General features: G+C 44.4%; 1 protein-coding gene across 1 annotated transcript; it reads left to right on the forward strand.

Moving 5' to 3' along the window:
* The first annotated feature begins 29,809 nt into the window (after nt 1-29,809).
* LOC129386742 (uncharacterized) lies at nt 29,810-49,789 on the forward strand. The gene is made up of 5 exons (XM_055074940.1): nt 29,810-29,859; nt 31,644-31,791; nt 32,071-32,133; nt 44,015-44,126; nt 49,398-49,789. Exons 2-5 carry the CDS (start codon nt 31,662-31,664, stop codon nt 49,507-49,509), a joined length of 417 nt encoding a protein of 138 aa, XP_054930915.1. The 5' UTR covers nt 29,810-29,859; nt 31,644-31,661; the 3' UTR covers nt 49,510-49,789.
* The last annotated feature ends 22,300 nt before the right edge of the window (nt 49,790-72,089 follow it).

The following is a 72,089-nucleotide window of genomic DNA, read 5'->3' on the forward strand; positions in this document are numbered from 1 at the left end:
ACGTGAATTGAGGAAAGCGAGCAAAATTCTTCATGTTCGCTTGCCCTTGCTGGACAAGAGCGATTGGTGCACCTAAAGAATGAAACGCACGTAATGTGCGAATGTGTTCTGCGGATTTTTCCCCTACAACCAGGAGCATATTTTATTACTTGACTAGGTGCAGCAGTTGTGGGCGTCTTTTGTTGCCTATTACTTTACTAGATCACTAGTTATATGCCAGGAAATATATTTATCGCGCCAACTACTACGTCCGATCGGAAGTTTATAAAGGTGAGCATAACTAACAGGTCTTGTCGCACGTGTTTTTCTTAGAAATGAGTAGAGCTGATGCAGGGCGGCTCTGCTGCTCCACAAAAATGCGTGCTTCTTCACACTACTGTTTCCCACTCAGCTTCATCTGGAAGGTTCTTGAGAGTTTTGTAGGGTAGGGGCGGAGCTCTTCTGAATTTTTCGAAGGATATTTCCTTTGTTACATCTACACTCGCTGTCGTACATTTTTACGCTAGTTTAGCTAGAAAATAATAAATTACGCGGAATATTCAGTTTTATTTTTACTTATTTTACTTGTCTGCAGCAGATATGTGGATTATTGGGAAATTCACTAGCATGTAAACAATATAAATTATTTAAAAAACGCAACACTACAATACCTACTATTGATTGAATTACTGTTTTATTTATAATTTGTTAGTTTATTTTTTTCTTTCCTCAACAATACTGCCAGCTGCATTTAAAGCACGCGTGTACATAAAAATTAAAGAAACAGTTTCATAAAGCAAAATAATGTCCGAATACAATTCAAACTTAGCTAAAACAAACCTGCAGATATGCACTTGCACGCAACTACGGAGAACAGAAGCGCAGATTGCTAAGGATACTAAGTTCAGTGCATCTGCATGTATACTTATTGCTTCTGGCATTACTCATTTTCCTCATTCTGTGTTTATATAGAACGTGGATAACAAATGCGCCTGTTGTAGTGATGTTTCTGGAAACGATGTAAAGCATACATATTCAATGAACATTGTTGTCACTTGCCGCGAACCATCAGGTTAGAGCTATCTTCAATGTGTATCTCGTCTAAGTTTCCAAGCTATGCTTTACGGTTTTTTGCTTCACCCTTAGTGCTCAAATCTGATTGAATTCTCACATGCAGGTGCTCGCAAAGCGGAAATATTTGTGGAGAGGGACCCGTGGTTGAAGGCCCACATTCCAGTCTAACATGGCCGTTTTGCTGTGCAAGATGCCGCTCTACCGTTGCTCCTGTACATCCGCCACCTGTCGGGTCCGCGCCCGGAGGCTACCCAGGGTCCCATGACCCGTCTTGGCCCGGCACTCCCCGACGAACCAACAAACCACGTGCAAAGCAATCAATCTGAAGCTTGCGTCTAGTTAATGCGCTGCTCGTCCTCTTTCTCCTGTTGGAAATATCTTTACCTGATTTTCAAGGATTTACAAGGGAGACGCAGAGACTACTTTTAGAAAATTGCACGCGATCATTTACGTAGCTTGTAAGCTCCTCTTCTAAAATAAATATTGGTTTAGGAAATCGGAGATATGTGCCTCCTGTGTCATGCCTTGTACAAAAACATCAGCGATTGTTTTTCAATAATTAGAAGTGTGCCTTTCAGGCTAAAGATAACGTCCAAATCACATCTACAAACGCGCTTGGCTCATTGCTGCATAGAGGTTGGTATCACGCTCATAGTTTCAGTTCATGTGAAAAAAGTGCGATCTGCATGATGTCCCGAGAGACGTATGTAGTTCAACTCCTGTATGTTCGAACTCTACAGCGCGGTTAAATAAAAAAATATGGTTGGTAATAGCGACCTTAGGCTGCTTCAAGAACACTCTGGCTTCTGTCTTCCTATCTGTATGTCTATCAACATGTGTCTATAAAGGTATCCTCGCCAGTTTTGGTCATCATTGGGTATCGCATGGTCAAATGGGCTGTGCGCACGGCTGCTACGCACAGGGAACAGGGTACCGAATCAACCATCACACCAACTTGTTTGACTGGGTATTTAAAATTGGGCACGCGCCACTGTCTTTAAATATAAACCTCTTTGATGCCGACTTAGAGCACCGGGTATCAGCTACTTGGGCTCTGTTCAGTGAACTTCTTTGACGTCAACATTGATTTCAGGATACGTGCAACTACGTATGTACAGCTTTTCAATGAAACTCTTTGACGTCGACGTGAAGACATAGGTGTGTTTTACGGCTTATGTGCTGCCTTTCAGCGACAAAAAATGATCCTCCAAAATTTGACCGCTGCTAGGTGCAATCTAACTCGCGTCCCCGGGGACTACACGTCGGCGCCGCTAGACGGCGCAACGCATGCAGTTGTAAGCGCGAGACAGGAGTCTTACCGCATTGACGTTTTGGCGTTGGCAATGCGGTGTGTTTACATTGCGTTACATTGCGTTACATTGCGTTTATGTTATCGCACTCATGTTGACACTCATCTTTGTCTTCTTCTCACAGCTTAATTTCCAGCAATCGCCGAATATGGCGCTCGTACTTTGCTATCAGGGTTATTACGTTTAGCACACATTCATCTTTTCTATATCTGTATAACAATACCATTAATCTATTTAATCCCCACCTGTGACTATATCTACTTGTTACCTCCCCCGCTAACCAACTGTCTTACTATATTTATAAATGATGCAATAGTCCTGCTACGTAATTGCTTTATTTATGTATATATTTCTTTATTTAAAATGCCCTTACACACCTCCAATGAAGCATTAGGTAATGGGGCTGCACAGAACAACTAAAAGAGTAGATATATTGGGCATATAACAAAACAATGTATGCATACATTATTTATAGACAGTATAAAGATGTATACATATACAAACATTAAAGCATTCCACAAAAACGATAGGAACGGTACTGAACATAATACCGAAAACACAAATGATACAGATCCTCCGATATACAATGTAAAAAATATAGCCGCTCTAATGTCACAGGACAAAAAATAGAACAATAATGAGCGCAATAATGAGCTCATAAACAAGACTGGAAAATAAAAGAAAATGCACCATGCATTTTATTCAAGTTAGGCAATGGAATATGAACTGGTGAACTGGCGGAATTTAACGGTATTTGTTTCGGAGACGATGACATCAGGAGGAGGGTTCTACAATCGAATGGCACGAGGAAGCGCAGACCAGTTGAATACATGAGTGTTCCCATAGAGGCGCGTGGAACTGAGTTGATTATACAATCTGCGAGATGTGCAAGATGCGACTTGAAGCCACAGTGAAGATTTCCTAGCCGCATGAACGTACTTGTGAAATAATGATTTGATTGCAAAATCACGTCGTGTACATCGGGGTGACAGTGACCGACTGTGATAGCATGTCTATGCTCGTTTCTTTTTTTAACTCTACCTTTCTACCACATTACATCCCCTCCACTTTTTCCGCACCGTAGGGTAGCAAACCGGATCTTCCCATCTGGTTAACCTCCCTGCCTTTTCCCTTTCTTCTGTATGTCTCTCTAGGGGCTGAAGTGAAATACCAAGTTTTATTTGTGAGATGCTTGCATTGTAGGTGTAGTTACGTGAGATAAAGCAAGCGACCCTATTTTGAGCTGGTTCTAATAAGCTGATTAGGTTGTTATGACGGGGGGACCAGATTGAAGAGGCTAATTCGAGCTGGGGGTGAACAAACGTCTGATAAGCTAGCTTGTGGATGTTGGAGGGCGAATTTCGTAGGTTTCGGCGTTAGTACCCCACTGATGTTGAAGCATTCGCAGAGATAGTAGTAACGTGATGTGTACAGGAAAGGCTTGTTACAAGAGTACAGTGGCTGCTTTTCTTTCTTAGATGGTGTGTGTCCTAAAAACCGCCATGGTAACCATTATTTCGAGTTTGCTTGCATTAATATACGCTGCCATCGCGCTGCAACATTAATCTAATCTGGCATGCGAACATTCACTGCGAATTAATACCAAGAATGGGAAGCATAGGTCGTAATAGAGCGTGTATGCTCTTCAGATATTTTAGCACACTCTGTCATGACCTCGTAAAGGTCAGTGATTTTGGAGGTGTGAGTGTGTGTAAGTGACGATTGTTGGGAGTTCACGTGTCTTCTGCAGTACCAGTGAACGTATGAGTGTCTGTATATGTGTGCGTGCGTGTGCGCGTGTGTGTGTGTGAAAACATTTATTGGAATGAGGTCCGGAGGCTCGACTTCTTAAGTCAAGGCGGGCCGCTCTCACGTTGGCACTGTCAGGCCAAGCCTTTCAGCGACATCATGGGCCCTCTGGACGGCCCTTAGTTGGTCCTGAAACAATGGGCTTTGAATCCTTTTCTCCCACTGTGTCCATTCTTCAACGAGGTTGGAGAGAGTCGCGGGGCACCCCGCCAGCATATGTTTGATTCCATTGATGCCACTAAAATCATTACAGTCCATCTTAATCTCCCTCTCTGGATATATTTTATTAATGGTGTACGGTGTGGGATATGTACCTGTTTGCAATAAGCGCAGTGAGACTGCCTGAGCCCTGTTCAGTTTTGAATGTGGCAATGGGAATTGCCTGCGTCCTAAATAGTAGTGTTTGGTAATGTCATTGTATGTTATTAAATGATCTCTGAAATCACGTCCATACTAATACCTGCTCATGGACACGTGCGTGCTCACGCCTAATGACTATCAGTCACGTTCATTCGGAATAAACTCATTCATATTCACCGATACTAATTTTAATACTGATACATTCTCACAGTCAAAGAAACTCACTTGGCACTCGCGTAGATTTTTGCTAAAATATTTACGTATGCTTGCTGCATTTCTAGATTTAAACCTCCATTATATACCTCCTACCATCACTCAATAAAACTGATCAATGAAAGTGCCCATCAATATATTTTCCCTGCTTTGCTGGAGCTAAGCAGTTGACTGTGAGAGCTATTCTTCATATCTACCCACTTTTATTAATTCGAACTTTGGCATTCTTAGACGTGTCACCTTTCCGGCTATCTGACTATCCCACCGCAAATGTGGGCTGATCCTGGAAGTTATTCAAGAAAACGAATGAATATTGTTACGATGCTGGTTGGAATATATGGGTTTTTGAAGGAAACCATCCATTGTTTCAGTGCCGCTGTATTAGGAATTTATCTTCTTTCTCTTTCATAGTGTTTGACAGCCTGTGTAACGTTCTAAAAACAAGCAAGGTTTCCTTACCATTGACAGTCATGTGTCAGACAGTATTACGCCATGGTGTAGTCACCTCATTCGCAATGCAGTCGCATTCACTGTAACTAGGATTAGACACACTCAAGGGCAATCATTAATAGCTTTGTTCACATTTCTACGGCCTTCCTGAAAAGGGTAATTTTCACAAGATGGTTGGTGCATTATTGGCTGCTTCTGCGCTACCATCAAGCATACGCGTATGAAGCTGTGCATTGGAATGAAATGTTAATGAAACGGCACAATATCTCCAGAAGTTAGCAGCATGTGTTGCACAGATTGGAGATTGATGCACAAGTTTTTTTCGGAGGTCGCTGAAGGATATCTCAATTCAATCAATTCAATTATGGGGTTTTATGTGCCATAACCACTTTCTGATTATGAGGCACGCCGTAGTGGAGGACGCCGGAAATTTCGACCACCTGGGGTTCTTTAACGTGCACCTAAATCTAAGCACACGGGTGTTTTCGCATTTCGCCCCCATCGAAATGCGGCGGCCGTGGCCGGGATTCGATCCCGCAACCTCGTGCTTCAACATTCAACATACTGTAGTAGCGTGACCTTCACTGACAAGCCCTACTGTGTGTAATCTGTACTGTGTTCTACTTCATTCTTTTAATTTTTTCTGCTGCTCTTCCTTTCCTCTTTCCTCTTCTCCTTCCTACCTTACATTTTTGTGTTGCTGTTACCTCCCTTCTGAAGTGTAGGCATGCGTTGTACCCCGTCCGGCGGCAGTTGCCAGCCTGCTCCTCGCTTTCCCTTTCCTGTTAGTTGTATGTGTTCAAAACAAACAATAATAATAATAATATAATAATAATAATAATAATAATAATAATAATAATAATAATAATAATAATAATAATAATAATAATAATTGTTTCGATCACTCTTCTCCAGCGTCAAGGGCTCACAGACGCGCTGTGCGCTGTCGACGGAGAAGTCGACGAGATGGAGAGTGCTTACCGCCCCGTCATCATTTCACAGCATCGACGCTGTTGGCAATGGTCCACCACTGCCTGCTGGCGTCTCTTAGGACGCAAGCTTATACTTGGCCGAATCGGATGGCTTCAATATAGCCTGAGCGGGTATAACGTAAAATATTCCAATCTGTTTTTATTTGAAATGCGCTATGAGCTCTCCGTGATAGCAGAGAATGCTTCGGCTCCAGGCCTTACGGCTGGAAGCCACGCCCAAATAGGCAGAGCCCGAGTAAGTCGGCCTATCACAATGGGCAAATGACCGATTTGGAATAAGACATATTTGAACAGTTTTATGTTTTGCCGGCCTCATTTCACATCAGTGATTTTGTCCTGCCAGAACGAGCAACACGATCGGCTTGCGCGCTTGTCCTCTGCCTCGGAGTTCCAGCAATGCCGGATCTGCCCGACTGTAATACGGGTAATAGCGCCGGCCAGTGGAACATACCATGAAAGAGCACGCTTCGCTTTCTCTCATACTAAGGGAATCTATACAATTTTAACTAATCATGGTGTAGGAATCAAACGGAATAACAACCATACCAGAATATCAGCTATTTCAGCAAACTAGTATTAATTGGAAATGCAGGAAGGGGACAAATCGCATTAGGCACCGGGCTTGACCGTAACTTGCCTTAAAGATGACTTAGGAGGAGAAATTACAGAGGAGCAAAAGTAAGTTACGATGAATTGTAGAATTCAGATTAGCGTGTAGAGAATCATTTTTATAAGTGCTAACTGGCTTCCTAACAAGACAAATAATAATATTCAGTGCCTGAAAAACACGGGGCCCTACAGATACCCTAGTCTATTAGCAGTAGACTTCAACACTCCAGGTAAAGCTTTGAGATATGCCTGGATGGCACTGAATGCCAGAAAGTTGGAATGGGTTATGAACGACGTAAACGTAACTTCATTTAACCATACCACGATTAATACTAGAGTAGGCAATAGCATCAAGAAAGATAGAAACGTGGACTTGACATGTTTCAGAGGACCCATGATTGATATACGGGAATACAGCCTAGAAAATTTGGCTAGCGATCACTTTATACTTACAACGCCGCTTCGGATGAAGAAAGGACGAACTGCAGATAAAATTTGGTTAGCAAGAATGGTCGACGGCAAAGAGTAAAAACACGTCGAAAAATACTCGTAAAATAAAGGGGACTAAATAGGATGATTTGAGAGCTCAACTCTGACAGATAGACGCAGGAGACGGCGCAGATATTGGGCTAGAAAATATGAGTTATGTGTACAGAAAGAGCAATGAGGAAATAGCAAGAGATGAAGATCACGCTTACGCTGACTCCGATATCCTAAATCTAGGACGAGCGCCACAGGTTAACCGGAAATAAAAAAAATGAATACATCAAAGAAAACATTACACGTAATGATTCAATGAATCAACATAGAAACGCACAATGATTTCGAGGAATTACTTAATGACAACTGGGTTGAAATCTGGGATCAGCTTAACGGGCCGCTGCATACCGCAAAGGTTTGGCAGACATTGAGGACCTTTGTAGGACCGATGTTGGAAAACTGCAGATGTTGGAAAATAAATATGCAGAGAAGGTAGCTGCACAGTTTTGCAGACGTTTATTCAAATCAAATGCGATTATCTTACCTAACAATACAATGACGAGTATGGTACGAACGATGCCGCAATGGTTCCTACTCTGCTGTTTGCCTTCATGAATTACGCACCGCCAAACAAAGCCTAAAAAGAAACACCACCCCCGAAGCAGATTGAATGACGCGCGTAATGTTCTGAAGCTTGTCAGGTAATTATCAAGATGCACTCTACGCTGGAATACGTAAACAAAGCATGGGAAAAAGTAGTAACTACAAAACTATGAGAGAGGCAGTAGTAATACCGTTTCCTAAGCTAGAAAAATCCTCAAACAAAATATTCTATTTTAGGCGCTTATAATTTACCTTCTCCGTGGAAAACTTTATGAATAAGATGTTTGTACAGCCTTTTGAGTGGCACCTTGAAGTTCTTCAGCTTTTACTCGAGGCCATTGTAGGTTTCAAAAAATATGTTAATACTCCCCACACCATACTGAGGCTAAAAATCCAGGTGCTCGATATACAAAGTACAGCTCAGCTAAAAACAGTGCTTGGGGTCTACATGCAACGAGATTTTTTATAGGGTAACCCACCGTGCAAATCTAGTGAACCCCTAGGCAAATACACTGGGCCTAGAGTACACAACAATTTGAAATACTTTCTAACTGAAAGGACGGTTAAAGTCAAACTTGATGACAATGTGTCATCCAGCGATCCAATCACGCGAACGTCTCAAGGTTGTATTTTCTCACCGACATAATTCACTGTTGCGGTGAAGATGCTTGCCATTTTAGTAGAAGAGATACCAGACCTAGAACACAATCTGTACGCCAATCATATAACTATTTTGTGCAGTCGATGATTGACTTTATGGCGAGAACACATTATTTAAAATCGGCTGGATGTCACACGTGAAGGCGGCGAAACAATATGGCTGAGATGTTCCCCTCAAAAATCTGAATATATTGTCATTAGCGAAGAAGTAAGTAAACGAGCTGAAAATATAAGAACTTATTAAAACTTCGAATAAAGACGCAGCTTTACCTTGCAAGATGCAATATGAAACCTCGGTTTCACTATGCAGCATAATGGTGAAGATACGACATGGGTGTAGAATTTGACCGTGCAGCTTGAACAGATTCTTGCACTTATCTATGGAGTAATTAGACGAAAGAGAGGAATGAAAGAACACGAGCTACGTAAGATTATAACAACGATAATCTTTTACAGGGTAATGTGTCATTTACTGTACGCTATGATCACCAATGTGCAACTCACATAGAAATTAGTTAGATTGTGTACTACACATGGCCTGGGAATTCCTAAGTTCACACCCAACAATGCAATTGAAGCAACGGGACTTTTTAACTAACTATAAGACATAATAGGCATCTACTGTTCGAGGCAAATATAATGATTTCCATCATCCCATCAGGGTCCACGAATACTGAACAGATGCGGATACGAAAGCGCTGACTTACGCCTAATTCCGCCAGAATTACCGCTGTAGTAGAATAAGAAGGATGAAAGAATAAAAGTAGACCCCAGTCCAAAAAGTATTCGCTGTGTAAAGAATCCAGAATGTCAGTCAAAAAATCAATATAATGCTGCAGACAGACAATAAAACTCATGGCATACCGATAAAACACGGAAAGGTGGGTGATGGAACTTCAAGACGATGAGCCAAAACAGATCAAGGCGAAAGCGAGAGGAAAAGCCTTGAAAAAGACAAGTACACTTGTCGAAACGTTGGCTCCCAGTTTTACTTTGTTCTCATCTTGCTCATACTATACAGATGCCACTCACAAGGCTGAAAGCAACAAAGCGTTGGTCGCGGGCCATTATTCAACACTTGTAAAAACTTACTTGGGAGTCCCAACGGCTCAAGACGTAGAATTACTGGCGATTAACGGAAATGACATACATCTGACACGATTACAATCTAAACAGAAAGTCAAGGCGCTTGCAGAGACATTCAAAATGAGGACCTGTCTTTACACATGCACTTAAAGCTGCTCATGTACATACATTTTCCTCCCCGTTCTACTCTTCATTATACGTTGGGTTCCAGGCCATCAAGGATTGCGAGGAAACCTAAAAGCACCCCAGCTATCCCGTCCAGAAAATCTGGCACCACTTATCTATGGGCTGTCATAGACACAACCGGAAAAAACTACGGAAGATGCAGCGACAGGAAAAGTATTATATTTAGAAGACTCGCATAGAAGCGGAAACACTTCTCAACACACCATGTTCCACGCATTAGAGGGAGCGCGCCTGAGTCATGCGAAAAAGTAAAAAACACGCACATAACTCACACCACACTACACGCATTATGTTTCCAGGGACGCAGGCTATGCAACTGCCAAGTGCTGCGGGGCCTATACATCAAAGAAACACACATTTTTGGAGTGTCATGCCGATTTCATCTTCGGAAAGACAATACTTTCAAAACGAGCGTCCCGGCAGCTTGATGAAAGTTTGAAAAGCGATGCCAGCCATTTCTACTGAAGCACGTCAAGAACGTACTGCGATAGGAGGCGCGAGCCTACCAAGGATCTCATTCTGGGGCATTGTTTCCTTTATGACAAAATGTTATTCCTCTCTCTCTCTCTCTCTCTTTCTCTCTACTGTCGTGTATACAAAACTCGAAGCATTTTGGTGGTCTTTCCGACATTGGTTATAGGTTTCAAGCCGTGAAATCCTAGTAACCATTCTACATCCTTCAGTTTTATCAAACTCACGTGACTGATTTCGTCATTGACTCTGAATGAAAAAATTACGCTGTTCTTCCAGTCTAGCAGCTGGCACATTCCAAACAATAGGAACGCTCTTCAATTCTCAGAAAAGCACGAACGCCTCACAAGTGTACAAATATTGCTTGACCAGCTGACTTTTATGTACACTGTAGGACGAAGGCGACACCCAAATACCCTATTTTGCGTTAGCTGTTTCGAACTCGCGCCTGCCAATTTCGCAATTCCTTAACCACACTATATTCTAAACTGTGTAATAAAGAATACACCGTTGGGATTAAACGCAAGTGCTTTTGTGAACTCTGGAGGGCCACTATATTTATATCTGCTTCCCATGAGTGGATATTTTTAGCCTTACCTTAATTCCTCACAACAGTGTTCTAAAAAGCTGAGTGAATGATATGAAAGTTCAGCCGGTTGCATACTTTCTTTTCCATAAGAATTGCACGACTATTGCTCAACCTATGCAGACCCCACACCTGTGATCAATTCATACAGAATTGCTTTTTTTTTTTTTCGCTACGGATGTTGAATATTTGATCTTCGAGGAAACTTAGGTATTCTCTAAAATTGATTTTAATATTTCTCTGGAAGCGCGAAGCTTACCGCAGAACCTTCGGGAAGGACAGTAAGTTCCTTATTTAAAGGATGTTAGATATGTTATGAAAATAATATTTTAATACAACGACAGTTACTGCACGTATAGATACATGAAGGTTTAGTTTTAACTACCTTTTCGGGATTCACTTGAGAAAAAAACATCAGTGGTAAGAAAATAAAATTAATTTATTCAGTAAGGTTCTTGTTTTACAGCTAGCTTGATCACGCACGCACGTGACTGTAAGCCTTAAGCTATCTCCATACGTAGGCAGCATAACAAAGTTTTCATTAACGTGATGAACAAATGACGCACAACGTGCAGAGCTGCTGTGAAAATTCACACAGTTCATGTGCTTGTGTATACGTTCATACATGCCAAAATAACTATTTCTGTTTGTTTAGGAGAATATTTCCACTTCGTTTTGTGCAGTAACAACTTTATCATAGGTAAACGTTTGCTAAACAGGGGTGTATATAGCTATGTTTTCAGGTCAGATGGCCTGCGGATATTTATTATAAAACACACCGAAATATAGAATTGAATACTGAATGTTTTCTTACTTATGAATAGACATGAAATTTAAGGTTTTTGTTGATTGCGTTCGGTAAAAACAGAATTTAGACCGTATAGATCGGCAGGCATATGTTGTACTGTTCAGATAAATAACTACTTTGAGTTATGTGGGACCCCGCGGTATTGACGCTAATAAAAAAATAACGGCAGGTTACAGCGTACACGCGCAATGTTGTGTTCAATTAAGGCGAGAAGGGCGACACTCGTGGGGGGCACGTTGTGTTAAACGCGTAGAAACATCGAGAAAATGCTCAATCAATGAATCAGAAGAAATCTGTTTTTAGAGTCTATAAAAGTGAACAATTGCACTGAAGGAATGCAAATTATTGAGAAGTTATCTGCCCCTAAGTGACGCTCAGGCAGAAATCATCGTCATCATAATCAGCCTATATTATGCCCACAGCAAGACGAAGACCTCTTCCTACGATCTCCAATTACTCCTGTCCTGCGCCATCCAATTTCAACTAGCGCCTACGAATTTCTTAATTTAATCACTCCATCTAGTCTTCTGCCGTCATTGACTGTGCTTGCCTTCTCGTGGCACAATTCTGTAAGCCTTATGGTCCGCCGGTTATCCAACCTGCCCATTATATGACCTACCGAGCTTCATTTCTGTCATATGCTAATGTCACTTAGCATATCGGCTACCCTGTTTGCTCTCTCATCCACACCGCTCCCTTTTTGTCTCTTAACGTTAAGCCTAACATTCTTCGCTCGTCAAGAAATGGAAGGAAGATATGCTGCTGCACAACAGCTACAGCTGTCTTGCTGATAAATCACCTCGGAGGAAACCTGGCGTCCCTAGGTTTATCTCCCATCAGGTTTTAAACCATCTTTTTTTCCCCTAAATGTAGAAAGAAAGAATTTTTTCAGCGGGCAGTAGTAATTTTCAAATAAGTTACAAAAGAAAAAGCTAGTATATTATACTGATATAAAATTTTCCATACTCGCGTTCCAGTGTTTTAACGTTTCTATTTCGGTGTCAGTTATATTAATTACAGAAATGCACAAATACCAATTATAACACAAATACCGACTTTTCAGAATACAATATAGCATGAAGAAACTTTACAGCATGCTGTAAAGTGACGTCTTCGGAACAAATTCCCAAGGTACAGAAGAAGGTACAGGAAGAAGCAAAATAAAACTAGAAAAAAATTAAGCAATAACATAGGCGTTAAAAAGATCTAGCAATAGTAAGCACCAATGTAAAGGTAAAATAAATACTTCAGGAAGAATAAAACACACGGTTAGATAGTGAGCCTACAGTTTCCATAACATACGCATACAAAAAGAACAGAAAACGTCGCAAAAGTGAAACCCCTTGAGAGCGAGCCTTATATTTGAAATGTATCAAATATGTGAAGCATTTCCAAGGGTATTTTAAAGGAGAAGAGTTTTTATGCCAGTCATATTTGTTCGCACCTTTGGTAGAAAAAAAAATGCTGTCAAATAAATCGGGTATTTGTTTCAGGAGGCTGTCATTTGTTATTTACGCGAAGAAGGTTCTATTTTGTTGGGCGGGGGGGGGGGGGGGGATGCGAGAAGGCAGATGTACCGAGCATTACGCGGAAGGTAAAGAACTCCAGGTGTTCAGAATTAACCCTAAGTCACCCAATAGGGCGTACCTCATAATCAGATTGTTGGTTTGGCACGTAAATGTCCCGAATGTAAGGTAACGTAAATCTTTTTTGCAGAACGCTGTAGGGCAAAATGTCAAGTGTTTAACAAATGGTTTCACTTAGTGCAACAAATTCAGTTGACAGAACAAAACTCCTACATGGGTACTGGCTGAAGAGTATTTACTTATTTAAACGACTTAATTTGCTTGTCCGCTCAGTAAAGATTACGTAGTAGTTAATTAGCGCTGAGGCTCCTAACAATAGTGAAAACGCTTAATATTAAACGCATATTAGAGAGTAGGTTGTGGTGATACGTCAAAGCGATCGTATGCTTTGGAGAGCATTTTTAAAGCGTGTGTAACTTTATTTCTACGGTAAGCTTTTGTGGCCCACAAGTCTTAAACTGCAATCAAGTGCAGCATATAAAATCGGCACTGAGTGCTGCGACAGTGCGAAGCGAATAACTTGTAATACAGCAAAGTAATTTCCCGGTTCAGTAAGAAAACTAGCAACCTTTAGCGTACTCTCACTGGAAAAAACTGTTTAATATGCAGTTCTTTGTACCAGAGCCCATTCGGCAAAGCTTGACAAGATCTTCATGAAGGCCTGAGAACAGGTTAGCGACAATGTAGCTTGAAGCCAAGATGGTGGTGTCATCAGCTTATATAATGTAATCCGTTGTTGAGGTTGTTTTACTGGAAAGGTCCTTGTCGCATATTAAAAACAGCAAAGTGCCCATGTTTTATTCTTAGCACACGAATGTTCATAGCAGCACGTTCTTATCGCATTTCTGAAATGCTGACTGCTTTTATTTAGAATAGCAAACCTTGCCTAATTTCAATAGAGGTCCCCCTATAGTTACGATATAAGCTAATCGAAAGGAGCGTAGACGTCAAACAGTGTACGTGCAGAAAACATGTGTAATACTTACATGCCTAGTCAGCTTCAAGGCTGCATCGCCCTTGCTTAAGTTGGAGTTGGCGCTGTGACTTCTGGGCGAGGTGGCTGCATTCCAATTGTAACATAACGTAAAAGCGCGCTGGTACAGAATTTTGTTATATCAATAGGGACCCCTCATTTGGCAAAACTAGTCTGGAGCCCACCCCTTCATTGTCTGTTATAGCGTCCTAGGGAGTTTCAGGCAATAGGTGCATTGTAATAGGTTTTTATATTTACCAGCGCATAAAAAAAAAGATCCGTTCATTAACAAGCGTGACGACCACCATCATGTACACTTTCTTAAACGAGACCAAATCCTCAGAGATGAATAGCAAAAATCAGGAAAATGAATCAAATTCGGAATGCTTTGTTGCCTTTATTAGCACGGTCATGCCTAGAGCCTACTTTAGAAATCAGAAGCACATATGCAATTGTGCAGGGCGTTGACAAAAACAGCGACGACAAGCAATGGAGAAGACATTCTTGTTGAGACTACTTTTCACTTTACAGAGGAAACAAACATTACCGTATGCTTCTACTGCAGCAGAAAATGCGTGATCTGATACTAGGCAGCAGAAGTGGAAGTAATGAGATCTGGGTTTTGATGTGAGGAAAATCGTGCGAAAGAAAACGCTGTGACCAGTTAGCTGACATTGGACAAAAAGAAAATGCCACGAACGCACAAGGGCACGATAGTAACAAGACAGGAAATTATTTCATGACTCATATTTTCAGCAGGAAATGTTGAAAAAAGAATGCTAATTACGCTGATCTCCCTGCCATGTCCTTTTTACATGTTTGTCTACTCATTTTCAGATTTCATTTATTGACTTTGTCAATTTACTGCAAACTCATGCCTAGGGCTCATGCCTGATAACCTGCATCTGGAACGACATGGTGGACCTAAGGCTCATTCTTCAGCACAGATCTATCGTAATTTTGTACACGCGAATTGAGCAGTGTTCCTGCAGCTGACTAAATCACCTGCGCTACACTTTACCATTTAGGCTTAGAATCTCTTCGTATTATTTGATCGTGCTATGGCACGATATGATATATCGAAATGATTTGAAATTCTTGGAAATGCACTCATAGTGCCCGCTTCTTCACAAGGCGAAGTGCCGAAACGGGCGTCCGTTCTGTAGGCTGTCCGCCTTGGCCAATATCTTTGACAAAGTAATGGAAAGACGCGTACTGACAACCTGTCGAATTTGTTGCTTAAACACTATGACTGTTTTTCGAAGCTATTCTATCATGCCTTGTTCTTAGAGAATATGTTTAAATCCTTAAAAAGATGTTTTAACGTTAAATGTTAAAATTTAGCGTTAAATGTTTGACGTTATTTATAATTAAAATTAAAAGTTTAGTGTTAAAACAATAACAACAAGTTTCCGACAAAACGTGCCGGAAAAATTTTATAACCGTTTTGGACAGCTGCATGGTTTGTACGAAAACGCCTTACAGTCATTTTAAATGACTATAAGACGTCCTGCAATACGATTTTAAAACCTAATTTGGGGTCTATGTTAGCCGGTCATCACGGTGACCGGAAGGCGTTCAAGATGTCCAAAAAGGTGTATTAAGACGGCTAGAAAAGGGCACAAATGATTTCTGAAAACGTTTTTAACACGCCTTGTAGAGGTAATAAGGTGACTGCGGAGACACGTTGTTAACCTTGCCAAGATGCCCCAAACACGGCTAAAAGGCCATTGCGGGGTGAGTGCGTATGTTGGTATGTTGTTGCGGGGTGCGCGGCAGGAGAAATCTTTCATGCCTTGCAATTTCGCTCACTAAACGTTTGGAAAGAGTGTAATGCCCATGGTCCGCTTAGAATCTGTCGTCCTGTATTTATGTGCCCATGGGATGCAGGCCACTTCTGATAAAAAAAAATGGCGAAAGTCTTTGCAGCTGGCATCCCGTGGTTGGTTTGGAGGCAACGTGGGAGACACTCCTGAAGAAGGTCAAGGGCATGAATCTATGAATCTAAGGGATCGTCAGTGCCAAAATAGAGATCAAACACCCTACCTTCATAAGCAATCCCGCAGTGTCATGAAAGTGGGTGGTCGGTAAGGCGTACCAATGATTTCTTCGGTTTCACGTAAACTCGCTTACGTGTGTCAGCGCATTTGAGGCGAAACAATAAGCTCATAAGCGAAAACAACTCAGTGCCCTTCAACTCTGTTAAGAAGGATGACCAGCGAAGCTGTGTATCTGCATCCGTTGATGGTGAACTGCACTTCCGCCGCACGTATGGAGAATGCTGAACGCCTGCTTCACCTCCACCGCGGGTCGGCTCGGCATTGCAGGATCTTCGGGATCGGCCCCCGTTTGGGGACCGCTTAACGCTTGCTTCTCCTCCGCAGCGGGTGTTCCCGGCATTGGACTATCTTCGGGATCGACCCATGTATGGGGAGTTTCTTGCTTATAACGGACTCTACAGGAAAATTTCCTTGGACGGTAGAGGTACACAGCTTCGCTGTAAAACGCATGCCAGGCCTCATGCAAAATGTGCAGCTGGTGTGGTTCATCCGATACCACTGTCCCGTGGAAAGCCTTTGAAGGTCAAAGTGGACAGTGCGTTAACTACCAAGCGCCGGAGAGCACAAAGTTTCAATTGAGATTAAGTAAAGCGCCTGTTCGTGCACAATGTTTAGCCTATAAGTATAACCGGCGGTGTCAAGACATTAAGAATTTGCCATTCGCATGTAAATTAGGGCGCTAAAATTGTGGTGCATTTTATGTGGGAAAACGAAGTATGGACTGTGTCATCGACACATATATCTATCTTCAGCAGCGATATCTGATTTTTCTATTGCTTAATTTGTTGTCGTGACGAGCCTGTAAATATGCGTATGCTCAGAAGGGGCAACCAAATAAATGACTTGTGAATGCACTATCTGTGGAGTCTGATTTTCTTTTCTCTGTCTGTATTAATGGCACTACAATGAATTCGTCATACTTAAGGTGTTCCTGGCAACTTTTTCAGAGCACGTTTTGAGAGTTCCGTTTAATGATTTGACCAATACGTTTAGCATTGATTGTTAAGAGCTATACCTGAGATGCTTGACAGTAAGAATACAATTTTCCTCCGTCCCTGCAAACATCAATTCGCCACGCTCTTTATAGATCATGGGATTCCCGAGTTCTCAAACAAGACACAAAAAGTAGTTTCAGCCATAGCCACAAGCATCCACTACCGCGTTGAAGCTTTTGCTCGGGTGGAGTGACTCCAAGCTATTGACCTCCAACTAGGCGCTCGTATTCGGAATTGGGCCCCACCCTCCGGCTATTCGAAATAATAAAAGAGACGTTTCCCGTTAGAAATCGCCCCCCCTCATGTGCACACCTTATTTTGACGTCATGAATTTTCAATATGGTGTGACATCGCGAGACAGACAGGCGAATTGGGCACATCCCGAAAATTTTTGATCAGATATAAATCCTAACGCTTATGTTTTTTTCTTTCTTCGGACTAATCAATCGCGATCACTTTCTAATCGTCAATTCAGATGACGTCGCCTACGACAGCAGAAGAGAAGGTAACAAGACATTATTTATGACCAATCGTGCAGGGGTTGTGGAATAAAAACAGATCGGAAAAAATTTTAGCTACAACGCCCCTTTATGGAAGCTTCAAAGTTCCAATTTCCTTGCGATTGACGCCCTACAGTTTCTACAAAGCCATGTTTACATGCGTTTCGAGGGTGAACCTTATGGTATGTTTATATATCAACGACATTCTTCAAAGTTTATAGATGTGAGTCACTCTTGACGCAGATGCCTACACGTCGCTGCTGATAAATGCGATGCAGTTCGAGTGTTTGTTTACCGCGTACACGTTTCCGAATGGAAGTTTCTATAGATATATAACAAAAGTTGAGCTACTTTTCAGTGTACTAATCATGTTGTCACAGCCAAACGTTTAGATGCGGCATATATGAGTCAACTTCCGCATAGGTAATCCCAATGTGGAGTTGGCGAGTTGAACAAGTTCACAAGTTAGACCCCTATTGCTGCGGCTATGGTAAAGCGCCAGCGACTGGTTCGCTGGTTCTTGATCGCCCACAGGAAATCTCCAGGAAGCCATGACAGGGTAAGGCTGCCAATGAAAAGCGGCAAGAAAATTCTTAAATTTTTCTTTAGAGAGGAAGATCCCCATTTGCTTGTCAGCGAAACCCAGCTGCCCCTACTCCGATACCAGGACTCGCAGGTTTTATCAGCGACTTTCCAGATAAATAACTCAATTGTTCTTTCTCCGTAGTGACCCGTGTTCTTTGTAGTTCCACCGTGGGTTCTCATTACTCAATTCTGTTATTATCAATTGTTAAACAGAGCGAAACAAAAAAAGCAATTGTTAAAAAAAATGGGAGACGAGGATTTCTCTCCAAATTTTCTTCATCCGCAAATTGTCCCGTCCTTTAGCCCTTTTAGCGCTGTTTAGGATAGAATGGTCAACTCATCATCATCATCATCATCATCATCATCATCAGCCTAGTTACGCCCACTGCAGGGCAAAGGCCTCTCCCATACTTCTCCAACTACCCCGGTCATGTACTAATTGTGGCCATGTTGTCCCTGCAAACGTCTTAATGTCATCCGCCCACCCAACTTTCTGCCGCCCCCTGCTACGCTTCCCTTCCCTTGGAATCCAGTCCGTAACTCTTAGTGACCATCGGTTATCTTCCCTCCTCATTACATGTCCGGCCCATGCCCATTTCTTTTTCTTGATTTCAACTAAGATGTCGTTTACCCGCGTTTGTTGCCTCACCCAATCTGCTCTTTTCTTATCCCTTAACGTTACACCCATCATTCTTCTTTCCATAGCTCGTTGCGTCGTCCTCAATTTCAGCAGAACCCTTTTCGTAAGCCTCCAGGTTTCTGCCCCATATGTGAGTACTGGTAACACACAGCTGTTGTACACTTTCCTTTTGAGGGATAGTGGCAACCTGCTGTTCATGATTTGAGAATGCCTGCCAAACGCACCCCAACCCATTATTATTCTTCTGGTTATTTCAGTCTCATGATCCGGATCCGTGGTCACTACCTGCCCTAAGTAGATGTATTCCCTTACCACTTCCAGTGTTTCGCTACCTATCGTAAACTGCTGTTCTCTTCCGAGACTGTTAAACAATACTTTAGTTTTCTGCAGATCAATTTTCAGACCCACCCTTCTGCTTTGCCTCTCCAGGTCAGTGAGCATGCATTGCAATTGGTCTCCTGAGTTACTAAGCAAGGCAATATCATCAGCGAATCGCAAGTTGCTAAGGTATTCTCCATCAACTTTTATCCCCAATTCTTCCCACTCCAGGCCTCTGAATACCTCCTGTAAACATGCTGTGAATAGCATTGGAGATATCGTATCTCCCTGTCTGACGCCTTTCTTTATAGGGATTTTGTTGCTTTCTTTGTGGAGGACTACGGTGGCTGTGGAGCCGCTATATATATCTTCCAGTATTTTTACATATGGCTCATCTACACCCTGATTCCGTAATGCCTCCATGACTGCTGAGGTTTCGACTGAATCAAACGCTTTCTCGTAATCAATGAAAGCTATATATAAGGGTTGGTTATATTCTGCACATTTCTCTATCACTTGATTGATAGTGTGAATATGGTCTATTGTTGAGTAGCCTTTACGGAGTCCTGCCTGGTGCTTTGGTTGACAGAAGTCTAAGGTGTTCCTGATTCTATTTGCGATTACCTTAGTAAATACTTTGTAGGCAACGGACAGTAAGCTGATCGGTCTATAATTTTTCAAGTCTTTGGCGTCCCCTTTCTTATGGATTAGGATTATGTTAGCGTTCTTCCAAGATTCCGGTACGCTCGAGGTTATGAGGCATTGCGTATACAGGGTGGTCAGTTTCTCTAGAACAATCTGACCACCATCCTTCAACAAATCTGCTGTTACCTGATCCTCCCCAGCTGCCTTCCCCCTTTGCATAGCTCCTAAGGCTTTCTTTATTTCTTCTGGCGTTACCTGTGGGATTTCGAATTCCTCTAGGCTATTCTCTCTTCCACTATCGTCGTGGGTGCCACTGGTACTGTATAAGTCTCTATAGAACTCCTCAGCCACTTGAACTATCGCATCCATATTAGTAACGATATTGCCGGCTTTGTCTCTTAACGCACACATCTGATTCTTGCCTATTCCTAGTTTCTTCTTCACTGTTTTTAGGCTTCCTCCGTTCCTGAGAGCCTGTTCAATTCTATCCATATTATAGTTCCTGATGTCCGCTGTCTTACGCTTGTTGATTAACTTAGAAAGTTCTGCCAGTTCTATTCTAGCTGTAGGATTAGAGGCTTTCATACATTGGCGTTTCTTGATCAGATCTTTCGTCTCCTGCGATAGCTTACTGGTTTCCTGTCTAACGGCGTTACCACCGACTTCTATTGCGCACTCCTTAATCATGCCCATGAGATTGTCGTTCATTGCTTCAACACTAAGGTCCTCTTCCTGAGTTAAAGCCGAATACCTGTTCTGTAGTTTGATCCGGAATTCCTCTAGTTTCCCTCTTACCGCTAACTCATTGATTGGCTTCTTGTATACCAGTTTCTTTCGTTCCCTCCTCAAGTCTAGGCTAATTCGATTTCTTACCATCCTGTGGTCACTGCAGCGTACCTTGCCGAGCACGTCTACATCGCGAATGATGCCAGGGCTCGCGCAGAGTATGAAGTCGATTTCATTTCTATTCTCACCATTCGGGCTCCTCCACGTCCACTTTCGACTAACCCGCTTGCGGAAAAAGGTATTCATTATCCGCATATTATTCTGTTCTGCAAACTCTACTAATAATTCTGCTCTGCTATTCCTAGAGCCTATGCCATATTCCCCCGCTGACTTGTCTCCAGCCTGCTTCTTTCCTACCCTGGCATTGAAGTCGCCCATCAGTATAGTGTATTTTGTTTTGACTTTACCCATCGCCGATTCTACGTCTTCATAAAAGCTTTCGACTTCCTGGTCATCATGACTAGATGTAGGAGCGTAGACCTGTACAACCTTCATTTTGTACCTCTTATTAAGTTTCACAACAAGACATGCCACCCTCTCGTTAATGCTATAGAATTCCTGTATGTTACCAGCTATTTCCTTATTAATCAGGAATCCGACTCCTAGTTCTCGTCTCTCCGCTAAGCCCCGGTAACACAGTACATGCCCGCTTTTTAGCACTGTATATGCTTCTTTTGTCCTCCTAACCTCACTGAGCCCTATTATATCCCATTTACTACCCTCTAATTCCTCCAATAACACTGCTAGACTCGCCTCACTAGATAGCGTTCTAACGTTAAACGTTGCCAGGTTCAGATTCCAATGGCGGCCTGTCCGGAGCCAGGTATTCTTAGCACCCTCTGCAGCGTCACAGATCTGACCGCCGCCGTGGTCAGTTGCTTCGCGGCTGCTGGGGACTGAGGGCCGGGGTTCGATTGTTGTATTCATATAGGAGGTTGTGGCCAAGTACTGCACCAGGGTGGCCAATCCTGCTCTGGTGAGAGAGTGCGTTACCGGTTCTGGTCACCGGGATCAGGCCGCACTCCAGGCCTGTTTGTGCAATTTTCTCAACACACGGTTTTTTTTTTTTGTATTTTCCGGTGGAGAATTGCGCGGCACCGGGATTTGGATCACGGTCCTCTTGCACTGGAGACGGATACTCTACCGTCCCCGTAGGAGTTAAATTAAAAATTAATTTATGGGGTTTTACGTGACCAAACCACTTTCTGATTATGCACGCCGTAGTGGAGGACTCCGAAAATTTCGACCACCTGGGGTTCTTTAACGTGCACCTAATTCTAAGTACACGGGTGTTTTCGCATTTCGCCCCCATCGAAATGCGGCCGCCGTGGTCGGGGTCCGATCCCGCGACCTCGTGCTCAGCAGTCTAACACCATAACCACTGAGCAACCACGGCGGGTCCCGCAGGAGTTGTACGCCTCATTTAATCTACAGTGGTGCCCTATTTGATCAGTCAAGGTGGACTAATCTGAGCTCGGTTATACCGCATGGATGGCACTCGGCTAGAGAACCTGGTATTTATGACCTGCACATGTGAGGCCATACATATTTGAAGATATATATCTTTCTTTTTTTTTTTAGGAGGGTTCCCGTACAGTGATAAAATAAAGGAAAAGACGTTAAAGGAAAGAAAAAAAAAAGAAAGAAAAAGGGGCGAAAAAAAGGAACATAACAGGTGCTTTGAACTCGTGACCCTTCGATGTTGCCCGGAAAGATAGCTCAGTCGGTTGGTTCGTCAGGCCCCAGGCTACTTTCAAGCGCCACAGCTCCTGCTCCGAGCCTCACACTTACGTGGAAAGAGACTCATGTTGTCCGCGTGGTTCCGAGTGGTTGGAAGGCATACTTTCTAGGAAAAATGGCCGCTCGTGGAGAAGAGCGAACTCGCGCGGCTTTAGAGGCTAGGAAAACTGCCTTAAAATATTTAGACTTGAGGGAAAGCTTCGTTAACAAACTATAACACGGCAATCAGCACTCGAATACGACGAGAGAAATTACTGAGACGTGGAAAATTCCCTTGAAAAAAATCTGGTTTGCGAGACAAATGCTTGTATGTATTGAACCTCTTAAATTCTTAAATTTTTCTTTAGAGAGGAAGATCCCCATTTGCTTGTCAGCGAAACCCAGCTGCCCCTACTCCGATACCGGGACTCTCATCATTACATCGCAAGCCACAAGCACCACAGCATTTGATCCAACATTTCGTGTGTTCGAGCATAAATATTCGCCACACATGCCCAGGGGCAAAAACTAACGTTAACCTTAAAGAATGTCGTTGAGGAGCAGCACGTACCCAGAGACGTATACTTGAGGGATACCTTCTCAGAACCACGTGCTTAGCGGCATAGGTGAGACATATTGGGTGGCCCCATTAGCACATACCCCGTTGGACATACCGCCGACGCATGCCTATAGATATAGTCCGCACAGTGGCGCATACCTAAGGCGCATACCTAAGGCGCTCACATTGGCGCATACCATTTGAACACGACAGTTTTAAGGGCGCCGTGTTTCACAAAATCCGGTGTCAGCGTCGGCTGTCAAGTTGCCGATGAGCGAAAATTTCCGTATATCTTCAGGTACATGTATAAGTCACGTCTTGCTACATGAGATGCCGTATATGCGGGTTTTATTACTGCCCCATTCTATCACTAGAGTTGCTGACAGTCATTGAATGCATTTTACGTGAAATCTTCTCAACTTGAAATATTAAACCGCTAATCAATAACAGTAACCTGATAATTATGTAATATTTTTTTTTTGATGACTGTGCATTGCCTCTGAGATCTGCCCGCAGAAGAGGCAGCGTTTCTACCACAGTGCTCGCCTACGTGCATAGCGTTCGCCGCCGGAGTTCCCCGGTAAACATTACCCTTATTATCGTTACATAATAAGCTGCTGTTGCCGGGAAGTGTGAGAAGTGGTCGGGGACCTTTGAATTCTATCGCGTTCCTCCCTTAAAGACGAAGATTAAGCGTCCTGCAAGTGCTTAGGGCTCCGATATCTAAGGCCGCGGCCCATGAAAACTGCGAAATATTGGTTGCAGTAAACTGCGTGGAACGTGCAAATACTGTTAAGAAAAAGGAGCAGTCCGCACAACATACTTGACATTGACGATGGCAGTACGGAAGACGATGGTTACGAAATTCGATGTGCGTCACACACCTTACTGTGGAACTGCGGCACATTTTACATCAGGTCTTGGCGCTCAGCAAATTTTAATGCTAAATTCAAGTTCCACTTTCTGTGAAGGGTTCACCATCGTTGTTGAGGGGCAGGTTATTCACCCAAATCAATAGCATGTATCTTGGTAATTTGCGCGGCATTCACTTACAAAGATATGAAGAAAATGTTCGTTTTGCGGCATTTTGAGTAAGGCCAAAGGTTGCGTTAGGTTGATTGGGGAAAATTGCAATTAAAGAAACTCTGCAATAAGTCTGCAGTATAAATCGTACCACAAATTTGGCAGCATGCAGAAAGCACAAGTATCAAAACTGGTCAGAGTGTTTACCCGTAACAATAAAGAAATACCTCTACTTCTTGGGTAGCAATGCGGCAAAATACCATTAATTCTTTTATTAATTTCACGTAAACTTTAAACTCACATCTACGGAATTTCCCCCTTCAGATGCTCTACCATATACAGTTTACAGAACCATGGCTCCTTTTCTTCAGAAAAAGCTTCCGATTTTCATGGAAGGTTCGGTACATTTCTTTGTTCATCAAACACGACCACTCTTTGAAACCTGTGCGTCCTTTCTTTGTGGACCTATTTCTGTTTACGAGGTTACTATGGTGGTAGCTGTGATGCTCGCATGTGCATAATATTACATATAGTACCAAAGTTATGAACAAGCGTATATGTTATATTCACTTGCGTCCTTGATTGGGCCGCAAGTTATATTACTGGCGCTTGTTTTTCATTCGGCCTATCTGCATCTGTTTTCATTCGGCCACCGTGGCATGTGCCAAACTCCAGATTTGCATTGCCTATACGAAAGATGACACTTACTTATATATGCCGCAGCTATACATTTTGAATGGGATGACACGACTAGTACACTGTCAAGTAACTCAACTCTTTTGATAGATCTATAGAAACTTCTATTCTGAAGTGTGTAAGCGGTAAACAAGCACCCGAACTGCATCGCATTTATCAGCAGCTATGCTTTGGCATCTGAGTCAAGAGTGACTCACGTCGTATAACCTTTGAAGAATGCTGTTGATATACAAACATAGCATAAGGTTCACCCTCGAAAGGCATGTGAGCACTGCCTATGAACCTGGTTATTTATTTGCACGCTTTTTCGCGAAAGTGTAGTGCGTCAATCGCAAAGAAATTCGTACATTGCTGCTAGCATAAAGGGGCGTCGTCACGATTGGTCAAAAATGACGTTGTACCACCTACCATTAGCTGTTCTAGGCGGCCTCCCATAAACGGCGTTAACCCCTCAACTGATACGACGAGTAGACAGTGATTATGCATGATTAGCTCGAAGAAAAGAAAAGAAAAATGCTTTATACTTTTACACCTTTTTCGGTACGAGGCATAACGTAGTCAAACCTTTTCGGGATGTACCCACTTCGCCTGTCCGTCTCACGACGTCACACCATATTCAATATTCACCACGTCAAAGTGATGTCTGCACACGAGGCCATTTATTACTGGGAACAAATCTATCTTATTTTTTCGAATAGCCGGAAGGTAGGGCCCCATTCCGAATACGAGTGCTAGTTATACGTCAACAGCTTGGAGTCACTCGACCCGAGCAAGAACTTCACCGCGGCAGTGGATGCCTCTGGCTAAGGCTTAAACTGGATGTGTCTTGTTTGAGAACTCGGGAATCCCACGATTTATAAAATAGCGTGGCGATTTTTTTTTTACAATAGAAAACACCACGATGTCGAATGAAGCGTTGGATGAGCACAAAGCGCTCATCATCAACAGATGTTGTGTACGACTAACGAGCTGTTTCTGTATAGAGAGAGAGGGAGACCGATAACAAAGAGAGAAAAGGCAGGTAGGTCAAGCAGACGAGTTTCTGGTTTGCTACCCTACACTTGGGGAAGGCAAAGGGGGAACAGAAATAGGTAAGCGGGATAGAGTGATCTCTGCGTCTGCATGCACCAAAGCGCTTTGAAATCAGTCAAGTCCAAAAAATTGCTCCGCCGATACGTTAATCTGCCGCAATTCTGCTGTCTAAAGCTAATCTTGGTGCTTCTCCATAGCTGGTGATGAATGTTGAAGTCACCAGTGAAGACCAAGGAGCCGCTGGGCGTCAGTAGTACGTTGCAGTGCATGGTGGCAGTATATTGTTAAGCTAAACCCCAGTCTTTGGACTTCATTGCGAATAGAATGATGCGGGTGATCGAGGATGCTTACGCAAGAGTTGCAAGTACTTATATGAGAGTATCCAGCAATTGCGTTGCACTTCGCGCTGACGCAGTGTGCATGTTATTCCAGAGCATTCGACAAATAATCATCTGAGACCGGAGCATTATAGCCACTTGCCGGTCTTCTTCGGGAAATTTGTCATGAAACCGCGCTGTGCACTCTACAGCCGTGCGCAGCTGTGGAACTTGTTACGTAGTGTACAAGGGTTCCACAAAAGCTGTATTTCCATAATAATAACTTTTTTAGATTGATATGTAACATAACAATTTTGTCCGCTTTAGATGTACTATTAGATGTGATTCACATAATTGTAATATCATTTTTCAATTTCTAATTACAGCTTTCTAAACTAGATAGCGTCCTTTTTTCAAATGTTTCGATTTTTGCCCCTTTTTAATAAACCATTGACAACCTACACCAAAATTTTCAAACCAACAGTCACTATATATTAGGTTTTTCTTTTAAATGCAACAAAGCTTGCCAAACTTCATGCAGTGGCTGCCGAGAACAACGAATTCTACTTTTACATGTATTTAGATAGGAGCACCCGAGCTAAAGCTTCCTCTTAAGTCTGAAATGTGGCCTGTTCCAATAAGATAGCATGTATTGGAAGTTTTCTTGCAGCCACCCGTCCTTCAAAGCGGCAGTGATAAATAGTGCCCTTCTCCGCGGCCTACTCCAGCAGCTTCAGCCGCAGGTGCATTACCAACAATGTCACATTGAATCGGTCACCACTGAAAAATAGCGTTGTGTCCGTTCTGGACTAACTGGTGTGTAAGCTCTCCAATATTGAATACGAACTGTCCACGTGTCAACGACGGAAAACTTACAATAAGTACTTCGGTGCCACCTCGTAATTAACAAAATCGACAAATTGTCGTGGCTGTTAACTATCAATATTTTCGGATGTTTATTAAATGTGTGTGCAGGAGTAGTTGGCATAATGGATGATGCCTACTACACCTTCTCGCTTATGCATGACGGACGGCGCGCACTATGTCAGACGTGTGCTGTATATCAATCAACACTTGGTAAATAGCGTGTATGGGTCACTGTATCATATATTATATTAACGGAATAGAATTGAAAAGCTAGACAATTTACTCTGATCTGCTATAACGTCAACCGTATAGATCAACTCCCATATCAAATTTGTCCACATTCAGTGATTTAGTGGATGCAGCTTACAGAACCGCGATATCCGTTCTTGATGCAGATGTATTAATTTATGAAGTTCCTGCTTCTATCTTTTTTCGAACTTTCGAATTTACTGGAAGCAAAATCTACTGTAGATCTACTGGAAGCGAAATCAAAATTTCGCTTCCAGTAGTAACTACAATTGAATTTTTTTTCTTAAGTGCAACAAATTTCATTAAAATAGGTCCAGAATTTATCTCCGAAAAAGGTTGTTGCGTTTCACATGTATTCGAATAGGCCACGTCGGAGTTCGGCCCGAGCTAAAGCTTCCTCTTGAACAACTACGTTCCGTTAGAGCATTTTAATGTATATTAGGTCCATAAATCACCCAGATCGTCGAAATGGTCCCATAATTGGCTAAATATGAACTATCAATGGATAGCTGCACACTGCAGTGTGATCGGACATGAGCACGCCGACGTGGACACACGGAGACCGTTGCACGGTACCTGCGGTGCACATATTGTGTTCTTTTATTTTTCACCTGATGCAAATGCTCTGCCTAGCTGTGAAATGTCGATGCTGACATTTTGCACTCGCATTATCCAGATGAAGCCTCATGCGATGGCATTACGCGTGCCTAGTAAGCAAGCTTTGTATGCATCACAAGCTGAAGCGCACAAAAATATCGTGGACTGGATACACCGTAACATGATCAACAGTGATCAAAGAATGCATGTTACCGCGAGCAGACGTTTTACAATGCAAGTTCTTATGGGCTCTTTCGAATGGTGGTTTCGGTTTGCGATAGATTCCGCCGCCGCCGATGCTGCAGCTGGTGTCCGGTGTTCATAGCAGGTATCGCCAGGAATGTAAAAGAAAAAAAGATACCAATTTCCCGCAGGAATCCATCCTGGGCCCGCTGTGTGAAAGTCAGCTACACCACTGAGCCACGCTAGAGCTTTATTTTCTTTATTGCATGGAATTATGAGTATTGTCAAACCAATATTGTTCATTACATGTGAACATACGTGAGAACCAAATGCACACGTGGTACGCATTACAATGAAAGTTCCAAATTCGGGCAAACACAAACGCCCAGACGCTATTAGGACTTCATTCATTATGGAGAAGCCGAATGATCGACAGGCATGCCGAGCCACCTCGCTCGACAATGTCTAACTTTGGAGAAAAGACTGCTCAAGTGCGTAGTGTGGCTGCTACCTTTGATCCCGTACCTAACCCAGCCACGCCAGGGCTTACTAGCATGCAGCGTTACAATGCCTGATAAACGTGTCCTAGCGCGCGAGGAGACACGTGATGCTATATGGGCGCCGCGAAGCGTCGATACGTGCACATTTTACCTGGCATTTTGCGTATTATTGCACCAGGTAGGACACCATGTAGCAGTTGCACAGGCAAAGCAGTTTGAAAACATTTTAGGAAGAAAAAGAAGCTTAGGGAGATGTATACGTGAATTGTATAAAAGCAGATGTTGTCTGAGTGAAGATAGCTGGCTCTGTGACTATGTCACCGCCACGTTTTCAAAGGGGATGCCAATAAATCATCACCATCACCAACATTAGCATTGTATTAGGCCACTTGTCTTGCAATGTGAGAGGCGCGCTGCGTAACATCGATACGTGCACAGTTTGCATTGCAGTTGGGTATTATCACACGAGGGAGAACGCCATGTGCAGATGCACAGGGGAGAGAAGGTTTGAGGAAGGAAAATAAGTTTAAGTAGATGTATACAAGAATGTTACAATAAATTTATATTACGTACCTAATTAAATGAAGGTGGCTAGGTGACCTCAGCATCACCATCAACGTACCATTCCACTGCTCAAGGGTTGTGACATGCTCACCACGTAGTCTGCATACCTGTGTTTACTCTTCCGTACACTTCGCCTTCGCGTCATGTTAACCAGGTGATACGCGCATATCACGCAGTGCAGTGACATAGCTCTAAATTTTGCAAGCTATCATGTATATAAAGCACTTGCGCACGACACTGCGTTTGTACTTCACACGCGCGAGAACAGTGAAGGCTGGTGTTCATAGCTGTCCATTATCTTATTACTTCATTTTGAGTACTTGGCTGCACGCAAAAAGCACAGCCATGATTGTCAGGACAGCCCTAGTTTATCTTATGAGACGACAGACCAGACCCACGGCTTTAGAAGAGTGTACAGTGGTGGACTCGTACGTATGGCATTTTTTCTTCATATTCATCTCTCCCCTCAACTACTTCCACTAGCTGACCCCCTAACGAAGAGGAGCCCGTCAGAGCATGCCACTGCTTTGGTTAACCTCTCACTCTTTCTGTAAATAAATTTTATATCTCATGTACGCATCTGGCTTCGACATATGTTTACAAACAGAGAAGGGGAGAAAGATCTACGAGTGAAACAGATGCGTCACATGAGCCTATTGTTGAGGCGTGTCTGATTGATGATTGCGGTTTAGAGGGGTCACTACATATGGCTAGAATGACTATAAAAGGGCGAAAAGAATCGATCCGGAGCAGTGCTTCACATTTCCTGCTGAGGAGTCTGTTGAAAGCGTAAGCTTTTCGTTTCACGTTAGCGATGTGCTGCTGTTATCGTTACCGGGAGACAGCGTGTGAAGTAAACAGAGAGTTAGTATCCACAGGCCATTCTACCAAACCAAGCAATGGACGTAACCGCCATTACTTATATTATCTTCTAAATAGTCACGTATGGACGGTTTTGATGCTCTCCTTGCCCTTGAACTAGGTAGTTCACCACAGATATTGGACTAGCAGTGACTTTGTTTCCATTCCTAAACTATTTTGATGAGCAAGAAAGAAAACAAATCCTGTGATTATCGCCACTTTGATCTCTTTCTGTAATGCAGCAGCCTAGACTAAAATAGCATGTTCAATGATCAGCCGTTTTTGATATCAGAAAACAGCCTAACGCGGACGCGCCTTGCACATTTTTTCTTTAAGTTTTAACTGGTGTGGGTCATTGAAGCACCCTTTGCAGACGCCAAGTGCACCTATTTGTCGTTCAGGCGAACGTAAGCATTCGTTTCCTATTAGCCTAAAATCGCTGTCGACCCAGCTTTATCTCCGTGGAGGTTAACTTCAGACAGACTACAGAAATAAAAAAAGCCAGCTTGCTAAACTGACTGCTGTCATTAGACTTGCCAAGCAGTTTTACTCTGATATTGCCCGCTTGAACCGTCACTATGCCTCACTATTGTCCGGTAAAACGCTGTAAACAGAAACGTAACACGGGAAATAATAGCCCTGCATGAGGCTACAGTATTTGTGGAGTTTTTCGCTAACGTTTAGCAAATAGCATTACGGTCGGATTATTTCTTTTTCCAAACCCAGAGATTTTAATGCGGCCAAACATGTGTTAGTAAAATTTGTAAAAAAAATCGCAAAGCCAGATATGGAGCTTTGAAGACATTGAGCTAACAGTCTTATGAAACGCCATTTGTTATGTTGTAGCTCTCAGTGGGCAATCAGTACGGCCCGTTAGCTATAGTATTCTCGTACGATAATAGGAGGGCCTTAGCAGCACTTTTTTATGTGGTGGAACAAAGTTTTCTCTCGATTCATTCCTGAACGAAGAGGGTACTGAGCGTTTTGCAACCAGAAAGCACCTAGAGACACACAGCATTCCTCAGGTAGTACCTTCAGTCTCCTCTAGTAAAACGTAGACAAAAGTGATGAATGAGCTGGAAGCGCAGTTTCTTGAGTTTCGAGATCTCTCCTCATGTTATACGCATTTTCTGGTGCATCTGTAACTGAAAAATTGTATGTATCGTATTGCTCCAATAACTTCTTGAAAATACATACGCAGCGTGGCCGATGAGGGGTTTATGGTAGGGGAAGCTCATGCCCTTCCTCATGAAATCATTTGTTAAATGCGATAATTTAGACTGTCAGCACATACCACTAAATGATGCTGCTATAAGTTATAAAACCGTTAACGTAATAAACAAGTCTATGTTTGTTAAAAGGAGATCCAATAAATATATCTATTGATGGAAGAGTACGAGACGGCTAATTAAATTTAGCTCCTTGTATTAGAGCGTTGCCATCGCATTAGGGCATTGATGTTATTTTAAGTCTCGAAGTGAAAGTTTACCACCTCTTCCAAGCTCCACGGATATCGTGAGAACAGCCGGTATAAAATTTTCGTCAACTCAACGTAGAGAAAGTGTGATTCCATCGACAAAAAAGACTTTCTTTTTGCGCGGTTCTCAAATTTAAAGTGTTCAAAAAGTAGGTAGGAGCTAGAACGGTTGGTGTTTTTCCTCGCTTGAAACAAGAACGTAGTATATGACACCTGTATGGTCACTTCCTACCAGGTGCACAAGACTGTCGGTATGCAAGGTATCATGAAGCTTTCAGTATTCGTGGCGCATATTTTAATTGCTGCAAGCGTTGTCGCAGGCCAGAATGGTTACGAATACGAAGACGAAGAACAAGTTGAATGCCCTATAAGATCCGGAAGAAGTAAGTGTACATATGTCTATGGATTGCCTTATAACAATTTTCGAGCTTTTATTGCAGTGTAAGAAATTGCGATACAATGTGTTTTAGTGTTCATTACAGTGCCGGTGGAAGCAGGCAAACCAATGAATTTTTATTACCTCACCAACAACAATTGCTAATAATTCATGTAAAAAATCAAATTCATGTAATCATAATATACGTAAGTTAAATGTATGCACGGTATCATGAAACTTTCAGTATTCGTGGCGCATATTTTAATTGCTGCAAGCGCTGTCGCAGGCCAGAATGGTAGCGAATACCAAGACGAAGAACAAGTTGAATGCCCTATCAGATCCGGAAGAAGTAAGTGTACATATGTCTATTGATTGCTTTATAACAATTTTCGAGCTTTTATTGCAGTGTAAAAATATTACGATATAATGTGATATAGTGTTCATCGTAGTGCCGGTGGAAGCAGTCACACCAATAAATTTATATTACCTAACCAATAATAATTGCTAATAATTCATATAAAAAATGAAATTCATGTAATAACAATATAAATAATTTCGTGTATATAATAAACCAGCATAAAAATTAGGCAGGACATAACTCTAATGTCTGGTCGTTAGGCAATGCGTTCTTATTTTTAAAGAAAGGCGCTGTCCAACGCAACGCCTGGTAGGTACAATCTACAGGTCTCTTTATTTACACATTGCAATTCGGCCATGGTTTCAGGTTATTTATTTCCTTCTGCGACTGTCTAGATCTTCCGAGGGGGTGCATTTTACAACTGACTAAATGAGCCTTGATTGCTTCGGGGTGACGCCAGTTGCCTATTGCTGATATGTTCATATTTCACAGTATGGTTTTCAGTTATTTACGAAGCACAACCGCTCTTGCTAATGCCAAAGTACCGCGTGCTGACAATTTCCGGCTGATAATATCGCCAGGCACTATGCGCATACTACGTAAATCATGCGCGCTTACAATGAACACATGTAGGCAAAAATGTTTCTTCAAGTGCACCAGTCCACAAGGCTTGACTAGGTATGCATGCCAGTTTACGGTGCGAAAAAGGTGCTGGGTGTTCCAAAATGAACACAATGTTAACCTACAGAAGACTATATGGCGAAAGTGTGCGACTGCACTATCGATGGAGGTTAGAGGAAATGGACACTAAAGCTGAAGCACGATGCTTCAGATAAATTGCTTTAACCAGTTATAGCCTCAACTATTTCCTTTAAGAAACATTGAATGTGAAGGCAAGAATCAGGCCGGCAAATTAGGAAAATTAGAAATTGTTCGCACATAATTTGCTACATAAAGTGAGATTTCTAGGCTGGTTCATACACCAGCGAAATGTTCATCTAGAGCAAAACAAACCTTTCATATTCTCATAGTTTCTCACCGACCACACCAATGCTTGGTGGGTGGGTTGCATTGCATTCTGACTGTTTAAAAAGATGGTATTGCAAAACAGCAACTTAAATTTATGCTTCTGAATAGATGCAGCCGCACGCTTCTTTTTTAGGTGTTCACCCTCTCTGAAATCATCATGCGCTTAGTGTCGTTCAAGAATTACAGATGACAACATGCCAAAGTGTCTTTAATAAATAAGGACATAAGACATAAAACTGACGATTTGTCTGGTTTTGCCGTTCCATTTCTTGTTATGAACTGCGATTTGGTATGTCACGAATTCGTGACAACGTGTTAAAAGAAAGCAACAATGCATTAGTATCTTTGGCGTGCCTCACGCAATTTTCAAGGACTAACAGTGCGTGTACGCATGGTAATCTCTAACCGTTTTCCGCCGACCTGCATCACTGATATAGTCCCCAGTAGAATGGGCAGCGCATCCAGCTGTTCTAGCGAGAGAACATGCTTCAAAAGCAACCGTCACACCAACTTGGGTAACTGATCATGTGGGATTGTGTGCATAATAATTCGTTTTGACACATCCCACGATGACTGTCGACGGTAACGTGTTAGCATTGAATCAATACAGACACGTCCTAGTGATGCCATCTAAAGGGGAGCGTCTAAGGGAGCGTCTAAAGGGGAGACACTTGTTTCGCGCTTCACAGAGAACACATGGTCCCGTCTAGCGCCTCAATCTAGCGCCTTTCAAATGCGTGGCAAGCTGGTGCGTGCAGACGCTGAGGGACGCGCGATGCGGCGACCGGGCTCGTCTCTCGCGCTACTTTCTCGGCACGCTGCGCCATCTAGTGGCACTGCCGAGAAGTCTGGGCAGGGGGTCCGAGGCGAGACGCGTGCATCGCCGGTGCCTGCTAACACTGAGAAATGTTCCGGCACACTCAATGGCACACACTAAGCGACCCAAGGTGGCACATACCCTCTGCATTCAGAGCGCAGCTAGCTAACTCGCTGGTGCGAAAGGCGTTCTCGGAAAAGCGGCACCTATCCTGCGCAGTTTTGGCGCAACGTGCTAGTGCGTTATGTTACTGTCCTTGAGGAACCCTTGTGAGGTGGGCTTGATTCTTCTCAGCATCTGAGGAACTTAACGGACCTTTTTTTGTGTGCGTTACGCTTTGTGCGAGTTGGTTGTACATGATTCTTCAGAGACTTATGCGTGCACAAAGACAGGACGTCGAATGAAGGGACACACAATGTGAGCATTTGTCAAGTCGCAAGTTGGCATTAAAGAAATTCAATGCAAACCAAAAAAACTGAGTGAGTGGCACATACCCTGTCCTCCATGTAGGCGCCTGGGTGTGTCGTCGAACAGCGGTACCTACCTCATCCCGCATTCTACGTTACCCATGTAGGCGGTAAATACGTTCATTGAAGCTGCACGTATGTGCCCATTGACACATACTCTGTGATCCAAGTTGGTCCGATTGTTGGCTTCGAACCCCGTAATTTCAGCATAGGGCCGGATGCGCTACCCATTTGACCACGCACCACCCAGAAACCTAGGTACCCTGAGGCCCAGGAACACTTGGCGCATTCTTGCGCCGCTACCGCAAAGCCTGTGACGGCATCCGAAATCCATGGCGCACCCGTGCCTGCTAATGCTGAGAAACGCGTCATGCGGCAACCGGGTTTGTCTCTCGCACTCGTTTTTGACTCGCCTTGCCTTCTAGTAGCATAGCGGAGATGTCCACGCATGACCACCGAAACTAGAAGCGGGGCGAGCCGGTGCCTTCGAACACTACAAGAATCGATTGCGTAAATGTACTGTTCACTATTGTGGACAGCACATTCTACGGCGCATATCGTTTTCAGTGTTTATTCTAATAGTTCATATTCTACATGCACGGATTGTTACTGATATGTTTTGTTTAACGGCCTTTCTTTCAGTCACAGTTGTCATTTTGTGTAGACGTATTTGTGACGCAATAAAGTGTGTTTTGTTGCAAACGCTCTCTCCAACTGTTTGTTCTGCCGAGTGCCGTGACAGCCCAAGTTTTTAGGTGACAACATGGCGACCCTGTATGGATTACTTTAAGTCTGTTCCGTTCCTTGGTAACCAACACATGGACTTGGAGACTTTGATAGACAATGCCGTAAATTTGGGATAATAAATATCGTAGGTGCTTGTTCATGGTTGTGCACAGAGAGCATTTGAGTGTCAGGCTAGACGGGAAAGAGTAGGAAGGGCCTGAGAAGCAAGGAACAGAAAAAAGACAGCGATTGAACAAAATCAGAAAAGAGCATGCTATACTCTAGAAAGACAGCAAGAGAGAAAGAACAGAAATATTAGACATAAAGTTCTCAAAATAGAACTTTATTGGCGCGTCAAAGATCGAAAAATAGAGTGAAGCAGAATACAGCCAGGCGTGACATTTCATCATGGATAGTTAAACGAGTAAACGTAGCTGGCTTCTTGTAATAGTTGTAGCCACAAAGGTCAAATAGAAGAATCTGTGTCGCTTTCGAATTACAGCGATGCTGCTAATGTGTACAGCAACGAGGAAGGTATTGTTAGCCGTGAAGAAGCTCCACGTGTTTCATCAGATCGAAACTGATCAAAGAAGCAGAGGAGCAAACAACATAATCTGTGAGAGCTGCTATCTTGGCCTGTGCGAATATACAGTGACTGAAAGTGATGATATTTCCACTGTTTAGTGCGCGGGTGACGCTACAGCAGTCACGAATGATCGCACGGATGACGCAACAACTGATACGACTGAAAGAGATCGCGACTTTGATACTGAAGAAAAACGCAGTGCCCTTCCGCTCCATGAAGAACGATCACCAGCGAAGCTTTGTATGTGTGCCCCTTAATGTCGAACTGCACCTACGCTGCGGGTTGGGCCGGTATTGCACTATCTTCAGGATTGGCCCACGCATGGAAAATTCTTAATGGCTTCTTCACCTTTGCCGCGGGTCAGCACGGTACTACGCTATCTTTGGGACCAGCCCACGTATGAAATATTGTTGGTCTACCCACGGACAGGATCCACCAGATCTAAGTCATAGACAGCTTCGCTATAACAAAGCAGGCAGGATGAAGAAATGGACAAGAACGTTGAGTCTTAAGTCCGAAATCGACATTTGGCGTGGCTACACAACCATGTACGGCTAGCTTTCCCATCGTCTAGCTCCAGGAGAATTTACGAGTGGGACCAGACCAGCTAGCGCTGTCAATGTCTACTGCCATATTGCTGAATCTGCAATATTAAAAATAAAGATGGCAAGACGATCGTCTTCGCATGACAACTTGTTATTAGGAATAGTAAAGGAGGGACATCGAGACACCAACACTGAGTTTGCAGACATCGGCCAAACCTGGATTTTGGGCTCGCAAGTGGGGAGCGCCGATTGTGACGCAGGCTCACGAAATAAAGTCGCAATTTCGCTCGAAAGGTAAAGCATCTGTTCCGATAGCAAATGGGTACACAGCTACACGAAGTAAACATATCAGTTTTATCAGCCGCATGAACTTGAAAACGTTCTCTTACTAACTGAATCAAACAAGCAGGATGTCAGCGTGCACAAGCAAAGATGAACATGTCACACTCGATGAGCGCGGACACTGGCTGCAAAACGCCGGACGCTGGTGCGAACAGGCGAGGCAGGAGCAGCGAGTGAAGTGACCTTCGTGTGGTCTATCGCGTCAACGCAAGAGCGCCGACAACAGAGAGCACAGAATGGTTTGAGCCGTCTGCACATCTCTTTCAAGGTACGGCGCGGTCGTGCAAAGTACTCACTTGTTGGCGCAGTCGAAGCCGCCCCCACTTCCTCTCTCGCTGCCTCCCCGCATTCCTACAGATACGGCGCACCAGAGTGAGCCGCGATCAATCATCAGTCGTTCTGGCACGCTGTCGCGAAATGCGCAGTTGCTCCCATCATGCCCTCCCATCACGGCCCTTCGGGTGACGGAAGACACGTTTGCTTTCCGCTTTCTCCTTCGAGGGCGCCGATTTGACGCGCGATAGCTGGCTTTCCTTGAGTGCTTTCACTCGCACATACAGCATACGACGCGCGGTGACGCTGTTATCGCCCTTTGACTTTATGCGGAAGACAACGGCGACGATGAAATGCGCCGCACTTCGCGCGGGAAACCTGTTGACGTCCCGTTTGCCACCGAACTTGCCATACATGCGATTTAGCAGTTGCGGATACATGCTCGTGATTTACAGGAGTACAAAAGGAAACCCGCGAAAACGAATATACGTACATATATATGTGATGTATATTTATTTATTTATTTATTTGTTTATTTATTTACAATACCTTACGGACCCTATGGTGGCATAGTGTAAGGGGGGTTATAAAATCAAGGCAAAAAATAAAAGTAAGCCGCCTTCTGAAGTTTAGTACAAAAGATATGCCTCAATGTAGGGCTCATCAACATTACTACAAAGATCACAACATGAAAAAGGAAAAACTGAAGTAATGAAATGCCACAAAGGTGCACTTCAAGGAAAGAACACGAGTAAATTTAAAATACAGGAAAATTAACAGATGAAGGAGTACAACACCTGTATTGATATTTCTGGAAAAAGACACAAAAAAGCAATAATATTGACGCAAGATGATTTCAAATTACGCGCGCCTGCCGCTTCCTGAGTCCGTCCAGCTGTTTACTGCTACCTGCGAAAGATAGCGGTAGTGAATCGCGCAACATAAAGCCCCTCAATCTCCCAAAGTAGCGCCATTCACTTCCCTCCTCCTCCGCTCGGCGCGGCCTCGACGGTGGCGCCGTCGGTGGTGGGCCTGCCGTAGCAGACGACGGCTAACACGCTACGGGAGGAAATCCGCGGAAAAGTTCGTTCGAGTCCTGCGGAGCAGTTTTTTCAATCTAGATCTTGCTTTGTCAGTCGGTAACTGGCCTTAAGAATGTCGTGTCGGATTTGCGGAACAAATAGAGAAAAGCACCAATATTCAAGGCGTATTTAAGGCGTAAAGCGCGCGCACGTTGAAAGTTCGTGTTGCTGAAACACGACACAAGCACGCGGTGTGCTCAGACACGCGAGTAATTACCAGAGTTTCAGGTTTTGACAGCGTGAAAGTATGTGCACGTGGTTTCGTAGGTTAATTTACGTACCTGCAGGATACTTTTGTTCGGCCGTGGCGTGAGAGATTGCGATTGTCTGCGGTCAGCAATGCCTGGCAGCAGGGCCGTTTCTGTTCCGCGCCTTTTACAGATGTACGTAGCTCATGCACAGGTTGTGGTGGCCATGAGCAACGTTTTCACACATAGGCGGTATAGATAATTTGAACAACGTACCAGCATATGAAATCGTTATTTATTTATTACAGTGCAAATGGTTAGAATCTGATAGAAAAAAAAAAGAAGAAACTTGATGGGACAACTGGAAAGAGGTTCAGAAAATAATTATCCCCCTCCCCTCATTGGCACCAGCAACACTTTTGTTGAAGTGCTAATTTTATCTCTGTATACTACGTGCGTCTGTATTCTTTTGCGTTGTAAGTTTTCACAAGGAAGCAGTGTTGCGTTAACTGGAACAGTCAAGGCACGCAAGAGAGAAAAAAAGTTGATTCTTGGGTTTTACATCCCAACACCACGATCTCATAAGGCACGCCATAATGGGGGCTCCGGTATAATTTTTTTTCCAGCTGGGGTTCTTTAACGCGCCCCCAATGCACTGGACACGGGCCCGTTTCGACACGGGCGTCAAAAGAAGAGGTTGGAGGAGCCGTGGCACTTACTCCACAAAGCCGCGCGTTCTTTGCCACTTGCTCGAAGTCAGCCCGCCCGATCTTGTGAACCCACACTTTTCTTCGTTTTGCGTTGCGCGCGGCGGATGGTAAAGCAAAAAGCTTTTTGCCGACACTGGGTCTGTTGTGGCAACCGTACGCGCAGCAGCACGGCATCGCAATTAAGCACTAGGCCCTAACACATTGTATAACACTACCGCGCTCCTTCAAATCGCCTGCCGTACTTTCGTCGCGCAGGCCCAAGAATGGGGGTCGCAGCGCGCTGGAAAGAAAAGATATACAAAAGCGCGGCGCCTGCTCTGCGTCGGAAAGAAAAAAATATACAAAAGCGCGGCGCCTGCTTTCACGTGACACCGATTGGCCAATCGGGGAGCGGAGGAGGATGGGGCGACAGGAGAAGTGGAGGAGGAAGCGCCTGGGTGAGCGGGGTCGCGGAAAGATCTAAGAATGGCGCTACTTTTGGAAAATTGAGGGGCTTTAGCGCAACACGGGCTCGCAAGGCACGCACAATCGGAGCAACGTGCCATCAGCGCGGGACTCGAGGAAAGAAGAAGAGGTGCGGGTCTCTTGCGAAAAGACTGTGGACGTTCTAGCGAGGCTCTCGTTTAGCTGGCAACTATAAAATTCAAACAGCTGTTCAAATTCAAACAGTTGTAAGTTCAGCGCCGTGTTTGTCTCCTCCTCATTCTGGTCCTGTCGTTTAGCGCTGTTTGAATTTTATAGTTACCATGCAACACCAACTCGCCCAATCCGCTGCCCTTCTCTCGTTTAGCTGTTTGTCGGGCACAAGTTCGCCCAAGGTAGATTGATTAAAGCACCGTCACTCAACTGTGCGTTACAATATATACAGGGCATACTAGTGAGCACGTGACGTAGCATAAAATAGCAATTCGTAAGAGCGAGATAGCAATGCATCAATAAAAATAAAAGCATCGCAAGAAGTTTGAAACCCATTGCCAAGTGCAAGCAACAGGCGATTTGTAAGTGCCATTATGAAAAATTCTCGTGTAGGTGATGACGAAACTTTTCTTGATCTGACTCGGAAGCAATGTGATCAGGCAAATTGTTACAGAAGCGAATGGCTGTAGGCAGTGCGGAAAAGTTAACAGCATGTGTCGTACCGTACATACGCGCAAAACTTAAGTGGTTATTTAATCGGCGAGATGCGTTTCAGGCGATCTGGATATGCAGTGTGGATTGTGTGGCATTATAAGCATATTTGTGAAACAAGGATACCAGAGCGATATTACGCCGAAGAACTAAAGGCTGGAGGGAATGATCGAGTTTCATTTGCGTTATGCTGTAGTGGTGGCTATAATTAAGTGAGATGAAACGGACAGCTCGGTTCTGGACTGAGTGACGCATGTCGATTAAGTAGGTAGGATGTGGGGACCAAATGGATGATGCATACGCTCTAAAAACAAAGAGAGTTCCGGGCACTCTCTTTGAGGGAGTAACTGCTTGTCCCATATTTCACTGTTTTCGAGAGTAGATTGACCCTCTTTGCAAGAGAATAGGGCAACTCCTCCTGACAGAGTTTTGTTACTCCACCGCAAGGGAGTGCTAATACTCTTGGGCAGAGTGCTAATACTCTCCCCACGGGGAGTGCTAGTACTCTTCTACAGTGCTAATACTGCCCCCCAGGGGTGAAAGTAGTCCTCCAAACCGAGTACTTCTACTCCTCCAAGCCGAGTGTTTCTATTCCCCCAAACAGAGTGCTTGTACTCCTTCAGAACAGAGTGCTAGTACCCTTCCCAATAGTGTGAAAGCACGTTGTAGATCCATGGTCGCGTTAGAAGGGATTAGCAATTCTTACATGTGGAGAATATTTGATTCCTTCATAAGCAGCTCCTGCCCTTTTGCTTGGTCAATGAGATGTAATCTGTAGTCGCCGAGTTACTCACATGAAACATTTTCTCTTAAAACGTCAAAATCTTTATTGATCAGTTACAAGACAAATCGAATAATTTGAGAACCATACTGACCAACAAATAAAATCTGATTACAATGATGCCCATGAACTTTAGAACACGCCTTTTCATAAATCATACGTATCTTCTCTAAAGTTTCATCAGTAAACGGCTCTCGCCGTGTAGTTCCGGACTCGCACGTGCGCAGACGGCTGTGAACTCGGTTAGGCGAACCCTACTGCCGTAACGACGACCTTCTACAGTTGCGAATACATGCTCGTGATCTAGAGGAGTACAAACAGAATCCCGCAAAAACCAATATAAGTGCTAATGTAGAATAAATAACTGGACGCTAACTAGGACTTTTTTTTACTTGATGTAAATCTGTATGGGAACATTGCAACTGTTGTCGTTAAGTTATGTTTTTTTTTGTTATTGTTTGCTTGATACTGCTAACCTTCTCATCCCTTCTCCTTTTCCTTTATCGCTGCAATTTTTTTTTTGTTGGCGGTGGGGCTCTCACTAGAAACTCAGCGCGAGGCATGTTGCTAGAGTCAGTTTAAGTCCACTTTGTATATCTGAAATGCCTGAAAACATGCTTGAATTATCCGCGGTATACGGGTTTCTATGATCGCGGCAGGTGGCATGGCATAGTATTTCTCGATGGTTCTAACATCATTGTTTCAAAGCCTCCCACACGCAAGCGGCCATAAACGCGGCTAGATACACGATATATTTTCGGCGGAATTGAACAACATTTAAAAGGAGTGTGAAAAAAAAAGATAATGAAAAAAACTTTCAGCGCTTACTGCGAATTCACTAGTCGATTCTGGAGGGAGGTACGCCAAACAGTTCACGGTCTCGGCTGCCAGTCCCATGCATCGCAGAAGTCTTTCCAAACGAGCCGGAACTGGTACTGATGCGCCTTGCAAGACTGCGACGTCGGATGTGGACGTGTGTAGAGCATGCTTCCACAGAAGCTCGCTGGCGCCGTCGTGGCGCAGTGGTAGAGCAGCTCACTACCGCTCCGAAGGCCTGTGCTCGATCCCGGTGGGACCTGGCTTTTTTTCCTTCTCATTCCTGAAAATATCTGCGAAGCATGCCGGCGGCGGCCGCGCACATCGCCAACCAAAATGGCTATGGAAATGAATCCATAACAGCTTGCGCTTTTAAACAACCACCAAGAGCTGCCACGACAACGTGAAGCGTTCGTCCCAGCTATGCCACAACTTATAGATTAAACAAATGTCTATGTAATACGGCCGCGCTTTTTGAAAAAGAAAGGGTCTATGTTGTTGTAATGAAAATTACTAATGTTTTACAGCGAAGCTGTCTATGACTACCCTCCAGAAAAATCATAATGGAAAACAGAAAACGCCTTGCTTCGAAGTCAAATTTCTCGCGAATGCTCTGTAGCTCTCAATTTAATGTAGGTATCTCGAAAAAAATTTTACTGGAATTGACCAGTAAGACAATTGTATCATTACGCCGAGTTTCATTTACTTGTCATGCTTAGTTTGTTCACGGTGACGTTGGAAACATTAGAGAATTCTCGTCTGCTGTCAATACATGGGCACCTACGGAGGGAGTATGGTAACAGAAAGCGGCTTTAACTCTTGTTTAATTAAAGCTATCTAAAAACTTACATGATAAGTAGCCGCTAAAGCGGCTGTAGCATGACACCGAGTTTCATTTACATTTCACTATTAGGTAGTTCACAATGAAGTTGTAAATATTGTGAAATTTCTGTCTGCTGCAAATACATAGGCTTCTACGGGATGGAAACGGACAGCCTCTTGCTTGTCCTCTGGAATAAAACTCTAGTGCTTCTAAGTTTCATTCAGCGAATTACCTAGCAAGTATGCTAAATCGAAAAATATATGCAATCGCGTTTTCTTTCGTGTACACCTTCTGGGGATTTGGGGAATTCGACGCGCCATTGTGCGGGCGCATTTCACCTTGTTCTGCAATCCTTAAGCCACATCGTTCTCGCTCCGAAAGAGCTGTAAGCGGTGGCGCTCCACTCGCGGTGGTTCGCGGTGAGGGCGGAGCTAGTGACGTCACGAAGCGGCCCCTGGTGGCTACTGCCGTGACGGTAGCGGCTCTTTTTCTCCTTGGGACGGCGCTCGGTACGTACATGCTTCCTCTCGTCCGCCGACACCTTTGTGACTAGGACTGAGCTCACTCACGGTGCCTTTGCCCGTGCGGGGAGCGCGTACCTCGTATTGTTCCTATCCCGACGCCAAGCCGAAGTACGGGTGCCTAGTGCTCACGCGAGGTCGTACCGCACCGAGCCGCACTCATCGGAGGCCCAAGCCGAAGGAGATTGCCCGAGCTCTCGCGAGTTGGCCCATCGGTTATCGCGAGAGCAAGTAGCATAGCCGCCGGGACTTTTCCTAGCGGCGTGTCCCAGCTTGAGCCTGTGCTCTCGCAGCGACGTTCTACAGGCGCCCCTGACTGTATTTTCGCCCTTGGTGTGGGACCCCTTTGGTTCCCCGCCGTCCCGGGACCGGGCGTTCGTGCAGTGTTGGGTGCCGTTGGAGACAATAAAAGTTTCCGTCAACTTAGGGCAATACTGTGTTCTTGCGTGCGTCGCTCGGTAGCCCCTTGTGGCCTCAGCTCGCGCGCAGCGGCGCTACAGGCTGACGGCTGACGCGGCCCTGTGGCTCGCTAAGCTCGAGCCCGCGGTGGTCGGTACTCCTGTGAGACCCGAAAACCCCACAACCTTTGGACTGCGCCCCGGTAAACGCATGTCGTCGCTTGCATGAAGGCACGGATAAACGGCCACCTGCGCCTAAACGGCGCTCCGTCGCAACTGTGTCGACAATACCTGCGTATTTAGAGTGACGCTGTCAAAGCCCTTCAACGGTAGCTGCAAGTATGTGGCACTTAATGTGTGACGTAGGACGCGGCTAATATTTCTTTGTATTTCGCATATATGCCATAAGCATTATAATATTTAGAGTCACGTACCACCAAAACTCCATACCAACATTACTTATACCACCATAGCAGCTTCGCTGGTCAACCACCTCCTCTTCAATTTTTTTTTCTTAGAACAATGTCGCACGCATATCTTCTATATATGCATGATCAGTAGCGTTGAAAGCCTCTCTATTTGTTCACTCGATTATGCGACTTATTGATACAGGACTCATTTTTGTTTACATTACGAGCAGATGGATGCGTAGTCTACGGAAAGAACATTGCGCCAGGAAAAAGCTTGTCTCTCGAAGATCCTTGCATTAATGTTGAATGCAGCGCCAATGGCCGGAGGCTTACAGTCGAAGGGTAAGTATTTTAGTGCTTTTAGATGGATTTACTTCTGTGAAAGAATCAGTTTCTGTTCTTGGGATGTAAATAGTATGGGGTATCGAAAAATAATTTATGTGTACGCAGGGCAAATTGAATTTGCATGCCTTCAGAATTTAAAGTTTTCAGGATTTATTCTTGCCCTTGCAACATGGTGAAGAATGCAGAAAGCGAATGTTTAGCTTTAGTGTGCAGGTATGTCTTTAAGACAAGTAGGGACAATGGAGGCATCCCTATAACGATTATATGTCCATTGGGACGGTTAAAACAATGAGATATTGTGTTGCTCTGAAGTCTCTGTTCGTATAAACTGATACACACATGTATATATATATATATATATATATATATATATATATATATATATATATATATATATATTGTGAGCATTATTTTACCCTTTCATCTTCTTCGTCTGTACGTATTCATCATCATGGCTAGCGTCATCGTCTTTTAGCGCGCGACCTGCGAAACAAACCGTTGAAGCTGAACAGCTATCTCGCAAGTGGTGGAGGTTGCTTTCGATCCCTTGTTCCTCTACGCCTTCGAGTTTCCCTGCAGCTTCGTTCAGGCCGCCGCTTGTTCCGCCTTTCTGCCAGGATGCCCCAAGAAGATCCTCCAGGAGCCTCCGGCATCACCGTCTCTGCCCCGCCGGCCGTTCCTTCATGGAGCATCATCATGCGGCAGCGCGATCCCACCATGTTCGCTGGCCTTCGTAGTGACGACGTTGATGACTGGCTGGACAATTATGACCGTGTGAGTGAGTCTAACCGGTGGGATGATATGCACAAGCTGTGCAACATCGCTTTCTACCTCACTGACGTTGCCAGGGCTTGGTTTCTCAACGACGAGAGCCCCTTGCCTGACTGGGCGGCATTGAAACACCAGCTTCGGCAATTTTCGGCCCTCACAACGTCCGCTCTGAAGTCGCCAAGAAAAGGCTTGATGGGCGCACACAACTTCCCGGGGAAACATACACCTCTTATATCGAGGACGCCCTCGCCCTTTGTCGCCGTGCAGACGCCACGATGACGGAATCTTATCGTGTCCGTCATATCCAAAAGGGCATTCCCCAGGTCGCGTTCAACGCACTGGCGATCAAGAATCCAAATACCGTTAACGATGTGATGGTGACTTGCCAACACCTGGATGCTCTGCAGGCGATCCGTTTACAACGTGTCACCGGTGACGCGCCTCCTTCGTCGGATACCGACCTGCGTATGCTGATTCGGACTCTCATACGCAAATAGCTCCAAGCGTGCGGTGTGCAGAGTCCTCCCGTTCTCCAGCCTCAGCCTTCGGTTCCTGGCTTGCGCGACATCATCAAAGAGGAGCTGTCCTCCATGACCTGCGCTGCGAGCTGTGGCCCTCCTTCGCCATCCACCTCGTACGCTCAGGTTGCGGATATAGAATCGGCGTTCGTTCGGACAGCGCCTCCTGCTGCTGCTACTGCCCCCAACCATCTGGCGACTCTACCACTCCGTCAGCCAGCCACAGCATTTTACACTACCCGGCCTACGCCCCGCCCTATGTGTTATTATTGTGGTATTCGTGGGCACATATCGCGTTTCAGTTTTTCCAGCTCGGACAACTCTTGAGTGATGTGGTCTACATCTTCTCTAAGTTGCTCAAAACTCAAGTTAACAAATGTTATCGTAGCATTACTTTCTTGCATTTCATTTATAGGCTTCTTCTTGCCATTAGCTACGCCCTCCATATCTGCTCGAAAGCAGACAGAGATATTGGGAAGTTAGTGAGAGATGCAGATCAACGCCTTCCCGAGGTTTTATTCTAGTAGTGACCTCTCACTCAGCGTGTTCCAAAATTCTGGTAATGGATTTGTACTTTTAGACATGGAAAAAACAATAGCGCAGATAAATCCAGATCACGATTACAAACATAGTGCCTGCAATCTTAGGCATGTACCTGTAACATACTACGAAGTGGCTGTATAGGTCACTGGATTTGTTTGCAGCATCTTCGATCACCCTGATCTGTGGCGCGTCGCCTGTTGTACTAGCTCTATGTTGTAGCTTGGTGCGCTGGTCCATGCAGTCGAGGAGGCTCCTGCGCAACACAGTCACTTGTCGATGCCTGGCTGATTGACTCGTGCTGTAGTGCAGCAAAGCACCATACGAGGAGCTCTGGTGCAAGTGTTTCGAGCACCGATGAAACGCCTCTATGATACAAACTGACCGTTTAGGCCACTACACTTGTTCGCAGCTGTCTGGATCAAACTGCTCACCCTTCGAAGGGCGTTTCACGCACTTTCCGGGTGGTTGGCTGTATATTTATCTAGTTGTCTATAACTGTTTTTCTGCCAACTTGGATTACCTTGTAGTCCATGGTCTAATAGGTAGAGCATCAGGCTGCGGACTTGAAGAAACACGTTGCAAACTAGTCGTCGGGCCACATAGGGTCCTGAGTATGCGGCATTGAATATTGGCACATATTTGAATACACCTCGTTAACCCCAATTTTGGTCACTTGGCCTATGCCACTGGGTTTGTGTGCAGCTCTCCGGTGGACGTATTTCACGAGAAGTTTGGCCAGTGCGTCTGTGGAGCAGGTTTTGTGTGATTCTTCAGTGACCATCTTCCACGCCAGCTCGGGACACTGGTAATGCGCCACTGGGCAGATGATTTTAATTAAAGAACGTCTTGAAAGCCAACTTAGGTCGCGCCGCAGGTGTCATTAGGTGTATGCCACTCTTCATTGAAAGCTTTCTCGCCAAGTTGAGTCATTGAGTGTGCAATACTGGTTATGTGCCGATCTTGAATGACTAAAAAAGTCCTTGCAATTTTATTTGCTCCAGGGCGGAATTGTGGCCGCGTCACATGTATAGAAAAGATTTAGTCTTATTGCATATCTACGCTTGCGCAAAGCACGTACTTGGTAGCGGAGCCCCTAGATTGGACGACGCTTCCATTATGACGCAGGAGATAGGAGCACAATTGCCTACACCCCTCATGCACGACGCTTTTTGGAGATGGCCATACAATGTGTCGCTACCATCGCTTCAAAGCTAATCGCACAAACGTCCATATTTATCGTGCGTTGTGTTCAAGCGAATTTTTTTTACACTAGGAGACTATTTGTCAGCTTTCGTGTAGAAACAACGAGATTTGTGCCTTGCAAGCAACATAAAGGAACTTTGGTGAGAGCATGCATGTAGAGAGCGCTTTATTCCAATGTAGCGCATGTTGTGGCGATTCCTGGACAAGTCGTGGAGCTGCTTTAGGCTGTCGCAGATAATAATCTCCCGTCCTCATGCATTAGTACCCTCAGTCGAGATGTTGCACTATGAACAATAATACCAGTGGCATGACTTACACTGCGACAGCACTTCTATTAGTGCAATGCGCTCGTCCATAATACGCTAGTCTTGAACGTGTTGGGCTTAAGTGTCATTAGACGCCAAAACATGGAAAGCACAACGCGTCACCCAATTCGGAGGCTCGAACGAAGTGAATGCTGCACTAGAACTCATGATGGAAAAGTTCAGAAAACACGTTTGCTGTAACACTCTGTGGCGAGGACACGGAATTCAAACCTCCCGTATAATGTGGCGCAGATCAAACTCGAACACTATATGCTGTTACGTTCAAAGACGCATAACGCAGCAGTCCATGAGTGAAAACAATACCCTGAGAATATATTGTCACTCCGTGTTCCCAAATACCGTAGGCCTGTTCTTTACCAATAGCAATAACACTTCGTTAGCAATATGAACAAGCTGTATGCGTTTTAACGCCCGCGGTAACTCTGTGAGGTGCTTCTTGGTGTTTTTTTTACGTCAATTGGGCTTGCCGACCTAATTGAACAAAATGGGGGATGCAGATAAAACGTGCGCTTGTCTTAGGTTGAAATAAATAAATACGCTGAGAGGTTTCAAGCCTGCAATGTGTCCTTTTTCTGAATGAAGGCTACCATGAGAGGGTCCGACTATTCATGCGTTAGACGAAACAGAGAGACGTTGGGTATGTCGCAAAGGTTATCCTGCGTATGATTTTGGACTCTTGGCGTCATGAATAAAAGACGCACGCGACTGCTTCTACAGTTCACAAACGCTGCAGATAATGGGAGTAATGTGGCTTTGAGGAAAGCGAGCAAATTCCTAATGTTTGCTTGTCTCTGCAGGACAACAGCAATAGCAGCACCTACAGTACGAAATGCATGAAATATCCTAATGCGTTCTGTGGATCTTTCGCCTACGACCAGGAGCATACTGTATTACTCGACTTGGTACAGCAGTTGTGTGCATCTTTTGTTCCTTATTATTCTACTCAGTCGCTAGTTATACTCCAAGAAATGTATTCATCGCTGCCAACTACCTCGTCCGATCGCAAGTTTATAAATGTGACCAAACCTAACAGGTCTTGTCGGGCATGTCCTTGTTAGATATGAGTAGAGCTCATGCAGGGTGTCTGCTTTTGCGCAACAAATGCATGCTTCATCACGCTCCCGTTTGACGCGTAGCTTTGTCTTGGGAGTTTGTGTTTGGTTCTTGTTAGTTTTGCAGGGTAAGGAAATATCCTCCGAATTTTTTGAAGGATATTTTCTTTCTTAATTTACACTGGGTGTCGTACATTGTTACGCCAGTTTAGTTAGGAAAATAAAGAATTACGCGGAATATTCGTACTTTTATTCTTGCTTATTTTTGCTCATCTGCAGAAGATATGTGGATAATTTGGAAATTCATAACCATAAAATAAATAATAAAAAAACACATCATAGCAATGACCACTATTGACTGAGTTATTGTTTGCACTTAATAATTTTAGTTTATTCGTTTGTTTGTTTAATAATACTACCAGCTACGTTTCCGCAGCCAAAGCAGAGGTGCACATAAAAAGAGAAAAAGAAACCTTTCATAAAGCAAGATGATCTCCTAATACAATTCAAACCTAGCTATAACAAACAAGCAGAGCTACACTTCTACGCAACTGCACAGAATATTAGCTCCGATTTATAAGGATAATAAGTTCAATACATCTGCATGCATACTTATTGCTTCCGGCATTATTCATCTTGTGTTTATATAGAACATGGACAACAAATGTGCGTGTTGTTGTGACGTCCTTGGAGAGAATTTAAAACGTTCATTTTCAATGAAAATTACTGTCACTTGCCGCGGACCGTCAGGTTAGTGGTTCATTCAATGTATATCTCATCGACTTTTCCAAGTTATGCTTTACGGTTATTTGCTCCACTCTCAGTGCTCAAATGTAACTGAATTCTCACATGCAGGTGCTCGGAAAGCGGAAATATTTGTCCAGGGGGACCCGTGGCTAAAGGCAAAAAGTCACTAAAATGGCCGTTTTGCTGTGCAAGATGCCACACTCCGGACATTTCTGCATAGCCGCCCTCTCTCCCACTACCAGTCGCATGCCGTCCAGGAAACACACACGTGCCCAGCCTAGGCGCTTCTCGAGGTTCTAACTGTGCAAAGCAGTAAACCTGAAGCTTGCTTCTACCTAACGCGCTGCTCTTCCTCTTTCTCCTGTTGGAAATATCTTCACCTGATCTTCAAGGACTTACAAGGGAGTCACAGGAAATACTTTGAGAAAATTTCGCGCTGTCATTATGTAGCTCGTAAGCTTCCCTTCTAAAGATAAAGAACATTGCTTTAGTAAACCGGACATACGTGCGTCCTGTGTCATGCTTTGCATCAAAACATCAGAGATGGTTTTCATTAATTACAAGGATGCCTTTCATCCTATTGACCACGTCCATATCTCATCTACAAACGTCCTTCGCTTAATGCTGTACAGAGGCTTATATCACGCTAACCGTTACAGTTTGTGGGCAAAAAGTGCAAGCTGCATGATGTCCTGAGAGACTTGTATAGTTCAACTCTTGTCTATACCAACTTCACAGAGCGGTTTAATAAATAGTATTATTGTGATTGGCGATGTTAGGCTACTTTATGAGCTTTTTGGCCGCTGTCTGCCTGTCTGTACGTCTATCCATGTGTGTCTCTAAACATCTTCCCGCAAATTTTGGTCACTCGTTAGGTAGCACCTAGTAAAATGGGTTGTGTAACACGCTTCTGTGCGCAAGGAACAGGGTTTCGAACCAACGGTCACACCAACTTGAGTAACTGGGTATATAGCATTGGGCACGCGCCACTGTTCAAGAAACCTCTTTGATGCCGACTTAGAGTGCTGGGTATCGACTACTTGGGCTGAGGCGCTGTTCAGTGAACTTCTTTGACGTCAACGTCGATCTCAGGATATGTGCCGCTATGCAGTGGCGTAGCCAGAAATTTCGCTCGGGGGGGTGGGGGGGGGGGGGGGAGCGCTCACGTTTGTGCTCGGCCTCCTCACAGAATTTGCCGGAGCGATCAAATACATGAATAATAACTGCATTGCCATCGTCAAAGATACTGCAAACGAATTCTTCGACGCTATGCAATGTCAAGACAAGCAAAATATGTATTTTTTCATAAAAGAATATATTCTTATGTCCCGAAAATTGTGCCAGAAATAACGGATATCAATGCTTTCATGTTTTTTGTCTGTCAAATAAGAAAGAAAGTACCAAACGAACTTTGGAACTATATCAGTGCGAAACCATCAAAGCAGTGCATACTGGTGATATCATAAATTGAAAGGCCGTAAAATGAACAAGTTGAGGATGAATATTTTAATGAAACTTTGTCATTCAAGAACCTTGTTTCCATTTTTGCACATATGCAACGGCCAAGGAAAAATCTCAGTGACGCTGTCATTCGTTCCAATGTACTGCGCAGAAGCAGCTGTCACCGGTCGTGTATTGTAATTGCACCGAAATTGTAGTCGCAACAGAGATCACATATAAAAAGCGGCAGTTCTGCAAAATATACATTAAAAATATGAAGTACAATGGAATGCACAAATGTGAAGATAAAGCTTAGTAAAAAGCAATAAAGTGTCTCTGCAAACAAAGTTCACTGCATGCCTCCACAAAACCCTCACAAGAAGATATTTAAATATACGTACAAGTATCCAATAAATCTACGTATCTAAGCAAAAGTCTCTGTATACAAGGTGTTTCAGCTAACTTTAGCCAGAGTTAAAAAATATGCCGATGCAGTGTAAGACGACGCGACCGAGTGCATGTTGCTCACTTTTGTATGTAGTGTGTAACACTATTTTTTGTATTTTGCTTAATTAGATATTTAGTGAAGATTAATAAACCAACTTCTGATGTAACGAAGCTGGGGAAAAAATATAATTAGAAAATTGCAGAGCAGTTTGCAAAACGTCCGAATAAACAGTTTCTGCCTTTGTATACATATAAATCAGTATTAGTGCATTTCAGTCTACTGATGATGCGTGCGAAATACAAAACACCAAGTGACATGCCCACTTGTGCGTCGTGATTGCACTGCTCTCCAACGTTCCGCGCACAAACAGCCATAGGCGCGCTACCACTTAAAAGGCAGCCGCGTAGGCGTTGGCTGTGCCATTTACGCCAGTGATGTGCTCCCCTCGCGAAAGTTTGCTATAGCGTTAAGCAGACACAGCGGTTATCACTTGTGCTGCCGGAAATAACAAATCCGTCATTTCGCGATAGCTACAAGCAAATTGAACATCCCCAAATAAAGAAACTCAGTTTTCAGAAGGCTGAAAATGGTAGAATAAGAGTATTCTAACTGACCAGACGCAGTCTTTCACTGAATTTATGTTTATTTTTCATGCGCTTTCACAGCAAGCGTTCCAAGAGATCACCTTCTGCAGCGATACAACACTGCGATCTTGTGAGAAAGCTTGCTGTCGTGGCCTTGAGCACCGTCGGTGAAATGATGCGGCAGACTTCAGTTATATTCTCCTGTAAGGCTTCTGGAGTCGTCGTTTCTGTCGTGTATCATCATCATCTTCTTCATCATCATCAACCTGGTTACGCCCACTGCAGGGCTAACGCCTCTCCCACACTTCTCCAACCACCCCGGTCGTGTACTAATTGTGGCCATGTTGTCCCAGCAAACTTTTTAATCTCATCCGCCCACCTAACTTCCTGCCGCCCCCTTCTACGCTTCCCTTCCCTTGGAATGCAGTCCGTAACCCTTAATGACCATCGGTTATCTTCCCTCCTCATTACATGTACTGTCAATGCCCATTTCTTTTTCTTGATTTCAACTAAGATATCATCAACTCGCGTTTGTTCCCTCACCCAATCTGCTCTTTTCTTATCCCTTAACGTTACACCTATCATTCTTCTTTCCATAGCTCGGTGCGCCGTCCTCAATTTCCGTCGTGTAAACGTGACCTTAATATAGCCCCACAAGACAAAGACAGGAGGGTTGAGGTCGGGTGACCTTGCCGTCTGCAGGACAGGCCCGTTTCTCCCTATTCATTGCCCTGAGAAGGTAACACCAAGCCATGCTCTTGTTTGACTGCAGCTTTGGGCTAGGGCCCCGTCCCGCTGTACCACAATGCGTCAAGCTGGGCTAGTGGCATGTTGCACAGAAGTCTTCAACCGGCCTTTTGTGGAACTCACTTACACGCCCCTTGCCGGTCAGAGTGTTGTTAAAAAACACTGGGCCGATGACTGTGCTGTCATATATTCCGCACCAAACGTTAAAAGACCACTGATATTGGTGGTTGGATGTTCCTAGCCAGTGGGGATTTTGCTCACTTCAGCAGTGGGCGTTGTGGATCTTTGCTTGGCCATTTCGGGAAAAATTCGCCTCATCAGTTCGGAAACCTTGGTGAGAAAGTCAGAATCCTTATCCTCCTGAATCAAAATCCAATTCGCGAAGTCGAGTATCTTTTGGAGATCTCTTGACTCCAGGCATGATTCAACTGCAGGTGATAAGGGTGCAGTTTAGCAGCTGTTTTCAACATCATTGAGGCAGTTGAGTGGGACACACCGAGCTGTGCGCTCACGCTGCGCGTGCTAGCGTGTGGATTAGCCACCATGAAAGACAAAACGTTGGAGCGAACCTCATTATTTATGAGTGATGCTCTCTGCCTCTTATGAAGCTGCCGGCTTGCTTGAGCGGCTCGTAGGTGTTGAATATTGTCATCGGGCTCGGTCACGTACCCGGGTGCCAGCTTCGAAGTATTCTGGCAACCTGTCGTCTCTATCTGCCTGCAGCTCCTAGGGCAAGCATCATGTCTGCTTTTTCCTTGTTCAAAAAAGGCGTCAGGAAATTGGTCGCGCTTTAACAGCCGATGCACCATAATCTGAGCATCGCTGTCTGGAACTACCACCACCACCCCGTCCGTCAGTCGCTTTACGCAGCACAGGAGATAACGATTGCTTGCTTAAATCGAACAGTGAATGCTTGCTTCGCTGCCCTGTCGCTTTTTAAGTGGCAGCGCACCTACGGCTGTTTGTGCGCGGAACGCTGGGGAGCCACTGACACACTGCATACCAAAGTGAGCAACATGCATTTTTTTTGCAACATGCATTTAGAGTGCATCGGCAAATTTTTAAACTCTGGCTAAAATTAGCTAAAACACACTGTATGATGCGTCAAACAAGGCAAATAAACATGTTGTGCAAACACAGATTCACAGATCACAGAAGAGCCGGCGTAGTTGCTCAGTGGCTATGGAGTTGGGCTGCTGAGCACGAGGTCGCGCGGTCGAATCTCGGCCACGGCGGCCGCATTTCGATGGGAGCGAAATGCGAAAACACCCGCGTACTTAGATTTAGGTACACGCTAAAGAACCCCAGGTGGTCGAAATTTCCGGAGTCCTCCAATACGGCGTGCCTCATAATCCGAAAGTGGTCCTGGCACGTAACACCCCATAATTTGCGATCACAGAATCCTGGAGCCCACCCACGCACTCCCCCGATGTATCGCTCGCGACGGAAGGCGGCGCGATGAATGTCGATGCCTCCCCGCTTTTCTCCGTTGCGCACACAAGAGCGACCCACCATCGTCAGCTCTCCCCCCCCCCTCCCCCTGCGCTTTTACTCGCACATACAGCATGCGGCGCGCGCTGACGATGTTGTCGCCCTTGGACTTCATACGGAACACGACGGCGACGGGAGGTATGCGCCTTGAGTATCCATATAGTTGCTATCGCAATAATACAATAAGAGTATCCGGCAACTGACGAGTCCCGTGGCCCATTACTTTTCGCAAAAGAAGTCACAAAATCGAAATTCACCATGCGTCAATTCGCTGTGCCGCAACAATGTCTTTTGTGAGGGCATCGAAATGAAGAAGCGCAAAGGAAAGCATGTCGGCCCACAATTGAATGTCTACTTGGGGCACCTAATGTAGCTATCCAAGGAATATCGAAGCAAACGTGAGACGCTTGGTGCACAGAGAGCCATATGCCTCCTGCTCATTACCCTACACGGGCGAGATAAAATAGTTTCCGTAGACGTTGTGATAACATCGAAATGATGCTGATGCCCTCAAGTGAACGCGTTGCGATCTGTCGAGTGCCCAGAATGGTGGCGGTGAGCGACCATTCCTTCTTTTTGTCGTCTGCTTGCCAGTTAGCATCCAAAACTCTCTGAGGTCAAAATCCACTCGGCCAGAGAAAAACGAACGCGCTCCAAAGTGCGTCGCGTGGTGGTCAGGGCAACGCGTGAAAAACGGATGACCTCTGGCTGGCTCTGGCATGCCGCGAGTAGCGAGAAGAAGAAAATTGAGGAGGCTCAATGTGTCCTCGCAAATAAAAGTCCAAGTAGAAAAAATAAATAGGAACGCAGTTACCTTTGCTGGCTTTAGCGTCTTGATATGGATGCTTTGGCGCAGGTGAAAAAAATGTTGATATTCTTTTCTGTGACATAATGGCACAAATGAACCATCACAATGGTTTGTTTCATCGGTCCTCACTGCGTGCTTTGTCAACTTGTCTGAAAGTGTGTTGGTTTGGCTTGTCTCGTTGTAAGGTCCAATGAACGACTTTAGAAAAGTCAATGCAGGTTTGGAGTCAAATGTTTAAAAGAACATTAAACTCACTAAGATGCGGAATTGAAAATGTAAAGCACGACTTTGGAAACGTCAGTGCACCTTTCACATCAAAAGTTTATGTGATCTTTATACCCATGAAGTTTAGGAATTAAAATCCATGTGGCCCATAGATACTGCGGCCTCTGCGAGATGCCGCGACAAGCCCGCTTGCCACCAAAGCGCCCTCGAAATTTTGTACTCGGATGGGGATCTTTGTGTTAAGTGACTCCATGTGCAAAGGCGTTGCCTTGAAATCCAGCCCAAGTTCACAATCTTCGCGCCGAAATGTCTTTTCGAGCGTGAAAAACACATTGTCGACAAAATTCACCATGATTTCCGGCGCTGGGGGTTGTTCGGTCGGCGGTGCATTACAGCACGAAAAAATTTCTGGGGGAGGGGGGGGGGGGGGGCTGAAGCCCCTTAAGACCCCACCCCCATGGCTACGCCCCTTCCCCTATGCATGTGGAGCTTTTCAATGGAACTCTTTGACGTCGACGTGAAGTCTTAGGTATGCTCTACCGATTATGTGCCGTCTTTCAGAGACAAAAAATGATCCTTCAAGATTTCACCACTGTTAGGTGCAACTTACCCGCGCCACTATGGACTACACGTTGGCGTCGCTAGACGGCGCAGCGCGTGCAGTTTGAAGCGCGAGAAAGGAGTCTAACTGCATGCATGTTTTGGCGTTGGCAATACGGTGTGTTGCTTAATTGAGTCAATGCTAATCGCATTGACGTTGACACTCATCACGAGATACGTTCTGCTATAAGGTAATTACCCCCTTTGTCTTCTTCTCACAACTTTATTTCCAGCAATCGCCAAGTACGGGGCTCGTACTTTACAATCAGGGTTATTACGTTTATCCCACATCAATCTTGCCAACATCTGTACAAAAATAACATTATTCATTTATTCCCCACCTATGACTATATCTATTTGTTACATCCTCAGCTCTGCGATGGTTTAATTACATTTACAAATGATGCAACAGTCCTACTACGTGGTTACTATATTCAGTCATTTATTTAGAATGTCTTTACAGGCCTCGTATGAGGCACTTGGTAAAGGGGCGTCGCAGAAGGACTAAAAGAGTATATATAATTGGCATATAACAAAACATAATATACATACGTTATTATTAGACAGTGTAAAAGGTATACGCATCTAATACAAACATTTAAGCATTCCACAAAAATAATAGGTCCGGTTGTGTACATATTACAGAAAATACAAACTATACAGTTCCTTCGATAAACAATGTAGAAAATACAGCAACTCTTATGTCATAACAGAAAAAAATACAACAATGGTCGAAATAATGAGCTCATAAACGAGAGAGTTGATAACTGGAAAAGAAAAGAAAATGCATCATGCATTTTGTTTTTAATTGGCGGTATGTATCGAGACTTGTTTCGGAGAAGAACGAATCAGGAAAAGCGTTCCACAAGCGAATGGCACAAGTAAGCGCCGACCAAATAAGTGTATGCGTGTTCCCATAGATGCGCGTGAAGTTGAGGTGATTATATGATCTACGAGAAGTGCAAGGTGCCACTTAAAGCTGTAAAGAAGACTTCCCAGCCTCATGAACGTACTTGTGACATATGTTACAGTGGCTGTTTTTCCTTGTATGGCGGTGTATGTCCTAAAAACCGCCACGGTAACCATTATTCCGAGTTTGTTTTCATTACTATACGCTACCATCAAGTTGCAACATCCGGCTGATCTTGTATGCGAAAATTCACTGCGAAATAACACCAAGCATGGGAAGGAGAACCCGTAATTCATTTCATTATTTTAACATATCTGAAAAGCATTTTGACAATGCTTTTCAAATATTTTAGCGCACTCTGCCCTGGCCTCGTAAAGCTCAGTGATTTTGGATATGTGAGTGTGTAAGTGACGATTGTTGAGAGTTCACGTGTCTACTGCAGAGAGTACCAGTGAATGTATGAGTGTTTGTATATGTTTGCGTGTGTGTGCGGGAAATCACGTCCATACTAATACCTGCTCACGAACACGTGCCTGCTCACGCCTAGTCACAATCAGTCACGTTCATTCCGCATAAACTGATCCATAATCACCCATACTAAATTTATTATCGACACATATTCACAGTCACATGAACTCACTTTGTGCTCCCGTAGATTTTTGCTAAAATATTTGGCTACGCTTGCTGTAGTTCTAGAATAAAACGTGCATTATATACCTACTCCCCTCACTCAGTCGAACTGACCAATCAAAGTGGCCATTAATGTACTTTTGCTGCTCTAGCAGGAGCTAAACATTTGGCTTTGACAATGATTCTTCGTATCTGCCCACTTTTATTAATTCGAATTTTCGCGTTCTCATATCCGTCAACTGTCCGGCTATCTGACTATCCCACCGCAAATATGGGATGATTCCAAAATTGATTCAAGAAAATGATTGAATGTTTTCACGGTGCTGAGTGGAATATATGGGTTTCCGAAGCAAACCATCCAATATTTCAGTGTGCTGTACTAAGAATTTATTTTCTCTCTCTTTCATAGTGTTTAACAACCTATGTAACTTGTTAAAGCAAACAAGGTTTCCATAGAACAAACCATTGACACTCATGCGTCAGACACTATGACGCCATAGTTCGGTCACCTCACTCGCAAAGTAGTCGCATTCGCTGTAACTAGCATTAGACATACTCAAGGGCATTAGTAACCGCTTTGTTAACATTTCTAGGGAGCTCTTCAAAAGGGTAATCTTCAGAAGATAGTTGGTAGAAATGGGCACTACAATGATGCAGCACCAGTACAGTCTAATTTCACATTCATCATCAAAATATTTCATATGCGTAGTCTATCAATAGAAATTCAATGTTGCATAATTGGCTGGTTCTGCACTACCGTCGTGCATACGCATTTTGAAGAAGCACTGCATTGGAATAAAAAAGTTAATCAAACGGTACAGTATTTCGAGAAGATAGCAGCATGTGTCACAAAGATTGGAGATTGATGCTTCAGTTTTTTTCAGAGGTCGCTGAAGGATATCTCAAAGCCGGTATGCCACATATCCAAGGCCACGGGTAGACATTCGAGATACATAGGAACATGGCGCAACGTGTCCAGAGGGAAGCGCGAAAGAAGATTGCGGCTTCGTTACTTAGCTCATGCATACCGGACTGTCACCGCTAGACGATGCAATGTCGGCGGCCCGAGAAGCTCTTCGGGGCGCCAAAGAGAAGTGGTGCAGTATCTCCAGATAAAAGCGCAAGAGAACATGCCGGGATAACACCGATTCTATCTCAGATGGCACGTCACCTTGGTAACCAGGTACTGAACATCGCGATGACTTCTAGGTGATGCTGACAGATGTTGTAGCGTGTACAAAGGCACAGCTTTAGCCCGTAAGTTTAGCACAGAGAAATTGGATGCTGTCCCCTTAAAGAAGAGAGAACTAGTCACAGGGAGGGTATCACTTCAACAGTAAGCCTCCGAGGCCGTTTCCCTAGTCGAACAATATAATTATTTCGCTGTATGCGCAAACGAATAAAAGGCTTATTCCAGCATCAACATAAATATCCTAGAAATGAAGCAGAAGCAGAATGCAGCGATATTGAAGCATAGATCGCTTTGGAGCTACAATAAATGTGAGATAGCGCGAAGAATTTGGAAAGAAGTGGTGGTGCGAGCGCTAAGTTCCCAAATGATATTTTCAACGTTCACTCAGGAAACTTGTCAGTCTGGAGTAATGGAAGTTGGTACGAAGGCTGGTTTCGAAGCTTGGTCCCTCAGCCCAGCAGCCCGATGCGCTGCCCAAACGACAGTTGACTACCCAGATATGTAGATTACATAGAGTAAATATATTGGAGATAGATCGCAATATTTTGCCAAAAATGTTTCTTTTTCACTTCAAAAGCAGCCATCTTTAATTAAACCGTGCTCCGTATTTCCAACATCTCACGTCACGACTAACTCGAAATAATCATGCTAACTTGATAACGCCATTTGCGGCACGTACTACCACAGTCAAGTTGTCATTTTTCATCAACAAACGATTACACACTAGATTTTGGAGGGCGCTTCCCAGTCTTTGACTATGGCATCTCCTAGAGTTACTTTTTCTGTACAAAATGGCGATCGAATCAATAACCTGAAACTGAAACTGAAATGCTTTGCCACTGTGTATGCTTCAGAAGAGCGACTCATTCGGCGCATTAACGTCATAATATGAAGTGCTATACTTTTCAATGTGGCTAATTCTAATATTGTCTCTCCCAAAAGTTGCATTGTTTAAATTGTTTGCAGCAATATTGCCACTGCCATGAGGTGCTCATTGATGTGTGACGTTATATACATATTTTTTCTCTCTTCCTCATTTGTGATGAATTACAGCTTTCATGTTTGCACCAGTGTTTGTGTAAAACCTTTTTATGCCCCTCCTCCGTGGGACCTAGCTTGAGCATCTCGTACTTGGTAAGAAAATAAAATATAAGAATGGGTGTTCCAGTTGTTGAGTAGCATTAGTAGAATTTTGTGTAGCAGTCGCACTGACGTATATTGAGTTTATTTGATTCAAGTATCATTTGTAATAACAATCACTTAGTGTCATTTGTGCGGTGTTGTCTGCGAAGTGTGTTCTTCGGTAAACGTATTTTTTGTCCAAGCTTGCATGGATTGTACTAGAAATTGTTGCACGCGTTCAAAGTGTCGTTCAAGGATGCCATTGTGTCATATTCTAGTACGTTGGCAACTAAACCATAAATACACTAACTCATGCTGCAGTCACTTAAGAGGAATGAATAAAGCTTTAGTGAGCGACAAAAGGATGAGGGATATGAATACGGATGCATTAGTGCTAGTAAATGTGACTACAAACGACACTCAGTGACAGTGAGTTTGAGTGGGCGTAACCTTCAGTGTGGGTGGATGTGAGTATAGTATGACTGAGAGATTGGCAATGAAAGTAGGCAGGTAGGTACATTAGCGTGCGTGCGGGCGCACTAGTAAGTGTGATAGAAGTGTGGCGCCAGTGAATGTGAGTAGAAGTATGTGGGCGTGTTGACGAGTGTGAGTACTTAGGTCGTGAAAATATCGGTGAGTAATCATCAGTGTCCGCTTATTATGCTATCCTATGTATGTTTTATGCAGTTAAATGTGCATACATGTGTTCAAATCTGCATTTGCAAAATCCGATTCCTGATAGGGAAAATATGGTACGGCCTACTTACTCAAAGAGCTTTGTGTACTATGCCCTTCCTGCATTGCTGCTAAAAAAATGTTCATTAAACTTTTATTTAAATACGCATGCATTCGTCTTGCGGTAGTAGGCTGTGAGCAGCCAATTTTCTTTTTTTTCTTTCTTCTAGGCAGAATGTTTTGAAGGGGCTGGGCGTGGTAGTCTAGTGACTACACTGTTGCAATGGTGTGCTCGAAGTTGGGGCTGAATCCCGGCCACATTCCAATGGGGCAGCATGCAAAATCGTTTGTATACCATGCGTGAGATGCATGTTAAAACTACTGTCGCGTGCCTCATTAACCAGGCTGTGATTGATATGCGAAACCCCAGAATATAATTTAGTTCTTTTTAAAGGCACGGATGTTCCGTACTTGTTTTCAATGCTGAAATGATTTACCAGATAAACCAGTAGCAGTGACCATGCCTTCAACTGCAAGTCTCAAAGAACAAGTTAAACTCTTGGAATGAATTGAAATAATAATTCTGTCATTACACAGTTGGATCGTTGTACAAGTCAACAGGTGCACAATTTCCTCCATGTATTTTACCTCAATTTTACTTCAGTATGTATTACTTCTGCAAGGGATTTATTTATATAGAGGAATCTTTTTATTGTGAACTGAAGATACGGTTAAAATGAGAAAGAAGGAGCAAAGCTTGTCTTGTAAAACACTGAAGTCTGTGCTTGTGTTCTATACCATGAATGAAAGCAGCCATCTGACGTCCAATTGACCTCGTGAGTCCCGTCTAGAAGTTCTTCGGCATGCTGCCGAAGAACTTCTAGACGGGAATGCAAGTAAAAAAGTTTGTTATTCACAAAATTTTTTTACTTGCATCAGGGGAAGTGTGTCTGGAGTGTGTGATGCGAAAATTTACTTAAAACTAAACTTTAACAGAGCCCTTCAGACACTTGCTTTTCCTGGAAAAGTCCATTAATGCGCAAGACACGTGAACCAATGATGTTATGCAGAGTTGAGTAATAAACTTTGAACTGCACTGAAGAGCTTCGTTATGCCTGCACATTTTTTCTATTTGCCTCGTCAAGCACATTGGGAACAAACTTCATGCTGTAATTTCTCCTACATTTTGTGTACTTCTTTAATGATAGCGGTCTGCTCAGCATACATAAGCTACCTTTTGTTGTTGGGCCAGAAGTAGCCTTCAATGCACAGCGAATGGTGCACTTGGCAACCAGTAAATGTTTTCATTGCAGAATTCAGTGGTGTTTCCGAGGATAGCTATATCACTGAAAGATTACAACATGTTTCCGTGATTGGAATCAGTTCAGTGGTTTCTTATAAAAGCATTCCTGCGTTTTAGATGTATTTGAATAGCCGTCGTGGGAGGTAGCCTCGAGTTAAAGCTTCCTCTTAATGTAATATGCTGGTTCTATAAACACTTAGACAAATGTACACCCTTTGGCGTGTATATTTGCCACAAAACAATAATGGTCATCTGCCTTGCTTGCGTTTCCTTTCACAAAAATGCTTGGCTTGCTACTTTCCTATCAAGGATGCTCTCTCATGCTGATAATGCACATGCCGTTCATGACATGTAAGTACCGGGCTCTCAGCGTTAAAGGAAGGAAACGCGGACAAGACAGATGACGATTATTGTTGTGCGGCAAGATACGACCCAAAGGGTGTAAATTTGTTTAAGAGCGTAGGAAACCCATTGGGCAACTCGGACGTGTACGCAAGCCCGTGGCCACAGTGGTGCACAAAAAAAGAAACCGCAGAAGAAAGTATTGAATGGGAACATCGCGAGAGCCGTTATCACCCCGAGACATCTCTCCTGAATGCCGATGATCTGTCTGGACTGCCGTCTAGGAAAACATCGTAGATTCATTTTCAGTAGAGTAAGTAGCTCGCCGTTTTTGAGATAGTCCTGATACACAAGCGCACTCGTTGCCAAGTGCCAAGATGAAGTGAATCTCTGGGTGCGCTTTTTTATTGTTTTTTACCTGTGTATCATGGCATTTGTCATAGCAAGAATTTCGATTTGTTCAAGGTCGATACGCCACGTGCGGTAAAAAAGAAACTTAACACAATGTTCCTTATGCCTGCTTATGTCGGCACGTCTTCTTATTGCACTAAAATACCAGCCTCTTGTGCCTTAAAGTACTTAAGCAGCCCGCAAAATTCTTACGAATACATTTCAATATTTGGTCATCGCCACGCTGACAGCGTCGTTAACTTCAAGTGCGCGCGCTGGAAGCACTGGCGATTGGGCAAATGATTTATGTATGTGAAAAATAACGCATATTGGCTCAGATTACTGTAGAAGCCAAAAACAGACACTAAAAGACAATAAAACGCTTAAAACGCAGAAAACTACGAAGAAACCTGGTTGCAACCACAGCAATCCGACCAAACACACTAGCAAGTGCAGCATACGCCCTGCTTTTGGGAGACGACACCGCAGTTCGCTGGCTTCCCCTGCGCCCGCCTCCATGATCGGTGCAGTGGCATCCAGCAAAACAAAATGCAGATCAGGCGTGTATTCTGTAAATGGCCACCGCGTGGACATGTCCATTTTGTCTACTGCTGAAGTTCTTATTGGATGGGCTGAGGTACACGTCAGGAGGACACAGGGGCCTCCAGCCAACCAGCAATTCAATAGCAGACGACAGTGGTAGACACGCGGCGCCCCCCTCCCCCCTTGTTGAACCTCTAATCCCCGCTGAACTCTTAAAACATTTTGTAAGAATTTCATCGGTTTTGCATTGATATCTTGCGCAAACAGCAACAAGGAACACTGCGGAAATTCAATAGGCATTTCATTGTCGATTGGTTGAACAGTCATGAAAAAGGGGCCACCGTGATTCCGTTGAATAATAATTGGAGTAATCGTCCATTGTTTTTCGACTAGACGTTATTAAGGAGAAACCTTAAACAGCTCATGGGACGGCACCAAAATTCACGGGAAGACGAACCGTCAAACTTTGGCCGGATCTGAAGCCTCTTGGAGATACCGGCAAACCAGCCATTATCCAAGTTGTATTCCAACCGCCATTCTGAAGATCGCGAGATCAACCCACAACCGCAGGTGGGAGTCGATTCATTAAACTCACAATCTTTTGTGCTAATTATGGCGAGGTTCTTTTAAGGCACTCGAACCAGTGGAACTCCCTACCTTTGGTTAGAATCGAATCCTCAACCTGTCTGGTTAGTAAGGGCAAATTAATTAAGGCACAGTTCATTAAGACATGGCTAAGTAAGGTACAAATACCCACGACCTTTTGTGAGATTCTAAATTGCGACTTTTTGTAGTAATTAAGGCAAACTTAATTAAAGCACATTAGGTCACTTTAAGCCTGAAACTATGGTGGGAGAAAACAAGCAATAGGAAGTAACAACCCATTATAATGAAAATGTTATGTAACACTCACACTCTCACTCACACTCTGACTCAACTCTCACACTCGGGCAGGCCTTCACCTTCTTCCTCTTTAGCGAATGGTATACGCACGCTTATATCGCATTCCGTTTCTCTACCACGGGTGCGCTTTAAAACCACGGCGCTGCAGTTTTTGCTTTTCTCTTCTTTCTTCTTCTCCGCCCTTAAAGTGGCTCTCTTAACTGTACTACACGCAGAGACAAAGAAACAGCGCGCGCATGCGATCCCATAGATGAGATGAATATATATATATATATATATAGAAAACTATCAGTCATAGCTCTCGTAGTATAGCCCTCTGGGCCGTTCCCTTTTTTTTTTTTCGAAAGTAATCCTATTAGGGTTACTATAATTACACGAAGGTATTTCGCCCTCATCAGCAGCAGTCCTTGGTATAGTTATTCTGGCGGCTAGCTTCCCACGCTATGCGTGCCGCCATCGCACCTGGTTAAGCTTTTCCTAGACGCTAGAGTTATGCTTTGTCCGCGCAACCTTGAGCGATCGGAAAGCGCGTTTCCTCCTCTTGGCCGGCGGAGAAGGGAGGCTTCGTTCCGGCCGCGAAGCTCTCCACATCTCTGTAAGGTGCCTTGTGGATGTCTCGTGCTGAAGATGCCCTCTCGGTGAGCGCATATTTCACCCCTCATCTTTTAAGAGGTTCAATACATACAAGCATTTGTCTAGCAAACCAGATTTTTTTTCAAGGAATTTTCCACGTCTCAGTAATTTCTCTCGTCGTATTCGAGTGCTGATTGCCGTGTTATAGTTTGTTAACGAAGCTTTCCCTCAAGTCTAAATATTTTAAGGCAGTTTTCCTAGCCTCGAAAGCCACTCGAGTTCGCTCTTCTCCTTGAGCAGCCATTTTTCCTAGAAGGTATGCCTTCCAACTACTCGGAACCGACTATCGCGGACAACATGAGTCTCTTTCTACGTAAGTGTGAGGCTCGGAGCAGGAGTTGTGGTGCTTGAAAGTAGCCTGGGGCCTGACGAACCAACCGACTGAGCTATCTTTCCGGGCAACATCGAAGGGTCACGAGTTCAAATCACCTGTTATGTTCCTTTTTTTTTCGCCCCTTTTTCTTTCTTTTTTTTCTTTCTTTTAATGTCTTTTCCTTTATTTTATCACTGTGCGGGAACCCTCCTAAAAAAAAAAAAAAGAAAGAAAGATATATATCTTCAAATATGTATGGCCTCACATGTGCAGGTCATAAATACCAGGTTCTCTAGCCGAGTGCCATCCATGCGGTATAACCGAGCTCAGATTGGTCCACCTTGACTGACCAAGTAGGGCACCACTGTAGGTTAAATGAGGCGTACAACTCCTGCGGGACCCGCCGTGGTTGCTCAGTGGTTATGGTGTTAGACTGCTGAGCACGAGGTCGCGGGATCGGACCCCGACCACGGCGGCCGCATTTCGATGGGGGCGAAATGCGAAAACACCCGTGTACTTAGAATTAGGTGCACGCTAAAGAACCCCAGGTGGTCGAAATTTTCGGAGTCCTCCACTACGGCGTGCATAATCAGAAAGTGGTTTTGTCACGTAAAACCCCATAAATTAATTTTTAATTTAACTCCTACGGGGACGGTAGAGTATCCGTCTCCAGTGCAAGAGGACCGTGATTCAAATCCCGGTGCCGCGCTATTTTCCACCGGAAAATACAAAAAAAAAACCGTGTGTTGAGAAAATTGCACAAACAGGCCTGGAGTGCGGCCTGATCCCGGTGACCAGAACCGGTAACGCACTCTCTCACCAGAGCAGGATTGGCCACCCTGGTGCAGTACTTGGCCACAACCTCCTATATGAATACAACAATCGAACCCCGGCCCTCAGTCCCCAGCAGCCGCGAAGCAACTGACCACGGCGGCGGTCAGATCTGTGACGCTGCAGAGGGTGCTAAGAATACCTGGCTCCGGACAGGCCGCCATTGGAATCTGAACCTGGCAACGTTTAACGTTAGAACGCTATCTAGTGAGGCGAGTCTAGCAGTGTTATTGGAGGAATTAGAGGGTAGTAAATGGGATATAATAGGGCTCAGTGAGGTTAGGAGGACAAAAGAAGCATATACAGTGCTAAAAAGCGGGCATGTACTGTGTTACCGGGGCTTAGCGGAGAGACGAGAACTAGGAGTCGGATTCCTGATTAATAAGGAAATAGCTGGTAACATACAGGAATTCTATAGCATTAACGAGAGGGTGGCATGTCTTGTTGTGAAACTTAATAAGAGGTACAAAATGAAGGTTGTACAGGTCTACGCTCCTACATCTAGTCATGATGACCAGGAAGTCGAAAGCTTTTATGAAGACGTAGAATCGGCGATGGGTAAAGTCAAACAAAATACACTATACTGATGGGCGACTTCAATGCCAGGGTAGGCAAGAAGCAGGCTGGAGACAAGTCAGTGGGGGAATATGGCATAGGCTCTAGGAATAGCAGAGGAGAATTATTAGTAGAGCTTGCAGAACAGAATAATATGCGTATAATGAATACCTTTTTCCGCAAGTGGGTTAGCCGAAAGTGGACGTGGAGGAGCCCGAATGGTGAGACTAGAAATGAAATCGACTTCATACTCTGCGCGAACCCTGGCATCATTCAAGATGTAGACGTGCTCGGCAAGGTACGCTGCAGTGACCACAGGATGGTAAGAACTCGAATTAGCCTAGACTTGAGGAGGGAACGAAAGAAACTGGTACACAAGAAGCCAATCAATGAGTTAGCGGTAAGAGGGAAACTAGAGGAATTCCGGATCAAACTACAGAACAGGTATTCGGCTTTAACTCAGGAAGAGGACCTTAGTGTTGAAGCAATGAACGACAATCTCATGGGCATCATTAAGGAGTGCGCAATAGAAGTCGGTGGTAACGCCGTTAGACAGGAAACCAGTAAGCTATCGCAGGAGACGAAAGATCTGATCAAGAAACGCCAATGTATGAAAGCCTCTAATCCTACAGCTAGAATAGAACTGGCAGAACTTTCTAAGTTAATCAACAAGCGTAAGACAGCGGACATCAGGAACTATAATATGGATAGAATTGAACAGGCTCTCAGGAACGGAGGAAGCCTAAAAACAGTGAAGAAGAAACTAGGAATAGCAAGAATCAGATGTGTGCGTTAAGAGACAAAGCCGGCAATATCGTTACTAATATGGACGAGATAGTTCAAGTGGCTGAGGAGTTCTATAGAGATTTATACAGTACCAGTGGCACCCACGACGATAGTGGAAGAGAGAATAGCCTAGAGGAATTCGAAATCCCACAGGTAACGCCAGAAGAAGTAAAGAAAGCCTTAGGAGCTATGCAAAGGGGGAAGGCAGCTGGGGAGGATCAGGTAACAGCAGATTTGTTGAAGGATGGTGGTCAGATTGTTCTAGAGAAACTGGCCACCCTGTATACGCAATGCCTCATAACCTCGAGCGTACCGGAATCTTGGAAGAACGCTAACATAATCCTAATCCATAAGAAAGGGGACGCCAAAGACTTGAAAAATTATAGACCGATCAGCTTACTGTCCGTTGCCTACAAAGTATTTACTAAGGTAATCGCAAATAGAATCAGGAACACCTTAGACTTCTGTCAACCAAAGGACCAGGCAGGATTCCGTAAAGGCTACTCAACAATAGACCATATTCACACTATCAATCAAGTGATAGAGAAATGTGCAGAATATAACCAACCCTTATATATAGCTTTCATTGATTACGAGAAAGCGTTTGATTCAGTCGAAACCTCAGCAGTCATGCAGGCATTACGGAATCAGGGTGTAGATGAGCCATATGTAAAAATACTGGAAGATATCTATAGCGGCTCCACAGCCACCGTAGTCCTCCACAAAGAAAGCAACAAAATCCCTATAAAGAAAGGCGTCAGACAGGGAGATACGATATCTCCAATGCTATTCACAGCATGTTTACAGGAGGTATTCAGAGGCCTGGAGTGGGAAGAATTGGGGATAAAAGTTGATGGAGAATACCTTAGCAACTTGCGATTCGCTGATGATATTGCCTTGCTTAGTAACTCAGGAGACCAATTGCAATGCATGCTCACTGACCTGGAGAGGCAAAGCAGAAGGGTGGGTCTGAAAATTAATCTGCAGAAAACTAAAGTACTGTTTAACAGCCTCGGAAGAGAACAGCAGTTTACGATAGGTAGCGAAACACTGGAAGTGGTAAGGGAATACATCTACTTAGGGCAGGTAGTGACCACGGATCCGGATCATGAGACTGAAATAACCAGAAGAATAAGAATGGGTTGGGGTGCGTTTGGCAGGCATTCGCAGATCATGAACAGTAGGTTGCCACTATCCCTCAAAAGGAAAGTGTACAACAGCTGTGTGTTACCAGTACTCACATATGGGGCAGAAACCTGGAGGCTTACGAAAAGGGTTCTGCTGAAATTGAGAACGACGCAACGAGCTATGGAAAGAAGAATGATGGGTGTAACGTTAAGGGATAAGAAAAGAGCAGATTGGGTGAGGCAACAAACGCGGGTAAACGACATCTTAGTTGAAATCAAGAAAAAGAAATGGGCATGGGCCGGACATGTAATGAGGAGGGAAGATAACCGATGGTCACTAAGAGCTACGGACTGGATTCCAAGAGAAGGGAAGCGTAGCAGGGGGCGGCAGAAAGTTAGGTGGGCAGATGACATTAAGACGTTTGCAGGGACAACATGGCCACAATTAGTACATGACCGGGGTAGTTGGAGAAGTATGGGAGAGGCCTTTGCCCTGCAGTGGGCGTAACTAGGCTGATGATGATATGGACTGTAAACTTGTGTATAGGCCTAGGATTTCGCATGCGGTGAATTTCTACTTTCTTTTCATTGTACTGGGATATATTCAACTAAGATCTAATGTAGCAAGATTGTGCTCACTCAGCCTGAATGTTAACTACAGCCAAGAGTACAACAAGATCGCCACACGAAAAAGGCATTCTTATATATTGATTTTATTTCCCTTGCCAGGCGAGAGATCAGAAACGCTTGCACCCTGGAAGACAGCGCTTGTAGTCACTGAATCCGCTGTCCCTCATCAGTGGATTATTCCCCGCCAATTGGAACAAAGTCAACACTGCAAGGAATGGCCCTAAAATTCGGACATCTGGAGGACACCTCATAACGCCGACGGGAATCTGCGCGGCAAGAATAGCACTTGATGACTGGACCTACACTGTGATGTTCGTCGTCTTCCAACAGCACTCGCTGTCGTTATTCTTGGCATGGACTTTCTTAACCAACATAGCGCAATCAAACTGACGTCGAAGTCGATAATGCTGTCCCCAGACCAAGTGATATCGACGGAGAGGCCTTCCAGTCAGCGTGCCTTGAGTGTACTTGAGGACGAAGTCAGGATCCCGCCTCACTTTAGAATTCCCATTTCCGTCGGCAGCGAAACGTGCGCAGGCGTATAAGACGTGATCGAGATCTACCAATGCCTACTTCTCGACCATGAAATTCGCGCCCCAAGAGGGATCGCTCGCTTCACAAAGGGAAAGCGAAAGTGATGATGACAAACTTCACCAAGAGTTCAAGTACATCAAGAAGAACATGACGACCGCGTACATCGAAGAAATTATTGGAACCAGCAATGCCTTTACACTCCCAGATTCTGCCGCATCTACCCCAACTATTGTTCCCGAACCAGACTTCCACATAAATCCAAGTCTCGACACGAGTAAGCATCAACTGCTTAGAAGTATTCTCCGAGGATACAAAACCGTTTTTCGACGACATCGAGATTTGACAAATGCCATTTGCAAAGCATCGCATAATAACCGAAGAGTGCGTTCAACCACTCCGCCAGAGCCCTTACGGCCACAAGCGAATGAAATTCTGCGCGACGAAATGATTCACCCTTCGAAAAGCCCCTGCGTATCCCTTGTAGTCTTTGTGAAGAGAAATGACAAAACCCTACGTTTCTGCGTCGATTATCGTGAACTGAAGAAGATCGCGACAAAGGACGTATACCGCCTCCCACGGAAAGACGACGCATTGGATCAGGTCGGCAACGGTAAACACCTTTCCTCGATGGATCTCAAGATTGAATACGGGCAAATAGAAGTTGACGACCGAGATCACAAAAAGACCGCCTTAATTTCTTATCCCAGGCGGCCTCTACGAGTTCAAGGTTATGCTATTCGGCTTTCGGTCAGAGCCTGAAACGTTCCAGTGTGCGATGGACACGGTGTTAACGCGATTGAAGTGGCAGACCAGTCTTGTTTACTTGGATGACATTGTAGTCTTCGCCTAAATTTTTACACTCACCTTAGGCGGTTTGCGACAGTACGAGAGGCCATCAAATCGCATGGCTCACTTTGAAGCCGTATGGGTGCCGCTTCACTTACGACGAGCTTCTCTTCTTGGGTCACGTCATCAACAAATGTGGAGTCCGCCCCGATCCGCTGAAGACAGCTGCCATGCAAACTTCCAGCAGCCCATCGACAAGGCATTGCGTCGATTCCTTGTCATGCGTGCCTCCTGCAGGCATTTCTCATGGACTTTTCACGCATCGCTGAGCCGCTGACACGTGTAACTAAATGTGATGCCGAATTCAAACGGCAAACATTGAAGGCCGACGCATTTCAGGAACTCAACCACCTCATGCAATCGCCACCGGTACTTGCACACTACGACGTTGACGCCGATACAGAAATCTACAGTGACGCCTGTAGCCTAGGCCTTGGTTGCGTCGTCGTCGTCGTCGTCGTCGTCGTCATCATCATCATCATCATCATCATCATCATCATCATCATCAGGCCTCTCCCATACTTCTCCAACTAATTATTGTACTTCTTAATGTCACTAAGAATTTAATGTCTTAAAGGGATACAGAATAAAAATCGAAGAATATAGAGAAAGCCCCACAATTGCATGCCTAAGACACGATTGCTATAGTATATAGTCATTATTCGGGTTACTCTTGAGCGGATGGCTTTATTTTTGATTCTCTATGAGCGGCCACCGCGTCACTCGCAAAGCGCTCCCAACAAGCCGGCGGATCTGACGTCACACCTACCCTCAGCAGCCGCGGAGCGAGCTGGCCGGCTGCGCAGTTTTGTATTCCTCGCGCTGCGCAGTGCAAAATGCAAAGTTCTAGTGAGACCGATAGCATGAACGGAACTTATGACTCCGACTTGGATGAGCGGCCTACTGAACGACCACAAACGATAAATGCGTATGCCTACGATCCGTCCGCGTCGTCAAGCGAAATTGACGACGACCCGCCGCAGCAGTCCCCCTCCGCGGTGCTGAAAGAGTCTGGACCAGCAAAGTGGTGTTTACACTGTGCATTCCATGTACACGCGTTCGCCTCGAGAGATCAGGGGTGGCATCATAGGTGGAAACCAGATATAAACGCGGTTCCTGTGGCTCGGATAGCAAGCTCGCACTTGTCACGAATGAGTTAGCGAGACGAAAGGCGCACGCCTCATTGACAGTGTTGCATCCGTGGCGGTGCGCCCAGCATGATTCACTCACGCAAACGCTTTGCCATGTTTGGCTTCAACAGAGCGAGGACGCTTGTGCCTCAGGCTATGCAATGTCAGGCGACATAAGGAATTTACTCTGCGTTCTGCGCAAAGCGGCTTGCTCCGCCCGCTTGGATGGGTAGCTGCTAGCGCGTAAAACATGAAAGCCACCAATGCACAATACAGGTGCCGTGAGTACACACTGTACCAAAAAAAACAACAAAAAAACGTAGAAATCGTTGAAGATATTGACGCGTGTAGACCTCCCTGTACCTACGCCATCGGAGCAGGTGCGGCCGGCGGCGTGAGCATAACAGTCGCTGCCTACTCTCGCGCGGCAGGTGCTTGATGCTCGCAAGTAGCTGCTTTGAGAATAGATGCGATGAAGCAACGGGTGAGGATTGAAGCCAGGCATCTGCAGTGACTGAAATGCGCCTCTGTAAGCAGGGAACGTCTTGTTATTCACGGAGTGAACGAGTACATGCGCAGCGGTTTCAGCATCCCGTTGTTTCATCGCAGCCGAGCACTCCTTCCCTTGGTGCACACGAGATGGCGCCACGAGTCTCATGTCGGCGAATTTTTTTTTTGTCAGCCGTCGCTTCCGACGATGCGGATTTCGATTCATTCTGGCAGAATTGGCCAAACATCTGGCTCAGAACGTCGTACAAATGACAAATTATGGTCAAACGGCACCTGTGCGCAAAACTACAGCGTGAACAAGTACGCGAGAAAGACTACCGCTGCCTGCCGTTTTCACATGCGCACAGCAGACCCTGGGCATTTTGCGGCGTTGACACGGCTGCTCCACACATGAAACTACAAATCCACGAGATGAAAGACGAGGTTATCGAACAGCTCACACGAGGAAGCGGTACGAATAGGACGGTCGTACAAGGAAAGCGCGTTGCTGCAAACGTCAACTCGCCCCTTCGCGCGCACAGTGTGGACGATGGCTCGCAATGGGCCTCGAGG

Source organism: Dermacentor andersoni, chromosome 8 (assembly GCF_023375885.2).
Source record: "Dermacentor andersoni chromosome 8, qqDerAnde1_hic_scaffold, whole genome shotgun sequence".
Lineage (NCBI taxonomy): Eukaryota > Metazoa > Arthropoda > Arachnida > Ixodida > Ixodidae > Dermacentor > Dermacentor andersoni.

Bases quoted from the DNA above. Each gene is read 5' to 3' on its own strand.
- LOC129386742 (XM_055074940.1), top strand. From the start codon at position 31,662: ATGCAAGGTATCATGAAGCTTTCAGTATTCGTGGCGCATATTTTAATT. The intron at 31,792-32,070 runs GTAAGTGTACAT...GCGCTGTCGCAG, and splicing joins CCCTATAAGATCCGGAAGAA to GCCAGAATGGTAGCGAATAC. The intron at 32,134-44,014 runs GTAAGTGTACAT...CATTACGAGCAG, and splicing joins CCCTATCAGATCCGGAAGAA to ATGGATGCGTAGTCTACGGA.